Genomic DNA, 60948 nt, shown 5'->3' with positions numbered 1-60948 from the left:
CAGTTCTAATCAGCTTGGCTTGAGGTGTTAGCCTTTCCTAAGTGCTGGATGGAGCAGAAGCTGTGGAGGAGACAGCTCTGAACTATTTGATGGAGAAACTCCATCCACTGAAACTGAAAACTGACCGTAGATGCCTGAGGGTTCCTTCCGACCTGACTCCAAGCCCACAGCCCCTCATGGCCTCTTCCCCATGGTGGTGTCTCTTGGCCATCCCCAGAGCTCCAGAGAGGCGGGGGGTGTGGCCAAGGAGGGTGAAATTAGTCATTGGAGACTTCGCTGTGCTTCCCCTTTCACTTGCAGATGCCACCAGGGTCCCCGACGAGGGAAGACACGAGGAAACAGGTAAGAAGTCTTTTGCTTTCTTCTGCATTCAACAAGCAAGTATGGAACAGCTGCCGTGTTCCAGGCACAATTCTCAGGGCTGGGAGCACAGTGGGGACCCCCTTCCCTTTCTCTTGCCAGTGTTACAGCAGGTTGTAGACCCCTGTCTTTGAGCAGCCCTGCTACTGGGCTTGGCGAGTCTTCTGAGGGTAGGATGGGTCACTGGATGCCAGGGAGGGAAGGACAGACTCAGGGAGGCCGGCTCTGAGGTCCTGCAAAGGCCTCAACAGGCCTGCGTCTGGACAGTGTGGCCTGGTCCTCAGCCTTCGTGCTGAATGCCTACCATCCCAGCCTCCATGCCCCATGGTGCCTCGTGGCCTTCCAGTTCCAGGCCTGGGGCCCCACTTCTTATGCCCCAGAGACTGCCTGGGGCCCCTTGGAGTGAGCATGCAGCCCTGCTCTGAGAAGCGCCCCCTGCCCACTGGTCCTGGCGTCCTGAAGCCAGTCCCCAGTGAGAGTGTGGCGGTGGCTGCTGCAGAGGGGGCACAATGGCCCAGCTACTGGAGGCTAGCCTTTGCCATGATGAGTGGAATCTGGCCCTCGTGGAAACCCAAAGGGGTTTCAGGGTGTGTCCCTCAGAACACTGACCCCACAACGCTGCCGAGTGCTCATGGAAAACGTGAAATAGATCCTATGGCCAAAGAAGGGTGGGCAACCTACTGGACTCCAGCCCCACGCTGGGAGGCGTGTGCACACACACAGCTGACGAAAGGGTTGGAAAAGACCTGCAGTAAAGAATCCTATTTGACTTTTTTAACCCAGCTTTTCTCAAATGGATCTGATCTTGAAGACGTTTTTGTGTGTGACACTATTAGCCCCCGCAGAGCCGGTGTCAGAGTCTGGCCCAGTTCAGACCCCTCACCCCCAATCCATGCCCAGGGCCAGGCCACCACAGCCATGCCGCCCAGGGACAGACCCCCTTCCTGCTTTCAGCAAGCAGCTTAGCTTTCCCCATCCTGGGTACTGGGTACCGGGTACCGGACACCCAACAGCCTTTGGCATGAGCCATCACGAGACTGAGGAGATAAACAGTCGGGGAGGGGGTGGCGCGTGGGAAATGTTGGCCGGGCGGTGGGAGGGGCGCAGGTCCGTGCTGAGACCCGGAGACACACTCTGTCAGCACATCCTGCTGGCTCCCGGGGGACGGCCCAGAGGGCACAGCCATGCAAATTGGGACTTAAATTTAACTCTATGTAAATGTAACTCTCTGTAAAAGTCTAGTGAGGTGGTGGCAAGCTTGCTGCACAGAGAGAGAGAGTGAGAGAGAGAGACAGGGGCAGTGGTTGCAAACTGGTGGCCCTTGACCTGCCTCTCACCCACCTACAAGTTTTTCTTGACCAGCACCGGGGGGTGTTTTTGTGTTTTTTTAAGCAGGACATTTCATGTGAAAATGTGGCTTCTTACTTCTCTTATAACAGGGGAAGATCAGGCAGTGCTGAGCCCACGGTCCCCCTGGGCAACAGTTGGCTGGAACTGAAATAGTCATCGCCTTGACACAAGGCGTGACCTCTGTCCCCACCTGGTTGATTTGTGTTTCCTACTCAGCCCCTGGGGGCATCTGAGTGGGACCCTTGGACCACATTCTCCTAAGTGCTCCCAACCCCTCTAAATGCTCTCTGGATATCAGACTTAATTATTGGTTTTAGAGTTGTTTTTTTCCTGGTCTTTCAAATCAAGTTTTCACCATGTTTCTCCCCTGTGTAAAACCCTTCACTAGTGGCCCAAGGTGAGCTCCAAGGTACCCAGGGCCTGGCATTCAAGGTGTCCAGTAGTCTGGTGCCACTCAAAGCCTGAGAGCTGGGCAGGAAGTTTATAAAACTGTGGATGGATGGATAGTCGGATGCATGGATAGATGAATGGATGGACAGACAGACGGATAGGAGGATGGACGGATGGATGGATGGAAGAAAGAAGGAGTGCTGGGAAGAGAGAGAGGCTAGCCCTGTAGAGTTCTTGGGCTGAAAGGAGAGGCACAGCATACCCAGAAAAGGTCCCGTGAGCATCCGGAAGTCCACATCCCGCCATGCAACCAGACGTGGTCCTCCTGGGATCGGGGAAACGGGGTCAGAGCTCAGTGGATGAGCAAGAAAAGCCGTCTGGAAGAAGTAGGCGACCAGATGGCTCAAAGACAAACTCTTCCTGGCCCAGGTTCCCGCCTAGACACAACACCATGCGTCTCCTCGGCCCCTCACTCCTGCTCCTCGGTAAGGACTGTATCTTAGGCTGGTCCTTCAGTGCTGGGATGACTGTGGGAGCTGGTGGAGAGGAAAGACCTGGGGCAGAGAAGAGTCAAGGTGGGGTGGGGTGAGGGCGGTCCTGTATATATGTGTCTATATTCTTCTCTCTTTGTGTCTTGCTCTCTTGATGTGCCTCCTGCTCGCTCCCTCCATCTTCAGAGGGGCCTCTTTATTCCTCTGAAAGCTCTCCATGCCTCTCAATAACAATCATGATCACTGTACTGGCTTCCAGAATACTTGGCTTTCTCTGACTCAACTCGGTGGATATTTAACCACCCGAAGACCCTCTACACCTGGGAGAGGGCCTGCGTCTGGATTCCCTGCAGCTACAGAATCCCAGAGCGTGGAAGTGTAGTGGAAAACATGACCGTGTACCACAATTACGGGTATGACAAAGTCAGGAAGCAGTACACGGGGACCATCCTCTATCAGAAGACAAACACCAAGGAGATTTCTCGCGAGGAAAGGGTACAGTTCCTGGGAGACAACAAGTCCAATTGCACCCTCCGCATCCACCCTGTGGGTGTCCAAGACAGTGGTCGGCTGGGGCTGAGGATGACATCGGGGGATGACAAATGGATGGAGGATATATTCCTGAACGTCTCTAGTAAGGCCCTGGGGGATGGGGTCCTCTAGCTCAAGGGTGGGCAAGGAGGGAGGTGGGAAACATCCGGCTCCTGGGACAGGGTGGCAAGGGGGGTTGCCTGCAGAGGCCAGGCAGGGGTGCCAGCGAGTGACTCGGGTGGCACAGGACAACAGGGCTGTGGCAAACTGGAACCTGAGCCCTGTCCCTCTTCAAGCATCCCGCCCGCCACTCAGCTCCTGCCCATCCTGGAATCCGGATTCCAGGTTGCCTGATCTTTCAAGAGAAGATGGCAATCTGGATTTTCAAGTGAAATCCCCTAGTGTGTTAATGTTGGTGATTAACTCTAATGAGCCCTTCACGGCTAAATGACACACATGTAGGGGGTGCGTCAAACACCGGTCTGGGGTCCCCGCCTTGGGGAGCGTGCTTACTCCATCCCACAGCCTGTTTCTTCAGTGGGTGGTTCTAAGCAGCCCAATGTTTAGGGTGAGAGATGTAGCTTTAGATCCTGCGGTCTGAGAGTGGCCCAGCCCCTGGGAGAGCTGGGCCTGGCGCTCACAGGCCTGCTCTACTAAAGGAATCCCCTAAGGGTGTCTCCAGTATCTAGGCCACTAAACACATGCAGGTCTGTCATCAAAGCTAAGAAATGCACGTTGAACTAACCTGATAAAATTCACCTGGGGGTGGTGGGGAGAGTGCTCTTGAACCCACTGAGAAAGCAAACATTAGGAAGTGAGACAGAAGTAAGTATAAAATATAAAATACAATTCCTAAGGAGGATCAGTATTCATAAGACCTTTCAGAGTGTGTTTCGGCTGAGCAAACATGGCTCAAAGCAGAGAAAGGCAGGCCCAGGGAGAGGTGGGACAGACAGGCAAGGATTCCTGAGGGGTCATTTGGGGAGGGCATCGAAAGCCAGGTGTAGGAGGCTGGTACCCACTGCTCCTCAGGCTCCCCCCCCTGCAGCACGGTCCCTTCTTTCTTGCAGAGACGGCCCCTCCACCTCACGTCTGGCTCCCTCCAGAAATCCGGGAGTTCCAGGAGGTCACCCTGACCTGCTCGCTGAATTTCGCCTGCTTTGGGTACAAATTGCAGTGGTCCCCAAAGGGGTCTGGTGTCCCCTCGACCTCCCTGACCCCCCAGGTCGTCTCCACCGAGAGCAGGTTCACGTTCCAGCCGCAGTGGACTGACCATGGCAAGAATCTGAGCTGCCAGCTCTTGGATCCTGACAAGCAGGTGCTCTCTGAGGAAACCGTGAGGCTGGATGTGAAGCGTGAGTGTCCCCCGGGCTCCTCTGGGAAGGACGAGGGGCTCGTCATCTTCTCCCCAAGCCCTCAGTGAGCACAGAGTCCCAGGAGCCTACACGGAAGGAGGCGTGACCAGCCTGTGGACACCCGCAGCTGGGAATGGTCCAGGCAGAGCCTGTTCCCTCCTGCACACCCCTGTTGTCAGCTCTGGCGTGTCAGGAAACAGACTCATTTTAGCATCTGCTTTGGTCCAACAGAATAAAATAATTTAATCTATCCTTAAGCCATGACATGATTTTGGGATCATCTGGTTAGGTTTTGTGGTTCCCCTGGGTGGAGAGGGTGAGAAATGTTGTCACATCCTTATTTGTGCCTCATTCATTCATTCAACAAATCTTTACTGCAAACCTACCAGGTACCAGGCCTTGTTACGGCTGCCGGGGATACTGTGGTGAGCAACGTTCACGCCCACAGGGAGCTGGCGTCGCAGTGGGACAGACAAAGAATAGATAGATTAACAAAGAAATATAGAACATACTTGTAGGTGGTGCTAAGTGTGTAAAGGAAAAATAAAGCAGGGCGAGAACAGAGGGAGGGAAGGTTGCAGGCTTCTCTGAGAAAGGTGAACTTGAGCTGAGACTTGAGTGAAGGGAGGGACTGAGGAAGGCAAATATTTGCAAGAAGACTATCGCAGGGAGAGGAAAGAGCGAGGACCAAGGCCCTGAGGCAGGAGCACGGGGTGTGGCACAGGCTGCCTCGGAGCTGTGTCTGAGGGCCAGCCGTAGGAAAGGACAGCCAGGAGGGACCGGATGCTCCATCCCATGCTCTGCAGTGAGGGTTTTGGATTTTATTCTAAGAGTGGAATCAACTGAATGGTTTCCAGCCCAGGAGGGACAAGGTCTTATTGGCAGTATTAGGAATGCTGCTGGCTGCTGGTGGAGAGCAGACCTCTGGGGACTGGGGCCGTGGGGAGCAGAGAGACAAGTTATGAGGCTGTGACAGTCATCCGGGCGCTTGGGCCAGCCCAGCCTGGTTGACAAGGGTAGCAGGGAATGGCTGCACACCCTCACACGCCTTGTGTAGGCTGCTGTAACTTCTCACCATCTTACGTCCTCTGAGAATTCCCTGTCTGCTCCTCCAGACCGACCAAAGTTGGACATCGAGGTCAGACCTGAAGAAGCCGTTGTAAGAGAGGGGCATCCTGTGACGATGACGTGCCGGGTCATCAGCAGCAACCCAGAGTACTGGACCATATCCTGGCTCAAGGATGGGATCCCGCTGAGTAGGGAGGAGATGCCGAGGGAGCAAGAGATGCTCACGTTAACTCTGTCCGGAGTGACCAAAGACATGAGTGGAAAGTACCAGTGTGAAGCCCACAATGACATGGGCTCAGAAAAGTCCCAAGAAGTGGACCTCCATGTGCATTGTGAGCCTCCCGGGAGCCTGGAGGGGGCAGGCAGAGACTTAGCAGGAGTGGAACCCAAGCCCGCGAGAGGTAAGCAGCAGAGGCTCTCCTCACCTCCCCCCTTGCCTCTGTTCCTTCTTCCAGATGCTCCAGAACCTTCCACGGTTCAGATCTCCCCCTCGCCAGCTACGGAGGGAAATCCAGTAGTGCTGACTTGTACATCACAGGCCAGTCCTCCTCCAACAAATTACACCTGGTATCACAACGGGATAGAGGTGCCAAGAAGGACAAATAAGACCTTCCAGATCCCAGAGGTCCTCCTCAGGCACGCTGGGAATTATTCCTGCCTGGCAGAAAACGCTCTTGGTCCTGGACAAGTTGGCCAGGAGGCTCAGCTGGTCGTCCATTGTGAGTAGTCACAGAGCCTCTGGATTCCAGAGGGAGCAGGTGGAAGCGGGAGAAGGAGGAAGGCAGGTGGAGGGCAGGGGATGCTTGGCTCCTAGAATGGACGGCAAGCAGATGCCAGGGTCTCCTGACCTGCAAGCTCTCGGCAGGTGTTTGCTGTTGCTCACAGCTGTGTTCTCAGCACCAGAGCAGGGCCCTGCTCATGGTCAGTGCTCTGTAGACGTCTGTTGAATGAATGAACTGCAAGATGTCATGGCCCCATGAGGGACTTGGAGACTTGGCGTCACTAAGCAGTAGCTGAGTCCCAGAAGGGGTCCTGAAGTTTTCAAGGAGAACTGGGGCAAAATGTCTCATTCTCTCTCCATTGTCAGACCTTGGTCAACATAGTGAATCTTGTCACTGAGCCGAATCCAGGACAAAGAGAATCTGTAGGTTTGATCTGGGACCCTGGGATGTCACGGTCTGGACTGAATGCACTGATAGGGATGCCCAAATCGTAAACATCTTGACAGCTGGAAGGATGCTGACAGCAGCAGCAGACACGGTTATTAAGTGTTTACTACACACCACATCGCTCTAAGGGCATCACCTCATTTCCTCTTTGCAACAATTCGACAAGGGGAGGTACTTTTAGGACCCCATTTGACAGACAAGTAAACTGAGGCCTGCAACCATGCTCACATAGCTCGAAGTGCAAGGTCCAGCAGTCTGGCTCCAGAGCTGTCCTTTTTTTTGTTTTAATTAATACCTGCACCGCAGTGACCCAGCTCTGCTCCCCACACCCATCTGCAGACCCACAAACAGTGCGCCTCCGCCTTGCGTGGGACCAGGCGTCCTCTGCCCGGGGCTGCACTCTTAACGGCTGCCCCATCTGCCTCAAAGCACAGCCAGGCCAGATGGCCAGGGCAGGGTTTCCGTCCTCACGCAGATGCCAGAGGGAAGCACGAGGCTTCCTGTGGTGAATTCAGGAACTGTGTGAACGCAGGGCACAGGAGGGGGAAAGAGGAAGCAGGAAAGAAAGGGTATATGGACAGCTGACTTTTCTTCACCCATCTGTCTGGTTTTCTCCCAGATCCCCCCAAGGGGGTAACCATGGTGATTCTAAACCCCACGCCGATCCGAGAAGGAGATGACGTGACCCTGTCCTGTCACTACAATTCCAGCAACCCCAGAGTCACCCGCTATGAATGGAGTCCCTGGGGCCCCTGGCGTGAGCTGTTACCTGGGGTGCTGACAATTCCAAAAGTTGCCTGGGACGCCAAGCCCATCACCTGCACAGCCTGTAACTGGTGGTGTTCGCAGGGGCTCCCTGTCAAGCTGGACGTCCAGCGTGAGTGACCCCGGCGGGGGCACCTGGGAGATAGCCGAGCTGGGATCTGGGGCTCTGAGGGGGAGGAGCCTGGACCAGAGTCTTCACAGCGCACTGAGGGATGAGAGTCAGTCCTCAGGGTCGTGGGGAGAGGAGGTCCTGGGGACAGGAAGAGGGAAAGGGACTTGAGGTCAGCCTGAGGTCCTTGCTCTCCAGATGCCCCCAAAGATGTCAAGGTCCTGCTGATCAACCCCCGTTCTGAGATTTACTCTGGGGACCCGGTCCACCTCCAATGTAACTTCTCCAGTAGCCGCCCCACAGACGTCCACTTCTTCTGGAAGAAAGATGGGATCTTTCTGCAGAAAGGAAGAGAACTGAGTTTTGCCGCCATCTCTCCAGAAGACGCCGGAAGTTACAACTGCCTGGCCAATAACTCCATAGGGCAGAGCACGTCTGAGGCCTTGAGGCTCCAAGTGCTGTGTGAGTGGTAGAACCAGAGGCTGAGAGCAGAGACGCGCAGGTGACCAGCCCCCGGATCCTGACTCTGCTTCTCTTACAGATGCCCCTAGGAGGCTGCGTGTGTCTGTTAGCCCAAAAGACGTGATAGAGGGGCAGAGGGCAGTCCTGTCGTGTGAGAGCGACGCCAACCCTCCCATCTACCACTACTCCTGGTTTGACTGGAATGACCAAAACCTCCACCATTCTGATAAGATGCTGAGACTGGATCCCGTGAAGGTCCAGCACTCAGGCGCCTATCGGTGTGAAGGGACCAACGGAGTGGGGGCAGGCATGTCGCCCCCCAACACCCTCACTGTCTACTGTAAGGCCCCTTCCTGCATCTTCTCTGGCCCTGGGCACTCCTGCAGCTTCCCCCCAAGGCTGTGCGTTCCGGACCACCTCACCCCTCCTTCCCAGCACTCCCCTCTCCCGTCCTGTGGGGCCAGCCCGGCCTGTGCACTCATAGGGGCACCCCCTCCTCCCCACACAGCTCACCTGTCGTCCCTCCTTCCCGCTCAGTCTCTCCTGACTCCCTCGGGGGCGATCCCCTCTCAGGCTGCCCCCCACCTTCAGACAACCTGAGCTCCTCCTGGGTCCCTCTCTCTGTCTCTCTCTCTGTCTCAACTTTGATAGGTTACTTGTTTTAATCTTTTGAGATTTTAGGTTTTTTTTTTTTTAAGACAATGTACCTAGTAGAAAGACAGACGCCTCTTCTTTCTTGCTCCCTGAGAACTCCACCCCACCCCCGGAGGCAGCTGGTTACGTCTCCTTACAAAGACTTTCTGTACGTGCACAGTAGGCATGTGTGGGTCTATGTCTGTGCACACTTTTGTTACACAAATGGTGGGAGAGCTCACACTTTGCTCTGAACCTTCTCTTTTTTCGTGTAATAACACCACTTGGAGATTGTTCTATATCTGTGCCCACACAGGGCGTCTGAAGAGTCTGGAAACACAGGGAAGATATTTAATTTATTTACTGTAGTTTTTCAGATTAATAATGGGAGCCACAGCTTTAAATTTAGAGGGTCATTGCCTGCAAGGCGGGGCGCTAAAGGGGAACAGCCTGTGCGTGTTATTTGGAATGAAACACATTGTATAAAAACACGGGTCCCTGTGTCTCCACTTTGCAGACACCCTGGAGCCCTGCCTCTTTTCCTAAGGGCTGCGCTGTCTTGCTGTGCATGGATGCTGCCTGCTTATCTCCCAGTGCCCTCCTCAAGGCTATGGGCATTCTTGCTCTGCGCACACCTGCAAGGAGAGTTGCAGGATAAATTCCTACATGGAATTGCTGGGTCAAAGGACAAGTGATTTTAAGTTCTGATTGTATGGCCACACTGCCCTCTGAAGAGAATGTACCCATTTACGAGGACTGCGTGCTCTGTGTGTGCCCACGCTGGTCACAGAGCAGGAGCTTCTCGTGAGGAAGAGCTAGCCCTTTCCTCCGCACGGGAGGTCCAGGGGGCGGGGGCTGGCGTCTCCCTCTTCCTCTGAATCTTGTCCTCACGGAAAAAGATAGCGGCTGTGCGGAGAGAAGTGGAGGATGCGAAGTGGAGGATGCGTACTGGGCACGGCCTCAGGGCAGGGCTGGCCCGTGACCTGACTGAGGCGATGTCGTCCACTCATGGAGGCTCCTTCCTTCCTCAGACAGTGCAGAGACCATCAGCAGACGAGCGGCCATGGGAGTGGGCTTCTTCCTGGCCATCCTCCTCCTGGCCATCTGGGGAGTCAAGATTCGGCGAAGGTGAGCTCCTCCCCTGCCCACGTCCTCCGCTCTCCCTCCGTGACTCCAGGGAGGGACTCCAGTTCCTCAGTCCTGTGGTCCCCAGCTTGCCGGTTCCACAGTGACCTACTCCCATTCCCTTGATCCTCACTGGGCAGGTCTTGGTTTCTTAGCTGGAAGAGGATCCGGAGGCAGCAGGAGCATCAGGAAAATTCCAGTGGGCAGAGCTTCTTCGTGAGGAATAACAAGGTAGGATGGGAGAAGAATAAAAAGGCAAGGCAGACGCTGAAGTCAAGCAAAGTGAAGGGGGTGAGGAGGAGTTCTGGGGGGAGGGCTGGGGTGTCACAGGCCAGGAGCAGGGAGCTGAAACCTGTCTCTCTCCCAGATCAGAAGAGCCCCTGTCTCGGAAGGCCGCCACTCCCTGGGATGCTATAACCTGGCGATGGAAGACTCCAGCAGCTATGGTGCCTTGCGCTTTCCTGGCGGCGAGACTGACGTGCCTAGTACAGGGTATTGAGGGTACCAGGAGGGTGACACCATGCCCTGGGGGGTCTGTGGGAGGAAAAGGTCGTGTCCTGCCTGCTGGCTTTGTGTGGGGCCTGTGCCACCGCCATACACCCATTACCTTGCTCCAGCTCTGTCACAACCCCCTGGGTGAGTAATGGTCTCGGGAACTGGACCTGTTCCTTCAAGCCAGGAGCATGGAGGCCCAGAGTCGGTCTCTGTCACCAAGCTTAAGACTGTGATACATACATACGTTCACTCATTTGACACATAACAGGGAAGGGGCTGAGGGGCTGGGGTGCTCTTGGGGTCTCCGGGAGTTAGAAGAAGGAGAGAGTTCCTGTGAAATGCTTCCTTTGTGGTCCTCTGTCTGCCCTCCCTCTCAGAGATGCAGAGACTTCAGAGATGCAGGGACTTTGCCTAAACGGGGACAACACGGTCACTTACTCTGTGGTGCAGAAGCATCACGTGGTAAGAGGGCAGGGCTGTGGGAGGAGGGGGACGAGGGGCCTGGCCTCGGTGGTGAGTCCTGGATGGGAAGGACTTGGGTGGACTCAGTGGTGGCAAAGGCTGGGCGGTGGGGAGGGTCACTCAGGCCCAGGTGTGGTCAGAGCCGGGCAGGCACCTCGCAATCTGGGATGCCAACTACAGCCAGTCTCTGGACAAGAAGACCCCTACTCGTGCTCTTGGGCTCCCCGGTGGAGCCAAGGAGAGAACAGGCAGGGGAAGCAGACTGTGGGAGGGTGGTAAAACAATGTGGTTTTCTCAGGGCGACTATGAGAACGTGACTCCAGCTGTTCCGGAAGACGAGGGGATACATTACTCAGAGCTGGTTCACTTTGGCGCTGGGCAGCGGCCTCCGGCCGAGGAAGGTGTGGACTACGTGACCCTCAAGCACTGATGGGCCACACCGGCTGAGGTGGGGTTCCCAGGCCCTGCAGGAACCCGTCCTGGAGCTTCCCCAGCCTCTGCTGCTCAGCCACGGAGCTCCACAGCCTTCCCCTCCACACACACACACCATTACTGCAACTCCAGTGGGTGCAGAGAACTCTGTGCACGGCCCAGGGACAGTCTTCCTTCTCAGCGCTGGGAACCCTGACTCTGAAAGGCCTTCCTCTGGGCCTTTTCTGCCCTCCTTCCCTCACCTACCCTGCGCTGTACAAACCCCCTGCCCCTCCCCAGCCATCTGCCACCCCCCCCCAAGCCCCACATCAGCTGGCTGTGTTCCTGCTGGGGTCAGCTTGTCACTATGGTTTCTTTCCCTCCCTATCCCTTTGACCCCCTCCTCTTGCTCTGATAGTCCCCCTCACTAATCTTATGCCCAAGTTTTGCCTTTAGGGCAAAGCCCAGGGAAAGAGGAACAGAAATGATGCAGACAGAGGCACTGTCCTGTTCTGGTTTCTCCTCTCCGTGTACACCAGGCTGTCTACGGAGAGGGTCACGCTGCTGGAACCCCCCGCCTCAGGGGTCTCATGGTCTGAGCCATACCCCCGTGTGGACAAACGTGTAACAAACACGGAGCTGCCCAATAAAATGGCTCAGACCCCACTTCAAAGAACCAGTGAACTATTTCTAGTCTGCAGAGCCCGAGTGGGGACAGGGAGATGGGGAAGGTGTTGCAGGGCTTGGGGAGAAGGGAAGAGAGTCAATGTGACGTCACGATCAAACCAGCAGATTGGTGAGTCCATTGTCTTGCTGCTGAGTGCCCTGGCTCTGCAGGCAGACAGACAGACACGAGTCTGAGTCTTGACACTTCTGCTTAAGTAGCTCAGAGATCTTGGGCAAAGTGCCCCAGCTCATCTGAGCCTCAGTTTCTTCATCTGTAAAATGGAGATGCCCCTATGCACTGTGCAGGTGGTTCAAGATAGGAAGTGAAGTATGATCTTGTATTCACTGGAGTCGCATTATTAGGGGCTTAATGCAACAGCCAAAAGTCCCTAACAACCACAGTCCCATCTTATTTGCATCTCTTGAAGAATGTAAAAAGGGGAAGCCAATTCATTACTCACAGTTATTTTCAAAAGTGACCCTGCCAAGGTCTTTCACAACCCACAGCTGCCTAAGAAGTTCTCGAAAGCCAGCTGCCTTGAGAAACCTCACGGCTTTTCATCTTCACTGTCACCCCCACCAGTTCCCTATGACCTTCACTAATCACACTTTCCATTAGGTCCTTCTGGCTTCCCCTCCACTTCTCGGGTTTCACGTCCCTCCACCCATTTTCCTGCTTCTGCCAGTGGGCTACAGGGTTCCTCAGGGCAGAACGCATGGTTATCCATCAGCAAGAAGATGACTGTAAAATTCCTGGCCTGCAGTGGGTGCTCCAAAAGTGCTGCCTTCTTTCCCTGCCCCCTTTCCCGCTCGCTCAGTACCACAATGTTCTCTAAGCGAAGACGACGTTCTGGTCATCTTTGGAATTAGGGTAGCATAAGGCACTGATTTCCCCATTGAAGGAGGAGGAAGAGTATCCTCTAACCACTCTGGGTCCTTCCTGGCTGGGACACAAATTAAATTGACATGAGACCGAATAGCAGGAGAAAATCAAAAAAGTTTGACATCATGTATACATGGGAGAAACCAGGGAAACTGAGTTTCTCAACAAATGGCAGAGGTTTTTCACCTGAAATAGCATATTCAGGTAGACAAAGGAGGATGTTGGGGGTCGGGAGGAAGACAGAAAGCACAGTAATCAAGAATATGCAGATTTAAGTCCTCTCCTTCTGTACTGATAAGAGTTTCTAGAGATAACGTCATCCCTCCTCTTCCTAGTACAGAGAGGGAGACACCTTTACAAATGGAGATTTCTCTTACAAGTGTAAATTTTCCATACCCAGAGTTATATTCACTTAGGCAGTTAGTGGGGGAGGTCAGATGTCTGTCAGAGAAAATAATCAAGGTAAAGAGACATATTTTGAGGTGGCCAATATTTCCCACACCATCAATCCACATTGTTCCAGTCTGATTTCTTGTGAGCACCATTAGCTTCTCTGGAGGAAGGGAAGACTTCCAGAACTATTTAAATGAGAGGGGACAGGTTTGGGGGTCTCTGAGGTCCAGTATCATTCAGCCATTCAACCATTTATTTAGCAAACATTTACTGCACACCTGTCAATGCATCCAGCACAGAGCCAGTTGTTGGGGTACAAAAAGACATGACATAGTCCTAATCTTGGGGATCTCCAGTCTAGAGTGCCCACAGGGTTTGAGGTCAGGGGCCCCTCAAAGTTGCTGAAGGCAGCCCCGAGCCTAATGAGGCCTGGCACAGGCTCCCTGGCAACCAGCAGGTACCTTCCCATCCCGTCCCTGAGCCCGGCTGCTGACATAAACCTGCTTCATGACCAATTGACCGAGAGATGTGTGCACACCACCAGGGCGTGCACAGCAGGTGGCCAGGAAACTCTGAGGCCAGGGACTCCAGAAACCGGGCAGCCCTCCGCCCAGCCCCAGATCACACCATCCTCCCAGGGCCCAGACAATTGACCATTCGTTCAACTTGCAGAGCCCTTGCTCTGTATGCAACAGGCAGTGGACAAAGCAGACAGAAATCTTTGCCCTCGCTGACCAAAATTCTAGCAGAGGAGCCAGCCAATCTGATGCTGCAGAGTCGTGGGTGGTCTGAATAAACACAACACAAGATGAAAACAGAGAGAGTAGCTGGAACAGGGGAGGGGCCCATTTGGTCGGAGGGATCAGGAAGGCCCCTTGAGGAGGTGACACTGGGCAGAGACCTAACCGCCAGGCGGGCAGGGCCGAAGCAGGGAAGATCTTGAAGACCTGATGTCTCCCTTCGCGCTCAGCTTCACTCTTCTCCCAAACGCTTACAGGAGGTGAAATGTCGTTCCTTTCGATTTTTCGCCCAGGTCTGTGAGTTTCTCAGTGTTTCCCAAACACCAACGACAAGTGGCAAGTTCTTCTACATTCCAAGGGAGGTGATGGGCCAGACGTGTAGGACGTGGAAGGGAGGCAACGAAGAGTCAATTTACTGACTGAGATGGAGAAAGGACGTTAGATCGTTTCTCTGTAGGGAGTTGTTTATATGTTAGAACCCCACGCTGACCCACCTGGGGCCGGCAAGAAGCACCTCCAGGAAACCACTCAGAGAAGGTTCTTCTGGGTGACTGGGAATTTGAGAGGGGCATGGTGGCTGACCCACACACCCGAGGAAACTGAAGTGGAGAGAGAGGCTGTGTTATCGTTCTGAGGCAGCAGAGACAGACAGACAGAGAGACACACGCACAGTCAGGGATAGAATCGCAGAGACAGCCTGGGGCCGTTTTAAATTTGACTTAGGAGGTCTGCCCAGAAGGGCGAGGTGACCCCAACAGGGAGGTAGGCGGCGGAATTCCCTGAGGCTGAGGGCCCTTTGACATCCCCACGGCCCTGAGGGGGCAGAGTGGAGACCACAGCCCGGTCACTCCTGTGCTGCCCACAAGACTTGGATTGTCCCATGTCTCTCCTCCTCCTGGCTCCTGCCAATACTGGACGGGTCAGAAACCCTGGCCATCCAGCCAGGGTGGGCAGGAGAGGGAGAACAGAGGAGCCCTCTCCTCAAAAAACGTGCCCACGTCCAGCACAAGTCAGGGGAGGGCAGAAGCTATCGCTTGCAAGGATGGTTTCATTCTCCCACACGTTAATTACCAGATAGATGGTGCAGGGGACTAAGGTGACCAGGGTACTTTTTGTTATCTAGGTGGGAGCCAGTAAAGTCTGGGGCTTGCCCACGGGCTCCTCTGGGAGCAGAAAATCTTAGCCCTCAGAGCAGATTTGAACAGGCTGCGGTGGGGGCGGTGGGTGTAAAGCTGTGTTCTGGTTGCACCCACAAACTCTGCTCCTTCAAGGTGCCGCCACATGCTCCCCACTCTGCCCAGAAAAGCCCTCGTTTCTGCCCTCTCCCCTTGCCGTGTTTGCACCATCACCTTGAACCCTCACCTCCTCAGTCCGGCTGAGATGCCCCATTAGCTGCTCACCCAGGTTGCTAGTGCCTCGGCCTAATGGCCCTGCCACTCCGCCCTCTCTCCCTTCCGGCTCACTGCCCATCCCGGCACCCTCCCACGGCCCAGCGAGGGGGACTCCTGGCCCTCAGAGACAGCTGGCAGCGCCAAGAGGTGAGTCCCTCTTTCTGTGGCTCCTCTCTTCACCGATGATTATCTCCCAGGCCCCCAGGGCCCCCTGCTTAGGGTGCCCCCTGAAGTCGGCCAAGGTCATTCCCGGTGACACTGATAGGACCTGGCTTACCCTTGGGCTCTCCCCTGGGGACCTCCTTCGCCTGTCCTTTGCCACACCCTCCACCCAAAGCCCAACTTCTCCTCTGCTCAGCTAGGAGTTGCCACCACCTCCACCGCCTGCCCTGCAGACTCCACTGTGGGGGGCGGCTCCTTCTCTTTCCAGGGAACTGGGCAGAGGGGGGCAAATCCAGGGTCTAACTTCCATTCCTTAGAAAAACATGTGCTGTGGGGCCCAGCTCTGTCCTGAATTCTCTCCACCCCCTCTCTCCCCAGACTCACAAATCAAGAGGCCGTCCCTCTGTCCCTCTTATGGGACCTGCACGCCTATGTTCTGTCTTCTGTGGCTCCACGATCACTCTCTTCATTTGAAGAGGTGATAACGTGGCGACAGCAGAGGCCGAAGGGCAGGCAGTCGTCCCTTCCTATCCCTGCTGGACCGCTAACTGGCTGCCACCTCCCTCTCTGGGCCTCGTCTCCTCAACTGTCTCACTGGATGGCTTCGAACACCCCAAGCAGTGCTGAAACCAGTTCGTGAGTCCAGGAGCTCCTCGTCCCCGGACCCCGAGATCTGAGGACAGGCAGCAAGTGGGGCACAGGAGGGAGGAGGCCGGCCGGCCCCATGGACCTGCCCCCGCAGCTCTCCTTCGCCCTCTACGTGGCCGCCTTTGTGCTGGGCTTCCCGCTCAACGCCCTGGCCATCGGAGGCGCCGTGTGGCACGCCCGGCTCCGCCTCACCCCCAGCCTGGTCTACGCCCTGCACCTGGGCTGCTCTGATCTCCTGCTGGCTTCCTCTCTGCCCCTGAAGGCGGCAGAAGCCCTGGCAGGGGGAGCCTGGCCACTGCCGGCTGCGCTCTGTCCTGCCTTCGCCCTGGCCCACTTTGCTCCGCTCTATGCGGGCGGAGGCTTCCTGGCCGCCCTGAGCGCAGGCCGCTACCTGGGAGCTGCCTTCCCCCTGGGCTACCAAGCCATCCGGAGGCCGCGCTATTCCTGGGGCGTGTGTGTGGCCATATGGGCCCTGGTCCTCTGTCACCTGGGGCTGGTCCTTGTGTTGGAGGCTCCTGGAGGCTGGATGGACAATACCACCAGCCCGCTGGGCATCAACACGCCAGTCAATGGCTCTCCAGTCTGCCTGGAGGCCTGGGACCCAGCCTCAGCGGGCCCTGCTCGCCTCAGCCTCTCTCTCCTTCTCTTCTTTCTGCCCCTGGCCATCACAGCCTTCTGCTACACAGGCTGCCTCCGGGCACTGGCCCGCTCAGGCCTGAGCCACAGACGGAAGCTGAGGGCAGCCTGGGTGGCTGGCGGAGCTCTGCTCACACTGCTGCTCTGCTTAGGACCCTACAATGCCGCCAACGTGGCTGGCTTCCTGCACCCCAACACGGGGGGCCGCTGGCGGAAGCTGGGGCTCATCACAGGTGCTTGGAGCGTGGTGCTCAACCCATTGGTGACCGGCTACTTGGGAGGGCGTATTGGCCAGAGGACAACATGTGTGGCGAGAACAAAAGGGGGGACGTCCCAGAAGTAGTGGCTGCTGCTGGGGGGAAGGGGCGTGAGGCAGGAGAGCCTGGCTGCTTCTCCAGGCCCCTTGTGGGGGCCGCTCCAAAGAAACTGCAGGCGCCTTGCCTGGGGGCGTCCCTGGAGCCACTTACAGGAAGAACGGAGTCTGGCAGAAGTCTGCATCCCAGTGGGAGAAGGATGGAGGCCGGGAACAAGGTGGCAGGAGGAAGGTAAGCTTGCCTCTGCACACATCAGCATGAGTCTCCCCACCCCGTCTGTCTCTCCTCTCCTCGGTCCTTACGTGCTATGGACAGAGGCCTCTCACTGCGGGGAAGGAGGAGGGAAGTTTGCTTCTGATCCAGAGCAACTGCCACTCTGATGACACACTTTGGGAGACGCTACTCCAAAATCATTTCCTAGGGAAGAACGTTTTCATTTCTGTATGAGAGAAGAGGCAGGAGGCAAGATAATGACACTGTTATACCACTTGGAACTCACAAGGGGGCAGCATTAGAAGGAGGGAAAATATTAGCAACACAGAAACAGCCGCAAACAAATATCGAGTCTCTCATACGTGACAGTCACCACACCAACTGCGTTACACATGTTGTCTCACTTCATCCTCACACAATCCTTTGATTTAGCTGTGTGGCTGCTGTACAGAGGGGCAGGTTGTTCACTGTACAAGGGCGCCAGGCAGAGGGGCAAACACTGACTAAATTCTAGCTCCTGCTTTGCTCACCAAGCCATGCGCCTGGCACGGGGCTGCTTCCATCCAGGGGAAGAAGCATCTTATTCCAATTTAAACAAAGACACCGCCCACTCCTCGAGCAGTGCACATTGGCGCAGGGTGGTGCCCGCCTGGAGGGGGGTGCCTTTTCCTGATTTGCACACAGGCGCTGCATGAGGGAGCTTCAGTCCTGGAGCCAGGTATTAATATCGTCTTCATTTTGCGGCGTTAAGAAATTTGCCCGAGGACCTACGGCAAGGAAAGGGTGGGATGTGATCCTTCAAGGAGGGACCCACAAGGGTCAGGGGACATTTGGAAAGCTTGGGGTGTCGGGGTTAACGACTGTCTTTGTGGTCCCTTTTGCAAAGCTGAATGGTGGCCCACTGAACCCACGAGAGATCGGGCAGAGGAGGGTGGCTGAGGAGGAGACAGACACCTGGACGTCTGCTCTGCTGGGACGAGGGGTGGGAGCAGGCTTGTTCCTCTGAGGATGAGGACGCAGGGAGCACAAACCGTGGTAGCAACGTGCCCGGCGTGTGTGAACTGGTTTATACGCATCCCCTCTTTTTGTGCTTAGACATCTCTAAGGACAAGGAATTTAGATTTATTTCTCCATATAACCCCAGCCCCTACCAGAGAGCCTCTCACATAGCAGGCCCTCAGTAAGCGTTTGCTGAATGAATGAACGCTCCTAACAGCCCTCCAAAAAAAGTTTTATTTTATTACCCCGTTTTATGAGCATGGAAACAGGCCAGGGAAGTTAAGTAACTTACCCAAGGCTCTACAGAAGCCAGAAACAAGTTTGTTCTCTGCATGGCAGTGACACCAGAGAATTTCAGCAAAAGCCCGAACTCCAGCCCAGCTGGCTCTCTGCCCCTCCCCAACGCCGGGGACTACTCTCGGCCACTGCTCCACACACCTGCTAAGCTGGGCCACTTCTTCCAGTTAACACCTAGTGGAGATTTCAGTTCCTCCCTGGGGTCCACGGGCCCTACGTGATCTTCCCCCAGCATCCTCTGGTGACCCTTGTGCCTTGAGCCCTAAGCCTTCCCCTGTGTCTCCAGCAGCCTATGCGCCGCCATGCCTTCTGCCGCAGTGTTTCCCCCAGCAGCCCTCTGCCTCTGTATTCTGACGTCTTCATTAACCTCCCACCACTCAAGCACCTCCCCCACAAATGTAAGCACCATGACAGCAAAAACTCTGTTTTGTTCATTGCAGGACTTGAAACAACTTGTTTGAGATGAAATTTACATATCATAAAATTCACCCATTTTAAGTGTACAATTCAATGATTTTTCGTAAATTTACTGAGGTGTGCAACTATCACTATAACCCAACTGAGAGCATGTTCATCACCCCAGTAAGATCTCTCACGCTCATTTACAGTTAATCCCATTTCCACCCCCAACCCCGGGCAACCAGTAATCTACTTTCTTTCTCTATAAATTTGCCTATTCTGGACATTTTATATAAATGGAAACATACAATCTATGGTCTTTTATGTCTGGCTTGTTGCACTTAGCACAATGTTCTTGAGGTTCATCAATGCTAAAGTACGCATGTGTATTTCATTCCTTGTTACTGCCAAGTACTGTTCCATCATGTGGCTATGGCACATGGTTTATCCATTCACCAGCTCATGGACCACCAGGCGGTGTTTCCTCTTTTGGGCTGTTACGACTAATACCATCATGAACATTTATGAGCAAGTCTTTGTGTAGGCATGTTTTCATTTCTCTCAAATAAATACCTATAGGTGAATTGGCTCACATGGTAAATCTAGGTTTACCTTTTTAAGAAACTGCCAGACTGCTTTCCAAAGCAGCTCCATCATTTTATATTCTCACCGGCAATGCATCAGGATTCTCATTTGTCCACATCCTTGTTATTATCTGATGTTTTTGCTTATAGCCATTCCAGTGGGTGTGAAATGGTATCTCATTGTGCTCTGTAAATATCTGAATGAATAAATAAACAATCTCTGATGCTGGATAGAACTTAGGTGTGAACCCTTGTGGTGATACTTAAGCTGTTTTACCTGGAGCAAGTCACATCGCCGCTGTGGGGCACAGGGATTTCAAGACATAGTGGTGGTACCCTCAGAAACAGAGTGCTATGGATTACGTGCCCACTAAATGTAGCTGCCGTCATCATTGCCACCATTAATATTTATTATCATTGTTACCATCACCCAGAGACAAGCCCACACCAGTGATAGGGATGACAGCAGCTAACATCTGTTAAGTGATCCCTACAACATGCCAGGCTCCATTCTAAGCATCTGACGTGTATTAATGCTTTAATCTACACAACAACTCTATGAGATTGGTACTATGATTATCGCTGGTTTACAGGGGAGAAAGCAGAAGTTCAGAGAGTTTGTCACTTGCCCCAAATTAGAGTTAGTAAGTGACAGGGCTGGCATTGAACTCAGGACCTTGGCTCCAGAGCCCGTGCTCTCTATCACTGCATCACAATTCCTGCCCTTACAAGGCAAACTGGATGAGTGCCATTCTAGAGGAGCAGACAAAATTCAAGTGGAGGATCAAGGAGGGGAAGATGAAGCTGCTTGGTCTTGGTTAGGGCATCCCATCTGAGGCTGCCCGAGGGGCAAGGCACACAGTTGTGGAATTTGCTCCTCGTTTTGCATACTGGCGTGGCTCTGGTCACAGAGCTAAAGGCATCTTTTGTGCCGTTGCTCAGCAGTGAGTGACGTCATGGGCACTGTCAGGTCTTTATCAGTTCTGCCAGATAAATAGCCAACCGTACATGTTCTGGAGGAGCCGGCAAGGTACTGAGCCGCAGCGCATTTGGGTCCTCAAATAAGAGGTGAGCGCGGGGCCCTGAGGAGCCGTGTGGAGGGGTGTCCTGGTGCTTGCTCTACTGGGGAAAGGGACAGGGGACGGCATGACCAGGAAGACAGGCGGGCTGACCCCGCTGGGGAAGGCATCGGGGGTGTGAAGGAGTGAGGGTGGGACAGCATTCCTGCTGGTAGTTGAGATGCTGCCGGTGGGGGCAGGGGGAGTCCCCCGAGACTTCCACCTCCGTGTCTCTATCTCTTTCTCTCTCTCTCCCCCAGTGGCCGTGATCATGGACACAAACCCGGAGCAGACCTTCTTCTCCAGCAACCACTGGCTCTTCTTCTCCGTGTACCTCTTCACCTTCCTCGTGGGGCTCCCCCTCAACGTGGTGGCCCTGGTGATCTTCGTGGGCAAGCTGCGGCGCCGCCCGGTGGCCGTGGACGTGCTCTTGCTCAACCTGACCCTCTCCGACCTGCTCCTGCTCCTCTTCCTGCCCTTCCGCATGGCAGAGGCGGCCAGCGGCATGCTCTGGCCCCTGCCCTTCGTCCTCTGCCCCGTCTCCGGATTCCTCTTCTTCACCACCATCTACCTCACCTCCCTCTTCCTGGCGGCTGTGAGCACCGAGCGCTTCCTGAGCGTGGCCTACCCGCTGTGGTACAAGACTCGGCCGAGGCCGGGCCAGGCTGGCCTGGTCAGCGGAGCCTGCTGGCTCCTGGCCGCCGCTCACTGCAGCGTGGTCTACATCATCGAACTCTCGGGGAACTCTTCCCAGAGCCAGGGTAAAAACGGGACGTGCTACCTGGAATTCCGGGACGACCAGCTGGCCATTCTCCTGCCTGTCCGGCTGGAGATGGCCGTGGTCCTTTTTGGGGTGCCCCTGCTCGTCACCGGCTACTGCTACAGCCGCCTGGTATGGCTGCTCGGCAGGGGGGCCAGCCACCGCCGGCGGAAGAGGGTGGCGGGGCTGGTGGCAGCCACGTTGCTCAATTTCCTCGTCTGCTTTGGGCCCTACAACGTGTCCCATGTCGTGGGCTACATCCAGGGCAGAAGCCCGACGTGGAGAAGTTACGTGCTGCTCCTTAGCACCCTGAATTCCTGTGTCGATCCCCTCGTCTACTACTTCTCATCGTCTGGGTTCCAAGCCGACTTTCAGGGACTGCTGAGGAGGCTGACTGGGGTCTGGGGTCCTGGGAGGCAGGAGAACAGCGAGCAACCGCAGGAGAGGAAGGAGGGAGAGGAGCAGGTGCAGGAGCCGCCCAACAGAGAGAACAGGTAGTGGGCTCCGGAGGGCCGTGGAGTGGGTGGCCGAGTGGCCCGGGCTGACAGACATATCATCCCCGGGGCAGATCCTGGCTCAAGCCAGGCAGGACCTTGGAGTGGCATGCCGGGGACCGTGTGGCCCGGGGCAGAGCAGGCGCCCAGCCTTCCTGAGGATGTGCTCACCAAAGCCCAGTTCTTGATCCCACCATGCTGCCCCCCCTTCCCATCCCCACATGCTATGGATTCAGCCCTGAGAAGTAGCCGGGGTGAGCGAGGGCTCTGGAGAAAATGAGCTCCCATGGCAACAGGCCGGCGGCCGTGCTTCTCGGACGGTAAAGAAGGAGTTGAGGGCAGTGTCCAGGGCCTGAGGGAGTTGCCCAGGGCCTTGGGACAGGGCAGACGAAGAATCTACCCTTCAGAGCTGCTGATCCGGCAGGTCAGGAGTTGGGGACAGGACTTCAGGCCTGAGGGAGCATCCTGCTCTCACATGGGCTTTTCCAGAAAGTTTCCGTTGTTCAACCAATTCAGATTTTCAGGGACAGTTATGGAAAATGATAGAAGAAAAATTACCTAAATAAATTTGATAGCAGACAAAAGAGAATGGTCTTATTCTGTGTTTTCTTGTGGTGTACGTGGGTCAGGTGACATTGATAGATGGCAGAATAAAACATCTTGACTCTGAAGGAAAAGGGCAAAACAGTAAGATGCCTCGATGCTGGGAGAGGATCTGGGTTGGAGCAATAAAAATAATAGCTAACTTATCTCAAGGACCTGGCCTGACACGTTATCTCCTCCAGTCCTCTCAATAACCACGTGGCAGGTACCATTATTGTTCCCATCCTACAGGTGAGGGAGTGAGCCCAGGGAGGTGAAGGCTCTGACCTGAGATCCTGCAGCCAGTAAGTGACTGCAGCAGGACTGGACCCTGGAATTAGCTGACTGGGAAACCCATGCCCCTCACCCACTCCGCTGTTCCACCTCTGGCTGTGCTTCCTCCACTGGGCCGGGGCCCAGTCAGACTTCCCAAGTCGGCTGAGGCCAGCCGGCCGGGACAAGTGTGGATAGACCACCACGGGAAACAGAACTAGAGGCAAAGCAGATCGACTCTCTGTGTGGAGACATCCTCTCCCCAGGAAAGAAACCCTCTCGAAAAAATAAATTAAGATAATTAGTCAGCACGGTTGACTTCAAAGACAGATGTATGTTCTTAAGAGTTATTTTCGTCCAGATGTGATCATTTAGTCCTGACCGGTGGTACACGAGAAACAGGTGGTGGAGGCCGCCTCTCCCAGCAGGGCACCCAGAGCGATGCCAGCACCTGTTAGCACTCAGCTTAAGTTCAAAAACACTGATTGCACGCCTACTGTGTGCAGACGGCTGGGCTCAGAGCTTCAGGAATTTCAATCCTCATGTCCTTAGCATCTGCTTTCTTCCTGGGGCTAAGGTCCCAGGAGAGTGAGGCCTGGCTGTGGGTAGGGATTGGTCTCAGGGGAGGGAGAGACATCATCTCTGTGCAGAGATGAAGCTTGAGCTGTCTCTCTGTCCCACAGCTGATGTGTCTGTCCCGAGGCACTTAGGCCCGGGGGCTACTAAGAAGTGGATGTGAACCTGAGTCCATGTGGTTCAGAAAAGAAACAAGGTGACATGCAGGCCTGGGGCTCCAGAAGTGGTAGCAGGGACCCCAGGCTGAGGGGAGCTGGAAACCCCACATTCTAAAGACAGCCGCAATAAACAGGAGTCTGACCCCTCCTGCAGGGTTTATGAGGAAGAATAAGGGGCAGCTTCAGGGGCTCTGCTGCCCCTAGCCATCTCACAGCACCACCCCCGCCCAGTCTGTATAAGCAAACGGCTGGGCTGGGCGTGGGGAGGATGAAGTCATCAGAGGCTGGGCCATCGCCGGGGTGGTGCGGGGAGGCTGGTAGCGTTTTCCATGGTAGCGTTTTCCACATCTCTCAGAAACCAAGGGAGAGGGGTGCTCAGAGGACGGAGGGCGTGTTCTGGACTGCCGCCCTGCGCCCACCTAAGCAGGGGAAAGGAGACGGGCAGAGGTGGCGTGGGGGTGTCCGCGTGAGCGATGGAGCATCATGTGCTCTCCCACCCGGCAGGGCACGTCCATGTGCATCTCCCATGGCTGACGGGATTGCAGGCAAGGGGCGACGTTCTGGGGGTTCTGGAAGAGGTCAAACTGGGTTGGACCTCCCAAGACAAAGGTCAGAGCTACAAAAGAGAGCCAACAGTTGGGTACCTGCCTCCCAGCGGACACCAAAAGCTACTCAATATTAGCTAAAGCACTGTTTCTCACACTTTTTTGTGTCATTGTCCCCTCGAGGAGTCTTTTTGGATATTTTTCCTACTCAGCACCCTCCCCTCCCTGCCCATGAAATTTTAATACAACAGATACACTTATGTCTGTTTATGTGTGTAGCCCATTGGAAGGCCACAGACGATTCTAAGAGTTTTTTGCTCCCCTCGAACTAAATTTCGCCTCTTTGGGGGGCAATGCTGTCCCTGCTGAGCATGCGTGAGCCATACAGCGGTAGAGCCCATTGTGCACAACTGTAGCCCAACAAAGCTGGGTTTCTTCTCTTGCTGGAGCACAGGAGACCACACTCCAGGGGAGTGTGGGCATCTCACAAAAGAGGTGGGTCATTATAAGATTCGGGGAAGGGTGACGTTAGGTGAACTTTCAATGAAGCTGAGTTTGGTGGCCTCAAAGCAGGGCTGTGTGGAAACACATCAAGATCAGGCCTGGGCTGAGGAGCAGATCAGGGTCCTGTTTCTCTGGAAAATACCAAGTAAAGAAGAAGGTAGAATTTTGTGTCTGAAAACTCCTTATCTGAAGTTCTGGGGGCTGAAAAGCCAGGCTGCTTCTCTGTGTCACAGGTTCCCGCCCGCATCCCCGGAGCTGCAGTGGGATGTTCCATCTCTCTGATGGGATTTCAAACAGCCATGTTTCGGACAGTCTGTGACTTGAGAGAGCAAGGTTTCTCAGCAATATAATTTTGTTACTTAAGAAAACCAGATTTTAAAGGTTTACAAAAGGAATGTATTGATGGCCAGAAAGTAGGAGGAGCTTTTTCTTCCTAGAAGGAAGGGTCCCTCTTCACCAAAAACTAGGGCAGGGCAACCCAGAAGGATGGGAGGGGGAGAGGCTTCACCCATCCCTGCCACCGTTTCCCTGGGCCACTTTTCAGGTCAGCTTATAGGGGAACGGGGAGGAGGCTAGAAGTTTTAAATCACTGAGTATGACCAGAAACATAAGGAAGCTACCCATGAAGTCATTAAGAAACCGCCAGAGAGTTCCATACAGCCTGGCCAAAGGCAGTGCGTGGGAAACCATGGCAGGCTTGTGCGGGGCCAGGCTCAGACTATTCCTGCCCACATCAGTCAGAGGAGGGCAGAGGGGCGGGCAGGAAGCGCGGAGGACACTGGGCACCCGGAGGCAGGCTGACGACGCCTTTGGTGGATACACCATCTGGGGCAAGTGAACAAAGAGAATGAAATAGTGTGATCAAGAGCTCAACTTTTTACCTGCCTTTCTGACATGACTCTTCTGGTTTAAAAAACAGAAAGCCCCGGGGCTGGCCCCGTGGCATAGCGGTTAAGTGTGTGCGCTCCGCTGCTGGCGGCCCCGGTTTGGATCCTGGGCGCGCACCAACTCACCGCTTGTCAGGCCATGCTGTGGCGGCGTCCCATATAAAGTGGAGGAAGATGGGCACGGATGTTAGCCCAGGGCCAGTCTTCCTCAGCAAAAAGAGGAGGATTGGCATGGATGTTAGCTCAGGGCTGATCTGCCTCACAAAAAAAATAAATAAAAATAAAAATTTAAAAACGCCCCAACTGATACAGGTAGTTGTGGCCCCTAAAACTTTGCAAAGTCCGGAGAAGCCTGCTGACTTCCGTTTAAGGCCAGTTCTGGAAAACCATCCACATGGAGGGAGATCAAGGCATCGAGGTAGTGGCCTGTGTTCTGGAAAAAGGAGGCTGGGATCACATTCCAGAAAAAGAATGGGCTAGAAGGAGTGAAATCTGATAAACACGGGTGGAAGTGGGAAGGTGCACCGAGTTTACCGCCCATGGAGCCCTGGAGCTAAGAGAAAGAAAACGTTGCAGAAGAGGAAATGGGGTACAGAAATACTTTTGGAAGGGGGCGATTTTACTGGATTTAGACTAGAAGGGTACAGTGAGACAACCAAATCAATCATCCCTGTTGCAGATACCCCAGCCCCAGGGGTCAAATCATAATTGGCACTAATCCTGACAATCTTATTCCTCTTTATTGATGACTAGTCTCAGGATGGACACATGACCCAATTTCAGCTAACAAAAGGTAAGAAATCTGCTGGAGGTCTCCGGGAAAGATTTTCCTCCCTAGGAAAAGAGGTGTGTGAGGAGCTGCCCTCTCCCTTCCTGGTTTGCAAGCTTTTATGTGAGGATGTGATACTTGGAACTGCAGCAGCCATTTTGGGGCCATAAGGCCACAAACTTGAAGAAGAAAGTTAACAAGTTAAGGGTGGCAGAGAAGAAGGATGAAAGGGCCTGGGCCCTTGATGATCTTGTTGAGCTGGGACCACTACCTCCAAACTCCTTGTTAATAAACATTCCTATGGATGACTCACTATTGGCTGGATATTCTCTAACTTGCAATCAAATGCATCTTAACTCTAATGGATAAGCCTATATCTAAGCATCCTATGTCCTCCTAGAACCTACCAAATGACTTCTTCTTTTATTTTAAATTATTTTATGATCCTGGAATTTTTAAACTCCGACTGCTTGCTTTGTAGGAGCTATGAAATCTTAGCATTTATCTTACCTATTATGGCTGAACTCAGGGGAGTTTCTTACCGTTCCAGTCAGGAGCTCTGGCACCAGGATGTCAGAACTCCCCTGGTCCAGAAAGGGGCTTTGGAAAGCTGACTGGCTCGGGCTGCGTGGACACAGCGTTACAAGACAAAAAACAGACCTCCCAGACGGGATGCTTTTTAAGGTCGGGGATCATCTGACTGACAGCCTTGGCTGCAAGCTCTCCTCCTTTTATTGATAAATATTCCCACGCTTACTATGGGATCTTGATTGCCATGGAGACAAGAGGGTTAATCAGCGGGGTGGGGGTTCATGAGCAATGCTGTCCTGTGGAAGGGCACTTGGCCTGCTCAGTGTTTTCGCAAATGGGAGAGACACCAGGTCTTCTCGGCCCTGGAGTCGCTGTAACACACATATGCCCACATGGAGATGAGGACCCATGTTCCCGGAAGCACATTCACCGCTTACAATTAATGCTCACGATCACGGGCTCGCTGCTCACTGATTCCCTCGTCCCCGCCCCCCTGTCTAACAAGCGTCTTCTAAAGCAGAACCCTCATCTTTCTAACACCTAGCAGCCTCCTGTAAAATAACTCCTTGTTTGCTTCTCTTTGGAAAACAATCAAATTATTTGCTGTGAATCAAAGGTCAGCTGGAAAAGCCGTAAGCAGGCGAGTTCACTGCGGAGCGAACTGAACAAACAAGCCGGCTGCTCGGGCGCGGGTTTGGCGGCCGCAGCGCTCCTGGGCCACAGCCGCCCGCCGGCCAGCGGGGGAGCGCCCGGCCGCCTCTGCTCTGCCGGAGGAGAAACACACGAGGGCGTGGAGGCGTCCCGTCTGACCCTGTGACCCAGCGCTGTCCTCCTGGGTGTTAGGAGGAGGCGGAGAGCATCCCTGCACGCAGAGACTGTGCGCAAATACTCACAGCAGCCTTCATCGTGGGAGCCGCGAACTGGAACGGGCCCAGGTGTCCATCAAAAGAGAAGGGATTTGAAAACTGTGGTGGAGCCGTGCAACGGCACGCTACTGGCAATAAAAAATCATCAACTGCTGACTTAGGTAATAGGACAGCCTCTGACTGTGATATTGTGATTTACAATAAGAAATAGATATTTGGTCTTTGACTCTTGTTGACGCGAATAATCCATAATCAATCTATAAATCAAAATTGGGGTGAGTTTATTATGAGCCAAATTTGAGGACCATAGCCCGGGGCCTTCCCTCTCTAAGGAAGGAAGGGCACCAAAGAAGTGGGGTGTACAGAGTTATATACTGTCAAAGAGCACGTATCACATATGGTTGCAATGTCCATTTTACAATAGCCACAAGATCGCCCTGCCAGGTTGCCCCACCAGAATAGCGATTGATGGACACAGCGGGGAGCAGGTCTGCTGTCTCGACAGGCGGGGCTGGTGGCAGGTCTGTTGTCTGAGCCGGGTGGTCACAGGATGAGTGCAGCAATCAAATCCTAGCCTAGGGAGAAATGCTTATCCTTAAGGAAATGCCAATGTGGGGGAAGTTGCATCCTTATCTTGAGAGCATTTACTCTTCTCTTTGGGACGTGGTAAAGCAGACATACAATGCATGTTCAAAGGTGACAGCCCCTGTTGGAAAAACAAGGTCAGGCGGAATTAGTTTTACACCAAATGGCTTCCTCGTATGCTCCAATATACCCTATTGCTTGCCATTTATTTATCACTCTGTTCCTGGCACAAAGTTCCTAAAACCCTTGGAATTTCCTGAGATGGGAGCAACAAAGGTGTCTTTTGTTACACTAACGAGGTTACTTGTGAAGCCCACCTGAGGATGGAGGCTAGTGGCCAGTGCAGCCAACCCTGTGATTGGAGGGTTGGAACTTGCAGCCCCAGTCCCTGACCTCCGAGAAGGGATCAATCACCAATGGCCATGATTTAATCATTCGTGACTATGTAATGAAACTTCCGTAAAAACCCAAAAGCACTGGGCTCAGAGGGCTTCCCGGTTGGTGAACACGTGGAGGTCTGGGGAGAGTGGTGGGCTCGGGGAGGGACAGCTGAGTCATATGGTAATTGTCCGTTTCACTTTTTAAGCTACCTTCCGTCTGTTTGCCAGAGTGGCTGTACCAATTCAGTGTTCAAGTATGGTGTATGGTGAAAACAAAACAGGCCTGGGGGGCTGTGGATTGGCTCCAGGCCTCCAGTCTGTGGCCTCTGCAGCAGTGGAGGCGGAGGAGGACTCAGACGTCGGGGATGGGCGGGGCGGGAAGCAGGAGGCCGAGTGGTTTTGCCTCTCACGCAGCTCAGAGATGACTTGGCCCAGGTCTGATGGCAAACAGGTGCAGAGACTTGCCGTCTGACCGGTTCCTCTTTCTCATTCGAAGTCCCTGCCCACCTCAGCAGCCCTTCTCTGAGAGCAGTCTCCCTCCTCAGAAGAGAGGCTCTGGAGGACACAGCCAGGCAGAGGAGAGGAGCTCCTACTGGCCCACAAGCCCTGGATCCCTCCCTCTCAACCCTGGCCCCCTGTTCTGCCCCCGCGCTCTGGCAGGCATTGTTCTGGAAGGCTCCCCAGAGCCTTCTGCCCTTGCTCTACACCCTCTCCCAGGCATTCTGGTCCATTCCCATGGCTTCAATCACTGATGACGCCCACATTTCTTTCTCCGGCCCCAGTCTCATGTACATCCAACTGTATACACAAACATCTCAACTCAGATGTCATTTTTTTTAAAAGATGTAATTCTTTTTTATTTTCAAAATGACCATACAAAAAAAGGAACTTTTTCAGGGACGGGTGTACGGTTCTGTGAATTTTAACACACATAGATTCCTGTAACCAACACCACAACCAAGATAAAGAGCTGTTCTAGTCACGTCTTCCCCTTTATCATTGTACTTTTATTTTTTCAAGGATGTCATATAAATGGAATCCTATAGTCTTGAGCCTTTTGAGACCGGCTTCTTTCACTCAGCTTGACGTCTTTGAGATTCCTCCCGGTTAGTGTGGAGTATCATGTCTGTCCCCTTTGATTGCCGAGGACTTTGCTCCACTATATGACTGCACCACAATTTGCTTATCCATAAACCGCTGAAGGACAGTCAGGTTGTTTCAGTTCTGGGCAATTAAGGACAGAGCTGCTCTCAACATTCGTGTACAGATTATTGTGCGGACATAAGTTTTCATTTCTCTAGGTCAAATGTCCAGGAGAGGGATGGCTGAGTCTTATGGGAATTGTATGTTTCGCTTTTTAGGATACTTTCCGTCTGTTTGCTGGAGTGGCTGTGCCATTCTGCACTCCCTCCAGCAGTAGAGGAGGGATTCAGTTGCTCCACATCCTCGCCAGCACGTGGTGGTGTTAGTATTTTTGTTTTAGCCATCCTGACAGGTGGATTGTGGTCAGGAAGCCATTCTTGATGACTTCTCCTTACTACCCACACACGATTTGCCATCGAGTCCTATTGCTTCTATCTCCAGAATGTATCTTGTATGAATCTGCTTTTCTCCAACTCCACGGCAGCCGTTATCTCTCACCTAGACTACCAGAAAGGCTTCTAACCTGGTCTTTCTTCTTGTTCTCATCCCCATCCATTCACACCACAGCCAGAGGGACCTTTGAATGACGTAAATTGGATGACGTCATTGCCCTGAATAAAACCTTCCAGTGGCCTACCATGCTGATCCCCTCCTCACGGCTACCAGGCCCTGTGCCATCTGGCCCTGCCTCTCCCTCCAGGCTCCTCTGGGGCCGTCCCAGCTTCACGGACATCACTCTGCTGGCCTGGCCTTAAGCAGGCCAGACTCTCAACCTCTGCACACATTGCTGCTTCCTCCACACTTGACATGGCTGGCTCACTCCCTTCTTTCGGGCTTTCTCTCCAACGCCACTCTTTCGAGAGCGCTCCCTGATGACCCATCTCAAGGATCCCTCCCCCCTTGATGTTATCTCCACTGGGCTATGACAGTTGGATTTACATATCTGTATGTTCATTTGTTTAATATATGATTCCTCCCTCTAGACTGAGAAGTACTTGATAGCTGTCACCATGTCTGTTTTATTCATTACTAGATACCCAGGTACCTAAAACAGTACCTAGCACAGAGTAGGCATGTGGTATTTGAAAATAAATGAATGAATAACAAAACTATTTCTGATTTTCCACTATTATAAATAATACTGCAAGGATTGTAAAGGAGTGTTAAAAAAAAGGATTTTTACGTAAATGCTTGTGCATTTGTACATTTCCTGAAAGTGGTTCTGCTGTATTAAATGATATATGCATTTGAAATTTTTATAAATATTGACAAATTACCTTCCCCAGCTGAATCAACCTTCTCTCCCCTAACAGTCTGTAAGAGACCCCATAACCCTGCCAACAAGGGAAAATATCATTTTTTAATTTTTTTTAAAGTTGACATTTAAAATTTAGTAACTCAATGTATTAGTCAGGGTCCTCCAGAGAAATAGAACCAATAGGACGTGTATATACACAGAAAGATATTTATTTAAGGAATTGGCTCCAAAATCTGATGGAGGAGGCCGGCAGCCTGGAGACTCAGGGAAGAGTTGTAGTTCAAGTCCAAAGTCAGTCTCCTGGGAACCAGGAAGAGCCCATGTTGCACATAAAGTCTGAAGGCAGTCTGCTGGAGAATTCCCTCTTGCTCAGAGGAGATCAGCCTTTTGTTCTATTCACGTCTTCAACTGATTGGACGAGGCCCACCCACATTATAGAGCGAAATCTGCTTTACTCAAAGCCTACTGATTTACGTGGAAGTCTCATCCAAAAACATCCTCACAGAAACATCTAGAATAATGTTTGTCCAAATACATGGGCACTGTGGCCTGACCAAGTTGACACATAAAATTAATCATCACACTCTGTACTACTTAATTTTAATTTCTCAGATAAAAAGTGAGGTAGAAATTATTTGCATATTGTACATAGTCATTTATGTTTCTTCCTATACTTGCCTTTTTCTTATTTGGTTTGCAGGAGTTCTTTGAGTATTAGCATCTAAACCCTTTATCAGTTACATATGTGGAAAGATAGTGGTCTTTTACTTCGTGAATGATAATTTTTTCTATAGTTTTATATTTTTATGTGCTCAAATTTGTCATTTCTTTGATGACTTCCACATTTATGTCTTGCTAGAAAAAAGCCTTCTGATTTAAAAGGCTTAAAAATGATCTTATGTGAGACCTATACAACTTCTATAGTTTTTAAAAGTATATTTGATCTTTCATACACCTGGATTTTATGTCTGTTATCTCAGTGTAACTCTTCCAAATGGATAGTCAACTATTCCCAATGTCATCTACTGAATAGTCCATCCTTTCCCACGCTGACCTGAGATGGACTTGGATTGCTTGATTGGAAAGAATCTTCAAAATGTACTCTAAAGCAACAAGAGATCATCATTTTTACTCATCCAATATCAAAAATGTTAAAGATTCAAAATATCCAGTATTGGAGAAGGTGCACAGAAATGGGTACTCATACATAGTTGGTGGGGATGTAAGTTACTGAACATTTTCCAGAAGACAATATGGAAATATCTATCAAAAATTTTAAAGTATATCTGTTTGACCCAGCAATTATATCAATTACATACCTACAAATCCATCTAACCAAAATACTTACATGTATTGATAGATATAGAGATAGGTAGATAGATAGATAGATGATAGGTAGGTAGAGAGATAGATATTGAAGCTCTGTTTGTCATAGCAAATAAATTGGAAACTATGAAAATGGACCTTAAAGGGTTGCATAAATTATAGGATGGTCCTGAAACAAAATACCACGTAGCTATCAGAAAGAATACAGTAGATCTGCATATACTGACATGGAAAGATCAACACAAGGCATATTATACGGTGAAAAGTGAAGTTTCAGAACAATATATATAGTATGATTCCATTTATGCACTTTTAAAACTATATGTATGTACATATATGGGTATAAACACAATAAGGTTTGCCTCAAGGAAGAGAGACGTGTCGGGGGAGGGGAAGTGGCATTTCACATTTTACTTCTGTATTGTTGGATTCTTTTACAATAAGGATGTATTTGTGCATTATTATGCAATTTTTTTTAATTAAAGAAATAATAATGGAAGAACATTCACCGTGTTGATTCTGACGAAGCTAGAACAGATAATCGGGCAGAGAGTCATGTGACCTGAAAACTCACAGGGCCACTGTGAGGTGTGCTGGGATAATGGGGACACATCATTTAACCCACTCAGGCCTCCGAATGCATGAGTGTTTTCTCTAAGAAAAATGAGGGTGGTGTCACTGGAGAATGGGGAGTGTGAGCAGGGCAGGCCACCAGGGCAGATGGGCAGGAGAGGGGTGAGGGAGGGTCTCATTACCCCCCACGTGGGGGCCAGCACATGCCCTTGGACGTTGCCATTTCTTCCGCCAATATAATATAAAAAAATATACCTCAAAGGCTGACTATCAGGATAGTCACACCCAGACAGAGCCCTGTCTGACCCATCTCTTGTGAGCCAGTTACACAGACTCACCAGCAATAAGTTCAAAACACAGCCAGATTTCTGGCATTGCTCTATCAGTCTCTCCCCAGACTGGTCTCCAGACACCCCCAAAAAGCCGGCATGGATTTTCCTCCAAATGAGAGGGCTCCTGTGAGCCCTTGAGGTGCCTGGCAACAGCCTTTGAGGTACAGTGTCATACCCTTTGGGGAGGAACCGCCTATCACAGCAGTCAAATTTAAAAATGGTAACTTAGAAAAAAAATCATGCAGAGCCAAGACTGTCCCTGTAGCACCGTGAGTCCAGCTCACAGGCATCCTTCAACCACAGAGAAGAGGCGAAGCTATAACTGGTGCCCTAGGCATCACTCAGAACTCTCGTCTCCTTGAAGGTGGTGTCACATATGGGAGTGGCGTTCCTCTTGCCTTGTGTGGCCGAAAAAGATGGAGGGCGCTGGGGGCCAGCCCAGTGGCGCAGCGGTTAAGTGTGGCTGCTCCGCTTTCGTGGCCCAGGGTTTGCAGGTTCGGATCCCGGGCGCACACCGACGCACTGCTTGTCAAGCCATGCTGTGGCGGCGTCCCATATAAAATAGAGAAAGATGGGCAAGGATGTTAGCCCAGGGCCAGTCTTCCTCGGCAAAAAGAGGAGGATTGGGGGGCCGGCCCGGTGGCGCAAGCGGTTAAGTGCGCGCGCTCCGCTGCGGCGGCCCGGGGTTCGCTGGTTCGGATCCCGGGCGCGCACCGAAGTACTGCTTGGTAAGCCATGCTGTGGCGGCGTCCCATATAAAGTGGAGGAAGATAGGCACCGATGTTAGCCCAGGGCCGTCTTCCTCAGCAAAAAAAGAGGAGGATTGGCGGATGTTAGCTCAGGGCTGATCTCCTCACAAAAAAAAAAAAAAAAAAAAAAAAAAAAAAAAAAAGAGGAGGATTGGCATCAGATGTTAGCTCAGGGCTGATCTTCCTCACACACACACACACACAAAAAGATGGAGAGCGTTGCGCTAGCCCGTGAGGTTGTCTGGCAAATAAGCACAAGCAGAGCTGGTGGAGTGCTTAACAGCCGGGCAGAGATTTTCCCTGTGGGTGATCTCTTTACCTTGTAAATAATCTTGAGGGGTTGGTGTCATTCTGCTTTCTTCATAGAGGACAGCACTGAGGGTCACGCTGTGAAATGGATACATTTCACAGGTTATAAAAAGGGGCCTTTGCTGTTTTAGTTTCAGCCAAGAACAATCCACAGATCCCAAGGACCGCCACATCCCAACCTGACGGAGCTTTTAGCCCCTCCGTGCAAACTCTGCAAACTGGTTTTGTCAGCATGAGCTCAAGACCCACCTCTAGGCCAAACACTAGGAGCTGGGCTGTGGAAGAGGCAGACAGTAGGGAATGTTCTGGAGAGCCATGGGTGCGCTGTGCTCTGACCCCAGTGGGAGGAAGAGGGAGAGCTTCCTGCTCACCAGAAAGATGCACAATACAGACACTTCAAGACAGCCCCTGGCAGAGCCCTTCATGGCCCTGAAGTTCAGAGGAGGCGAGGGCCGGCGCCGATGCTTGTGGGGAGAAATCAAAACGTGAGAGGTTTGCTGGGCCTGGCAGAGCAAAACGGGAGAGGAGGCTATGTTGGGAGTGAGCTGCTGTTCCACCAACAACAAGACAAAGGTGTGTGGCTCCCTTGGACCAAAGACGGGCCCTTTGCCAAAGAGCCAGCCTGTAATCATTTTATAAATGACCTCACCCAAGGGTCAGCCTAGGGTCAGCCTAGGGTCAGCCCAGGGTCAGCCTGCAGGAGCAGTGCAGTTCCACAGAGAGTATGCCCAGGGGCTGAAAGGGGGTTGAATGTGGCCTAGGAGAGGAGGCGCTCCACATCCAAAGGAAATGCAGAGAAAACGGGGGAGCTCCATGAACCTGCGAAAGGTCCCCGTGGGAGAGTAGTCAGCACTGGACGTCCGCCCTGCGCAGAGGGCATCAGATCCAGGTCATAACTCTACCAGGCCAGCTAGACATTCGCCGCCCCTCACGCCTCCTCTCTGCTCACGGGTGGGGCCCTCGGTGGGTCCAAAGCAGAGCTCGTGAGTGGGAGAGGAGATGAAGGAAAGAAAGAAGACAGAGCAAAGAAAGAGAAGTCCGCTGGTGGCCGCCCCTCCTCCGCGGGCTGAAAGCCGGAGGCCCTGCAGAGCTGGCAGGGAGAAGCGTTACTTGGAATAGAATTGAGAATTTTAATATTGCACTGGCCTGAAGCTATGTGATTATGAAACTGGGCTGGATTTTTTATTATCTGAGAAGCCATAGCACCCAAGGAGTGACGCTGTAGGAAGAAGGAGTAAACCCTAATAAAGTTAGGGTTTACTTGAATCTTGTCGAGTCCAGCTGGTTCAGTAACATGGTAATGTTCAATTTGAGGTGGCCTCAGCGTGCAGTCATTTGTTTCTTCGGCGTTCAGCATCTGCACAACCTTGAGGGCGCCTCCTGGCTCTGGAATGACCCGCTTGCCTGTGTGGGAGGGGCTGCTGCCCGAGAGCGGATCCTGCTCTCAGAGCATCACAGCCCTGGACCATCTGCTCGCACCAGGGCCCGGCACAGCGCTGGCCTGGAGGGCATCCAGCCCGGGCCTCACAATTACCCTTCGGACATGATCTCCAAATGAGGTTAAACGCACAGTCGCAGGAATATCTTGGCAGGACCTGACTTTAAACCCGTGGCCCATCTCTGACACTATCCTGTAATGGATTCTGTGAAAAAACAAATAAAATCCTAAACCTATTCTGTGAACAGTGCAATCACATTTCTTATTTTGTGTCAAGAATGCTGCTCTGCTATTATAATCCCATTTTCATCACTTTTTTTTCGTGTACTGGGAACCTCAAAAAATGGAAATGATCCTAGCTGCCCTGACCTCTGAGAGGCCCTGCTGGAATGACGTGGGTCATCCTTTGGTTGCCTAGCATCTGAACACCTCCCCTTGTTCAGCCACCTGCCCACATAGGGATCTTGGTGGGAAGCAGAGCCCGGCTCTCACTAGAGAAGCTAATAATGCTGAGACCTTGTTTTCCGAGCATCCCGCCAATGTAGCCTGGCAGGCACGCCTGCCCAAATTCTGAATCCGACTAGGTCTGTGGCATGATTTCTAATGTGGTCTTGGCTGTACAGCTTCCTTTATTCTCCGAGCCTGGTTCCCCAGTCTTCCTGGAAAATCTCTGAGCTATCCAACATCTTATCACATAATCCCTAAATTAGGGAGAGTTGGCCTCTGCTGCAATTAAGAGCCATCACTGAGACACTGTCCAGCACAATGATTACAAGCTAAGAGAGCCTGCATTCCGTTGCAAGATGCTCAGCCCACTGGTAATCAGAAGAATGAGGCTGCATTAAAACAGCACAGAGAGCTTGATATCCACTCAGCGGGCAAAAACCCAGCAGCAGGATAATGCCAAGTATGGGTGGGGATGTGGCTCAGAGAGCCAATGGCTGGGAGGCTGGTAGCTCTGCCCTTTTTCTTTTTTATATCTGCTTTGGTCCTATCCACTCTCCCATCTGGGGCAGCCCAACAGAAGAGGCTGCGGCTGGGCGGTGTGGCTGCACTGCTGGCCGCTTATACAGACTATCTCATCTTGATGAGAGTTGACGAGCAGCATAGCTCATAATAAATGCTCAAGAAACGTTAGCTGTGAATATTTTTCTTGCTTTTAATTTATTTTTTGAGTAAGATTACATGCACAGACACACAAAAATTTTTTAACAGTACAAAAGGGTATACGGAGAAAGGTAGGTTTCCCTTCCACCCCAACACCCAGTTCCCCTTCCCCTTCCCAAACCACTGCTAACAGTTCTGTGGGCATCGATCCGCCCAATCTGCTCCTCAGCCAGCATCCAGAGGGGTCCTTTGGAAATGCGAAACAGATCACATCACGCCTCTGCCCATCGTGCTCCGGGTGTCATCCTGACCTCGGCCACGAGGCCCCACATGGTCTGGGCCCTGCCCACCGCCCTGACCTCATTCCCACGACTCTCCCCTCACTGAGTCCCCTTGCGGCCACTCTGGCCTCCTGACTTCTCACACTGTGGCTCAGCTCAGGGCTCGCCGGCCCTCTGCCTGGAAGGCCCCCGGCAGGCTCACATCTGGTGTTCCTCTTTCTTGCAGGTCTCTGCTCAAACAATGCTTTCTCTGCGTGGCCTTCTCAGCCTGCCCTTGCTCTCTGCCCCTCACCCTGCTTTCCCAGTCTCTGTCTTCTTCTTAGCGCCAGCCTAGCCCCCGCGTGGTGTTCGGTATCTGTTTACCAGTCTATTGCTGCAATCCAACGTCAGCTCTGCGGAGTGCCGCCAGTTCACCGCCAACTCCTCAGGGCCAGCGAGTGCTGTAACCTGGGGGCTGCCCCGGAAGGAAGGACTCCCTGAGTGAATGTGTGGGAGTGTGTCCCTTTCTCTTTACAACCACTCTTCTTATACTTTGCTTCCTTCATTTCACAATACATCCTAGAGTCTGATCCACGTTGGCATAGGTAGATCTGCCTCATTCTTTGGAACAGATACGTAGTATTTGTACCAATTAGATGCCCCATGGCTTGTATTTGACCAGACCCTTTACTGATAGACAGAGGTTGTCACCAGTCTTTCATCATCAGAGAACAAACAGAAAACACTGTGATGAACACACTCTTTTGTGCACGTGGGGATGTACATCCATACAATAAATTCATAGATGTCAACTTGTTGGATCAGATGGTATGGATTTTTAATTTTGAAAGATATCATCAAATTGCACCCCCCAGAGAAGGGTCCCGAGTAACAAGAGGAGATAGAGGAGTAGGAGACAAAGTCAGAGAGTGAGGGAGCAGGAAGCCAATACAGTAGAACTTGAGGCCACCGTAAGGACCAGGGCTTTGACAAGGGAGATAGGGAGACTATGGGACTTTGAGTAGAGCAGGGATGTGACCTACTTTTGTTTTAAAAGGACCATTCTGACTGCTATGTGGAGAATAGAGTGAAGGGGACAACAACAGAAGCAGGGGACCAGATAGATGACTAAGGAACACAGGCGAGAGGTGGTGGTGAGAGCCTGGACGGGGAGTAGCAGTAGATGTGGTGAGAAGTGGTTGGATCTGGGATATATTTTGAAGAGAGAGTGGAAAGGATTTGCTGATGGAGTAGATGTCAGAGAAAGAAAAGAGGCAAAGATCTCTCTCAGATTTTTGGTCTGAGTAACTGGAAGGATGGGGTGGCAAAGTCTGGGTCACCTGAGGTCCCACTCCTGAGATGTTGGAAGTGAGGGCCTGGAGAGGCAGCAGCTGGTGGAGGGGAGGCATCTGGAAAACCTCAATTTCCTGACAGATGAGGTTTCTTGATCTTAGACTGTCTGTGTGGTTTCAAAGGGGTCCAGTTGAGCTACCGTGGGCTGAGCTGTGCCGGGGCCCAGCCAAAACACAAATGAGAGCAGCAACTACCTCGAACCCAGTTCCCTGGTTGGGCCCATGTCTCTCCTTCCCTTTGCCTCCCCTGTTGGCACGTGCCACGGTACATATGGCTGGACACCTCTGTTCCCTATCGTCTTAAAGCGTTTCCCAGTCATTCCATTTGTAGCGTCCCCATATCCGAACTTCACCCCATCTGTAGTTGGTGGATGCTGGAGAGGACAGCGGGGCTCCGCATTGTCAAGATATTGGGAGGGCTCTGAACCAGAAGGGGGCTGTCAGGTTCCGACTGGCTGCAGCAGCTCATCAGGACATTTCAAAGCCCAGGAGAGGAAGATAAGATCAACGGATGAGATAACGGTCATCCCAGGGCACTCTCAGGCTCACTCCTGTGTCCTTGGAGCCCCAAGGCAGAGCAGCCTGACCTGTCCTCTATGCCCAGCCTTTCTGTTGCTCCGACGCAGCGACTTTGTTCCCACCATGGGCTTCAGTACTTGCCGTCACCTCTACCTGGAGCGCTCTTCACACGTCTGACTCCTCATCAGCTCAGGTACCCCTTCTGAGCCCAGGCCTTCCCTGACAGCCCGCTCTGAAAAAAGTCCCATGCCAGTCTCTCTCTCTAGAGTTTCCTTTTCGCTTCCTTCCTTCACTTGAAATTACGTGGTTTGTTTGTTTACTTGTTTACTGTCTGTCTCGCCCACTCATGTCCCAGCACCTAGAGCCGTGCCCCGCACAGAGTGGGGACTCAGGGCACCTGATGGATGGGAAGCGGAGCGAGGGTAAAAGGTGTGGCATCGTGGAGAGGAAGCTCACGTGCGTGAATTAGTGTGAATGAAGCTGAGGCATCCCTTAGCTGAGTTAGACTTGAGATGTTGTATGGTCCGCTCCCATGAGGGAGTTGTGTGTGTGGTCAGTGGAGCCTTATGATTCTGCGGAACAACTTAGTCTGAATTCCCCTTTCTACCTCATTGGCTGTAGGACCTCAGCACCAAGGATATCCCAATACTAGTAACTTGGGTGACAGAATGGAGATAAAGAGAGAAGGGAAAAAGCACAGGTTCTGACCTACTCTTTGCTTGTATCGTCAGCTGGCAAGCTCTGCCAGGCACATCCAGCATTCATCCTTTCCCTCCACAAGTATTCAAGGACCCGTTACATGCAGGAGACTCTGCTAGGTTTTTTTCTATCGACAAACTTCAAAATAGTCTCTTCCAGAAGAGCCAATCTTCCTAGACTCGATACTAACACTCCATGAGAAGCGGTGGGGATGCCCCAGGAGGCACTGGTCTTTTCCAAGCTGAGAGGGGGCTTATAGGGAGGCTCCTGAGGTCGTGGAAACTGCCCATGGACCTGGCACCTGCTAGAAGAGAGGATTCTGTAGCTCTATTCCTGGCCTGGGAATCAGCTCTGCATGGCTGGGGATGGGGAGGAAGAAACAGGGCCCTCCTGTAGAATTTTGGGATAATGAGAGCAGCCCTATCCAGCAATCTTTGCCTTTCCAGTAAGTTTCTGTTGCTCAATCAAATGCAGACAGTAAAGTGGCACAAATTAACTGGGTAGAGACAAAGGACTTTTATGTTGCCTTCATTCCATGTGTGTCAAGCATCGAAACCACTTCCCGTCGCCCATTTTGGGACAGGCCCTGTATGGGTTAGGGAAGCCAGCCTGCAGAGATGGAGAGACCACTTGGGCACCACGTGTGGAGTGATAAGCTGAGTGAGAGGAGATCCTTTCTGGAGGAAACACTCGGCTGAGGGTCACTCTTCCTGAATCAGGGGAAAGAACAAGAGTCTCCATTGGCAGGGTCAGGACCAGTGTAAGACACACACATTCCCCGAGGAGAGACAAAGCGTCCTCTGTGAGTGTCCATGTCTTCATGTGTCTGCCACAGGCCACCACCAGGGAGCAATGTGGACCCCACACAGGTCGGTGCAAGAACAGTGAGGAGAGACAGTGGCCCGGTCAGGGCGCAGCCTGCTGGGGAGGAAATGAGCGGGGAGGGAAACCAGAGCCCACCTCGTCCTGCCAGCAACATGGACTCAGGATAGTCTGAGTCCAAGGAAAAACACTTGTAAGAAGGGACCTGATGGGCCAGAGGAAGGCAGGCAACACTCAGGATACTAATAGTTTCAGGCAGAGCCTCCTGGAAAGAGAACAGGAAACTGACCGGGTCAGGGGCCTTGAGAGAAAAGATGGGGGAGGAACAGGTGCAGAAAGAGCAGAGGGAGCAGGAAGTGGACACATGTACAAAACTGCTTGCAATAATTGCGCATGGGAAGGAAACACAATAGATTGCTTGGAATGCGGAAGGAGGCAGAAGCCCAAAGGAACAGCTGTGATCTGGACCCTGGGAGAAACCAGCTTGGTGGGGACAGAATTTGGAGGGAGAGCCAGAGGGTCAAGCTGCCTTGGAAAGAGCTCTACTATTGACCTTCCTCTTTCAGACCACATGACTCTTCCAGGTATAAAACCCTGTTGTTCCTGGAAGAGAAAAAGTGGTCCAGTTAGCCAAGGTTCCTCCTGCTTCTCAGAATTGACATATTTCAAAAACCATCGTCTGCCTCCAGGAAAAGGCAAGGCACCCAACTTTGCCTGTGTCAGGCAAGAGGCCATTGGGATCACAACCCTGGGAAGAGATGGGATAGAAGAAGAAGTGCAGACGAACTTATGAAGCGGGAGCAGAGTACGGGGTTTCCTCTCTAAGAAGGGGAGGGGCCAGGTCACAGAAACAGGAAAGAAGCCAGGACAAGTCAATGGAGAGACGGTGCTGGTGAGGGTCTGGGGGTGGGTGAGAGCAGGAGGGAAAGAAAAGACAAGCTCAGTCCCAACGGCGGAAATCTCCCAGTTCACCTGGACCTGCTTCCGAGATTCTCCAGTTCGGGAATGAGATATGCGCAGGGGCCACCAGTAATACATTACCAGTGATAGACTAAGGACTCAGGTTTGATGTTAAATGTCTACCTTTTATTGATGAATTAGAGGAGATTAAGGTTACTCTTGACTGACATAAATCTCACGAACGTATGCTCTCTCCAGGGGGAGAGAGAGGGTGAATTTGCAGGCAGCATACTGGAATTGCGGTAGTTCTGGTGAAATCACTGGTTCTGTGTGGTACAGAGAGAACAGGCTGATGCTCAGAGGACTTGGACTGATTTCCCAGAGTCACGGGACTGACCTGAGCTTGGTCAGGACTGGGATCCTGGTCACCTGACCCAGGTCAGGCCCCTCCTCTTACCCCACCCAAACCGACAGGCTTTCTTTGCAGGGCTCAGCGTGGAATCAAGGAGCTGGGCATCTGGGACCCACCTGGGGCTTCACCTGCTTTTCCCTCGGGCTTAACCTCATCCCCATTTTCAGAGACAAGGCTGAGAATCTCCTATTCAAGCCAGATGACTTGGGAGAGAGAAAAAAAAGAGGCGAAGATAAGGCGAGAAAAAAGCCCCCGCCAGGCTGAGTGGAATTTGGAGAAACTCAGAGGCAGTCTCAGGCCTACTCCTTGTTGGTGATGGAGCGGCTGTCTCTGTCCCTCAGATCTGGCAGCCATCCATTTATCCACAGGTATTTGTTGAGCTTCTACTATGTGGCATCCCCAGTTCTAGGGACACAACGGTGAACAAGAGGGATGAAGTCACTGCCCTCACGAAGTGCCCTTTCTAGTGGGGACCTAGAACTTTTCCTGTGGGAGCTTCTGAGACATCAAAATTCTTAGGAGACTAATTCTTCCTTCCTTCCTACCTCTCTCCCTCCCTCCTTCCTTACCTTCCTTCCTCCTTTCCTTCCTCCGTTCCTTCCTTCCTTCCAGCCTTCCTTCCTTCCTTCTTCCCTTCCTTCTTTCCCTCCTCCCTTTCTTTCTTTCCAAGGGTGGAAATGGAGGCGAGGAAGGTGCTAAAGAAGTAATTTGGTTGGGAAGTGAGGAGGCCTTCTTTCTCGGTGATGCGCAGGAAGCAGAGCTGTACTCAGTTTGAAGAGTTAGCAACAATCACTCAGGGAAGCAGGGAGACACCGCAAAGCTGAGAATGGACTCACTTGGGTTTGGGGCTGGGAAACCCATGGCCAGAGACGATTCTGACTGCATCTTCTGTCTCTTCAGGAAGGATAGCCCCAAGTCCCCAAAGCCTGGGACTTCTCTTCATCTACATAGTATCTTTTCTCATCAGTCTCCCTGCTAACCTCCTGGCCCTGTGGGCCTTCATGAGGTGGGTCCACATCCTCTGACTCAGCCTGACCCTAGTGGACCTCCTCACGCAGGTTCTGCTGCCCTTCAAAATCGTCGAGCCCTTGGGGGCACAGTCTGTGCCCTCATTGGCTGTGGCTTTTACAGTGGCACTACTGCAGCATGTGGCTCCTGGTGGGCATCAGCATCCTACGCTACCACAGCGTGGCTTTGCCCATGTAGTACAAGCTGTCCCTCAGCCGGCGTCTGGAGGGACTTCTATCTGGTCTCCTGGATCTTGTCCTTCAGACACTGCAGCGTTGTAATCATTGTCCAGTTACCAACCGACAACACGATGGGTGATGCTGCAACCGAGCAAAGAGGGGGCTCGTTCTGCTCACTACAATCCAGTGTCAATCAATTGCAAACCAGTCGGTGGTTGAGAAAGGAAAATTTATACAATTAGCTAGCATAATCGGAAAATGGCAGACTAGTGTCCTAAAGAACCGTCTTAAAGTCATACAGAATCTTGAGGCAGTTACATAGGAGCAATGGGCAGGGAAGGAGGGGGTTTAGGGATGTGGATCTTTCAATGTGATGAACTTCAAGGCGCCTCATTATCTCTTTCTTCTGTCATTTGTGACGGGTACCAACACAGAGTTTTTCTTTCTGGAGGTCATCACGTTTCTGGGGAACAGAGAACAAAGTTATCTTTATCACAGCTGGGAGATATATGTAAGCAAGAGTCATGGAACTAGCAGATCACGTATTTTGCAAAAGTGAGAGGTGCTTAATCATCTGGGCTATGTGGAGGCTAGAGCGCATTCTCAGAGACTAGTGAGTCAGGACCACAGTTACAATATTGCTTCCTTCCTCTGAGATGGCTTCCCTCATGCTAACCTAAGATCTAGCTGTTACAATTTCCCCACTGTCCGTTGTAACTTCACAATCATATGAAGTGCTTGGGGAAAAGGCCATAGACATCTTCTGGCTACTTCCTGCTGATGAGGGCCGCAGCAAGGGGGAAGAATCTGGAAACTTAAAACTGACAGTGTGGATCTAAGCAAGCCTTTCTTGGAGCCGAGGGTTAGTTCTGACCTTCCTTAAGGCTATTCAGTCTCCTGGTTATTTTGATGGGGACCAACAGCATCATTGGAGACATCAGCAACAATATTTTCTACGTTTCCAACAAAGGAAGAAAAGGAAAACAGTGGCACATCCCAGCACAATGGTTCCAGAGGGGGTGGATAGTGAAGTTGAGAGAGCAGAGAAAAAGCAGTTCATGCCACCTGTGAACCCTGTACATGTATGTTCATATTCGTTGACCAACTGGACAATTTTCTTTCCCATTGTTTCCTGCAATCTGTACCAGATATTTGAGGAGACTAGAAGAATTCAGGATCCAGTCCACTTTCCAGATAGAAAATAAAAACCTCGAAGATAATTAACAGAAACCAAAATCCAACATTCACAAATGTGTATTATAGTTTCTATTGAAACATCATTTTTCTCTCTAAAATCACCCTTATTTTTACCAAAGATAGCCAAATTAAGACTCATTGATTTGCAAAATAAGTCTAGTTTCAATAAATTTGGTCCAATTATTTACATAAGTACAGCAAGAATAGCAATTGATCATATAGGCTCTTTTAAATCTGCTCTGCTGGAATTCTTTATAAGGAGTCTCGGATTGAATTTTAGAGGCCTTTCGAGGCCAGGAAAGCCAAGCCAAGGACTTGTCATCAGATTCTGCCTGCAATACCTACAGATTTGGGTGAACTCCTCTCTTCTCGAGGTCCCCAAAATATCCTGGGGTTCTCTGCACCAGCCAGAGGACTGACATTCCTTACTCAACTGGAAACGTTGCTGGGAACACTAAGCAAGGTACCAGGCCAATATTTCCAAGTGGCTTTATTCCATAAAGTCCAAACTTTGTTTCTCAAAGTTGTATGGTCGTATCTGAGTTTATGTGTGTTTTTTCAAATATGGCATTCCAGACTGGTAATATAACCAGTCTTTCCAATTGTGTCTTGCTATAAGGAGAACAGATTCTTATTGAGCTTATGCAAACGACCATATTGCCATGAAAACAATACTTATTCACTAAGAGTTTCCAAATTCTGGAGGGATCAGGAAGGAAGAAAAAGGTAAATGCTTCAATTCTGTTTACAGATTGTTATAAGTCATAGTTCCTTAAGAGAAAAGAGAAAAAGTTTTTCTTAAACCTAGACAAGGAAAACATTTAAAAAACCAGATATATTTCAAACAAAAAGTCATAAAAATTATAATATTCTTATCAATTTGTTCAGTCTCATGATATCAACTCTTGATCTTCTGTTAGCAGTTTCATGAGGACATCAGTTTCTTTGCTACCATTTTGTAATTTTCACCCAGCTCAGTTTCATAATCTGAAAGTTTATCAGAAACCTGCATTTTAGAGCAAGTGTCAGAGTCCTTTCCGTGAATCTCTCTGAAGATGAAACATATTTGCAAAACCATCAGAGTAAAACAACAATCTTCTGCAAATGACACATTCAAAAATGGCAATTGATAAAGACACTTGGCTATTTCTGTGACATACAACGCTTTGTAATAATAACTAGAATTATGACTGACAACTAGGACAGATAGAATTTTTGGAATGTTGTATAATTTTTAAAACACTTATATTAATAACATTTACCCACACAATATAACCTAGGAAGGCTTATTATCACGTATTTGACAATATTTCCCATGTAACTTAACGTACCAAATAAGTCTAATTAGTTTAATATTTTCCTCTTTATAGAAAGAGAGAGAAAGTTCTTTGAGAAGTCTCAAGGGTGATTGGAAATTTTTAAAGCTTCTTTTTTAAGTCAAAAGAAAGACTTTAATTTTGGCAGAAGTTCATCAAAAATATCAAAAAGTTTTATTTATTTTATTTATTTTTTTGTGTGTGAGGAAGATGGGCCCCTGAGCTAACATCTGTTGCCAATCTTCCTCTTTTTGCTGAGGAAGATTAGCCCTAAGCTAACATCTGTGCCCATCTTCCTCTATTTTGTATATGGGATGCTGCCACAGCACGGCTTGATGAGTGGTGTGTAGGTCCGCACCCAGGATTCAAACCTGTGAACCCCAGGATGCCGAAGTGGAGCACATGAGCTTAACCACTGTGCTACCAGGTCAGCCCCCTCAAAAAGTTTTAAAACACTTGGTCAAATAGGAAACAATGTCTAGTTATCCATTTAATCAAGGTGACAACAGAAACAGTCAAAGGCAAACAGAAAGTTAAAACAGTGAAAAAAAAACCTTAATAGACAGACTTCAGTCCTTTAGAACATAGGAAATTATTGTAACAAAACATAGATTTTTCTGTCTTTTAGGTAGACTTACTCAAAGGAACACTCTTTTAACCTCTTTAACCTGTATATCAAGAACAGACCAAAGTTTAAGAAAATTACCTTTACAGGAGAGAAAACCAGATCCTAATTTTCCACCGGCTTACTTTAGCCAACTTGACTATGCACAAATCTCCTCACGGTTTTACTTCCACAAACCTTCTGTCACTTACTTTTTACATTTAGAATTTGTCCCATACCTTCTTCTCTTTTTTCATTTCCTAGTACTTTAGGACAAATTTCTTTCTTAACAAAACAAACAAAAATATCTCTATTCTTCATATCTTCTTTACTAACAACATACATTTTACTTTCCTTGTATACAAACTTTCCAGAAATATGTGCTTTCTCATAGAAAATTTCTCAACATGCACAAAACACGTTTATCAATAAACTTAAGCATTTTATCAGATTCTCTGAGACAAGAAACAAAAGGCAGACAAATCTATGCTTAGTGACCAATTTCTAATATTTTATCTTGTGTGGAAATGACCCAGGTACTCAATAAATTTTTATCATTTAACTTAATCTAGCAAAACCCTAAAGTTTCAAGTTACCAAAAAGATTTTGGAAGTTGTTTTTCAAGTATACAGACTATAACACATAATTATATTACCCGAAAATTTTTACCCATTTTTATCCATCTAAATTATTTGTTCTCAACAATTATGTTTACATTACTCACAAAAACTTTATGTGACATTAAAGCAGTTAGCCATTATCTTGAGTTGTTTTAAGTACATACACCATAACACATAGTTATTGTTAAAAGGTTCCCCCAAAATCTTTTATGCTTTTCACATCTATTTTGTTTGCTTGTTCCCAATAATTATATTTAGATTGCCTACAAAAACCTTATGAGACATCAGACAGAAACAGTTATTATTCTGTTATTACTTTTGCTGACAAATTTTGCAACAGAGATAATATGAGCTCATTTGACCAGTAAGCCCAGGCTGTATGTCTGCATCATATCCAATGCTGATAACTTTGAAAACATATTTATTTCAATTAAACCTACAAACTTAAAGATGCTTTTCATTTACCAAAGATCATTTTATATCATTAACTTGAAAGACATTTGGGTTAGTTTCTATTACATTTAGAAATAATTTATAAGAGTGTTTACTCTAAGCCAATTAAACAGAGCTCCTTTAGAAACTGTACCATCTGGAGGCAGACACATACACATAGAGACAGATAAACAGATACAGAGATCTTCAAAATTTTAACCAAGTCTCAGGTACAAATCTCAGAAGAACAGTTAGATCCATTGTTCCTTGGCAGGTGGACCTGCTCAGATAGCCAAAGATATTTTAAAAAGATTTTTTTCTTTTCACTGCAAGGATCCTTTTTACAGCTGTTTTTGAAATAACTTGGTCTTTTAGAAGTTTCTGTATATTAATTGAAGATTGCAACCCATCCTGAGAGGTTTTGAATCCTCTCTTTTAAAGGTGTCCCCTGAAGGTGGACTCATCTGAAACAGATGTTCCCCAGAATAACCATTACAATTCTAAATTATCTCAAAAGTTTACTTATTTTCATTTGTTTAATTTTAGATCAGGAATTTCCGAGGAGTAGAAGCGGTGAAACCCAGCGAGAGAGCAGCTTTGGTTTCGTTTCGCCAGCAGGACCACTGGCATCCCCCAGCCTGGCCTGTTTAATTATTTAATTATTTTCTTTTAAAGAGGCAGTAAAGTATTCCTGATTTCATTTAGAAGCCTCAAAAGACTAAAATAGTCTCCCCACTAGTTGTTTAATTTTATAGCCAGCTTTTCCTAATTGCATATGCAGATACAGCCATTTGGGTAAACTGAAATTGTCCCATTTTGGCCACTTTCTCTCTGGAGTCCGTGGAATATCACGGCACTGTGGTGTTATGCAAGAAAACCATGGGCTCATAGCTGAAGTCAGTCCATTTAGCCAAGAGGCAACCCAGGGGCCTTTTCTTGGGGACAGATGGAGTTCTTCCCATTCCAATACACAAAGATGGACAGACACATGGATCCAGACACAGAAAAAACAGACACAGGTGAACCAGTTCCCAGTTTTAGGGTAGAAAGTCCTACAACTATTCCCACTCTGAATGCATGCCCAGACAGCCCCTCTGTGAACAGAAGGGATCCCAGATGGAGGGGAAGGAAGTTCATGGGCATCCCCAAGGTGACTTACCCCATTCCAGATTGAACCCATCAACTCACCAGACGCAAAAACAAACAAACAAATAAAAATCTAGAGCATGTTTTGTTTCTTCAGCCACCAGGAAGCATTGAAGGCAGTTGACAATCAGGAGAACTCAGGGGACAGTCCCCAGGAGAAAGAACATCCCAGCAGCCACTGGAAGAGTCCCAAGATTTTTCCTGAGGCTAACTAGCCACAGGCAGAGGCAGATCCTATCTGGGTAGCCAGAAATTGTAACCAAGTAAAAAGGGAACTCGTTCTGCTCGCTGCAATCCAGTGTCAATCAACTGCAAATGAGTAGGTGGTTGAGAAAGGAAAATTTATACAATTAGCTAGCATAATCGGAAGATAGCAGATTAGTGTCCTAAAGAACCATCTTTAAGTCATACAGAATCTTGAGGCAGTTATATAGGAGCAATGGGCAGGGAAGGAGGGGGTTTAGGGATGTGGATCATCCAGTGTGATGAACTTCAAGACACCTCATTATCTCTTTCTTCTGTCATTTGTGACGGGTACCAACACAGAGTTTTTCTTTCTGGAGGTCATCACGTTCCTGGAGAACTCAGAGGACAAAGTTATCTTTATCGCAGCTGGGAGATATGTGTAAGAAAGAGTCATAGAACTAGCTGATCATGTATTCTGCAAAAGTGAGAGGTGCTTAATCATCTGGGCTATGTGGAGGCTAGAGCGCATTCTCAGAGACTAGTGAGTCAGGACCACAGTTACAATATTGCTTCCTTCCTCTGAGATGGCTTTCCTCATGCTAACCTAAGATCTAGCTGTTACAATGCCACAAGCCTCCCTATCTGCTTCGAGAACCTCACCCAAGAGCAACTGGACATGGTGCTTCCTGTGTGGCTGGACCTGTGCCTCATCCTCTTCTTCATCCCCATGGCAGTCGCCATCTTCTGCTACTGGTGCATTGTGCATATCATGCTCTCCCGGCCCCAAGTGGGGACCCAGAAGCACTGGAGAGCCATAGGGCTGTCCACTGTGAGCGTCTTCAATTTCCTGGTCTGTTTGGGGCCCTCCAATGTGTCTCACGTGGTGGAGTTCTTCCCGAAGAGACGTTCAAGCTGGCAGGTGTGCGTGGTGTTGCCCAGTGTTCTCAATGCTCACATCAACCCCTTGATTATCGATTTCTCCTCCTCAGCTGTGCACAAAGTCTTTGATAAAAGGCTACAGAGGCTGAAGACCTGGGGTGCTCACTGTCAGGGTGCTGGAGGAGAAGAGATGGAGAGCCAGCTGCAGAGAGAGGAAACAGGAGCTTAGGTATGGCCGATGTCAGCTTCACAGCAGACTCGGCTTGCCGGCCTGGTGTTACATTTTTTGTGGAAGGGGGCTCAAAAAGGAGAACAATGAAACTGAACGGGGGCAAGTCCTCCTGTGCCTAGCTTATGAGGCAAAGAAGAACAATGGGCATCCCAAATCCAACTCATTCATTGGGTGAGTGTTTTTGTTTTGTTCCCTGGGGTTTCTGACATTTCCTGATTTGTGGTTGGCACTGCTCCACCGTAAGCCACAAGCCCTTTGATCCTGGAATATCAGAGTCTTGGAATTCTTTATCTTCCCCACTCAGTATCTTTAAGACAGTGGCATTCACTTATCTACTGCAGAGCTCTTCCTCTATCCTCGGCCCTGGTTCCGAAGCGGGGCTCCACATGCTGGGTCTGCACACCCAGCACAGGCAAGAGTCTGGGGAGCAAGACGGGATCCTGTGAGCCGAGAGGACCAGCACCCCAATCCAAATAGCTGCTGGCTCAGGTCTATAAAACCAGCAAGAAAAGAAACAGCCCTTGAAAGAAGAGTCAGAGCGGATGTGAAGAAACTTGGCTGAGGGTACTTTTTAGTAGTTCCATCCTATTGTCAATCCCCAGTGTTACGTATTTGTGTCTTCTTTTTTCCTTGATCAATCAGTCTTGCTGGAGGTCTGTTAATTTGTCTTTTCAAAAGACCCAACTCTTCTCTGGCACTTATCTTGTTTTCAAGTTCTTTAATGTCTACTTTTATCTTTATGGTTTCCTTCCTTCCACTTTATCGAGTCTTGTCAGTTGTTCCTTTTTTAAGTTGGATGGATGCTCATTAATTTTTAGTCTTTTAGCTCCCAATCAGCACTTCACAATCTTGGAATACATACTTTTTTGACAACAACAAGCTGTTAATTGTCTTTAGTTTGTGTTACACCAAGCAAGTATTATTTGGCAAAGATAAAATTCTATTAAAGCTGCATTTTCAAACCATCCACTTCATCCTACTTGCATACTATCCCTCTGTGATTCTAACTGGCTCAGCTGGCAGAGGCCATGCCCCACCCCCACCTGGGAGGAGAACTGCTGGCTCATGGGAAGTCTACTAAGAGCTGAGCTCTGACATTTACAATATCATTCCTCTGAGGAAGCCCCTCTACAGGGCAGGGTGCAGAGTGATAACAGGGGCAGGGAAGAGCGCACTGATGGATGGATTTGAAGATTACAGTTTTATCACACCATGCTCTGGAATCCCTTTTCAAAAGCGAGCCAGCAATCAGAGGTGGGCACTAGTGGGTTTGGTCTTCTGGGCCGCATCCCTTCTTCCTTGGTGACAGCACCCCGCCCTCTTGCTCTGTGATGTGGTTTGGTGGAGCTGACTTCACTCCCCACTTGATGCTCCAGGGGCAGGTGTGTGACCCTGGACCAGGGCCATCAGCATGGTCCCCTCTGACCACAGTGATGGTTCACACAGGGGCATGTGACCCAATCCAGGCCAAGGAAAGCTAGTCCAGTCCTTCTCTTTGAACTACTTGGAGAAAGGACTTCTCCCCCACTGAGTCGACCCTGTGAGAATGCTGGCCCATGGCTTTGGGGGCCACTTTGAGGAGAAAGACTGAGTCACCTTGAAGGCAGGCAGAACAGCAAGAAACCAAGTCCAGGCATTTGGGGTCTCAAAGCAGATGTACTCAGGGGCTTTCCAAAAATTCTCCCTCTTTAGCATAAGCCAGTTTGAATCGGGTTTTCAGTCCCTTGCAACCCAAAGACATGTCAATACACAAGCCATCACTTCTGCAGCCAGTCTTCTGCATTAGTCTGAAATTTGGATCAAAGATTTAAGTATGGAAACCTAAAAACAGAACAAATATGCATATACCATTCATGCAGCATGAATACTTATTAACAGTCAGATTTCTTCGGCATTTTTACGTTGATATTCCTGTTATGTTTCTCTCTCACTGAATCTCCTCTCTTCTTCACCAGAGGCAATGCTATTTAGAAATTGAAGCGTGTCCATGTCCATGGAATGTACTTTGTCGTTGAGTCCATAAACGCTGTTTGGTATTCTTTTGTGTTTTTTCAGTGCCCATGACTATCATAGGTCGTTTTCTAACTAGCTGTTTTCCACCTCAGATCGTGTCTTTGTTATCCACCCCTTTGATATTCGTCACTGAAGCTTCCAGATCTCATTTCTTTGTCTGCTAAATAATATTCTTTCATATCAAGAATGCTTCCCCTTTTTCCATTCTAGTCTTTATAGACATTTAGATCGTCTCCAGTTTTTCATCTTTGAATGTCCCTGTGCTGTCTCTTTGTACACATGTGGGAAAGGTCCTCGAAGGAGGGAAATGCTGGGTGGCATGGCATGTGCATTTTCAGTTTCAAGAAAAGCTGCCAAACTACTCTCCAAAGTGACAGCATAAATCCAGCTCTTTCTGAAGAAAAGTGCACAATTCAGAAGGCCCCCCGCCGCCTTCACACCAGCCCTTCTCCCAACCCTGGCCCTGCAGCCAACAGAGGTGATGAATGGGAGGGAACAGGCCAGGCCTGTACTACCTGCCAACAGGAAAAGGAGTTCAAACGAGGCCTGAGCCCCTCAAAGTAACCCAGTGGATTGACATGTGCACCGGACATATGCCTGGACTGTGGTAGGACACATTGGGGCAGAGGACCTCTCCAGGACTCTGGGGCAAAGGAGTGGTCCATCTCCCCATTCCTCACCTTTCTTAACCAAATCCAGATTGTTGTGAACATCCAAGAAAAGCATAGAGATAAAATGATAGGATTCAGTGCAGCAGAGAGGGGTTTCTCCCTCCATTCCATTGTTTATATAGAAAGTGGATGCATGCTGGGGTGAAACGGTGACCGGAAGGCTAGCAACACTTGGTCCTGGAGGAGAGCGCAGACCAACGATGGTGTGAAGGGAAGATAAGATGCTGGGATCCTGAGGGGGGATCTGCGTGGGGGGGGTCAAGCGTCGTGGTGCGTGGGGATGAGAATGGAGCCTCTGTTGGCTCTGGGCCATATAACATGGGCCAAAAAAAGACACAGTGTCTGTGGGAGAGAAAGCATCATCTGTCTTGTACTCATGTGTCTGTGTCAAATGGCTTCCAGGGAAGCTGGAACTACCTTGGATATGGTTGCAGCAGAGAAGAGGTGAGAAGGCAGAGGTGGTGCGGAGGCAGGGGACGAGACACTGGGAGACAGACTCAGAGGCCCCGCCTGCAGACAGCAATGGGCAGTGTGAGGACCCCAGGCCTCTGGAGATTTTAACACGTGGCCCCACTTTCTTCTTGGATGTTCATGTGTCTGGAGTTCTAGAGAGGTTTTGTGAGGCAGGGCTGAGAATAACCAATTCCACTGGATCCTGACTAGGGAAAATAGACCAAACAGAGAGCATGCTAGGGCGGGGAGGGGAGTCCACAAGAAAACTGCCAGCACACAAGTTCATTTGGAGTAACCAGCCCAGGGAAAGAGGTAAAACAAGACACCTGAATTATGAGAGCAGAGCAAGGTCTGAAAGAATAATCAGGGCTTGAGATCTAGAGATCAATTAGATCTGTGGAAAGAGTTTGGGGGAAACAGAGAGTGCTGAGTGGCCTGAGAAAGAGCTCAACTCTTGACCTTCCTCTTCCTGATACACAGCAAGTTCAAATGCAAATATTCTGGGCTCCAGAGACCCTGAGGTGGCAGAGGTACCTGTGTCCCTGCACTTTATTCCACACGTTGGTAAATGGATGTTTAGGGCTGATCTCCGAGAGCCATCTGCTTGGGACTGGGAGAAGGCTAGTTACCCAGAATACCAAGCAAGTCCTGGGAGAAGGCACCCTAAAATCTGACCCAGAAAAGGAAGGGCATGAGATGCCCAAGTGACCACAGGGGGAGCAAGGTGGGGAAAGGGAACAAGGTGAAGAGTTCATTCTCAGTGCAGGGGTGAGGCCGGAATGGTAAAAGATCACAGACATTGAATGGGGACTCGAGAGATAAGCCGGTGGAGGGATTATACAAGCCGAGGTGGGAGGTGCTAAGCAGAACTGGTCTCCCTCGTCAGAGTGGAGAAACGCCCTGGTATTCAATTGGCCTGTGATTTAACAGTCCTCAACCTCTGTGCTCGGCCTATTTCCTCTGTGGTGACCTACTGTGAGTGGGCACCTGGGGTTTTGCCTGCCCAGCATCTAGTCCTCCTTCTTCTGGTAACAACATTCCAATTTTCCTTTAGTCAACCACTCCTTCTCCACTCTCAGTCCATGAGGCATGGGGTGGGGGGTGGGGGAAAGGCTAGCCCCAACCCAGCTGCAAGGCAGAGCATGTGACTCAGACTTGAGCTCATGCCCACGTCAGCCCATCCAGAGTCAATTGTTTCTAGACTCTTCTAGAATTATTTGGAAAGAAGCATACTCTTTTCAGAGTGGTTAAGCCCGTGATGTGCTCCTGGAGCTCCTGGGAGCCATCTTTGCCCCCACTTAGAGAAGGCCTGCCTGAGAATGAAGCTGGCACAGGAGAGCAGAGCTGAGACACAGAGACAGATGCCTGACAGCTTCATTTAAGCACCTGGATCTGGCCATTCTTGAAGCCACTTTGCCCCAGACTCTTTAATTACATAGCCAATAAATTTCCATTTTTGCTCAATCAGCTGGGGCAACTTTCTATCACCTAGAATCAAGATATTAAAACAAACAGTTGGTAAATAATTTGTCACTAGTAATAAAGAATAGATGTTTCTGAATTATATCTTTTATGATATTTTTAAAATAAATTAAAGCAGATTCAAGATTACCTGTATAACCATTTCACTAACTCACTTGCATTCCGACATGTAAGGGTTAGAGTCGCAGCCCATGGGCTAGGAAAGGCGTGTGACTTGGGCATGCTGGGCCTGCCTTCGCTGTTCTCATAAGTCAGATGTCTGGTTAACAACAATCGCTTAAATCAGAAGTGTGTTCTGCAGTTTTAAAAGTGTTTCCATACATATTGTCACTTGAGTCATAAAGCAATCCTGAGAGGTTAGTTTCTTCTGCCCTCTTCAAAAGCAAGGACTCCAAGGTCCAGAGAGGCTAAACGCCTTCCTCAAAGAGACACAGCCACACAGCGGTCATGCCCGGACCAGAATCTCTGCGGGTCCTCTGGGTCCAGTGCTCCTCTTATTCAACCAGCTTCCTCACAGTCAGGAGCCGGTGTGGGACTCGGGGACGGCAGTACAGAGTTCTGGCCCTCAGCAGCCGGGGACGGTGCAAGGAGTGCCAAGAGGCTAAACGCTAGGATCCTGGAAGGGGAACTGAGGCTGCTGGGGCTTCTGCCTGGGTCCCAGGGAAACAGGAAACATGAGATGAGAGCGCTCGCTGTGGGCTCGGCACTGTTCTACAGGCTTCACACACTCTCACCCACCGTGCTAGCTCCGCCACAAGGCTCTCATCTCAGGGCTTCAGGAAGACAAAGACCCACTCCCTTCTCCAGGGATGCAGACACCCGCCTGCATCTTTGTCTTACATTCCTTCACTCGACTGTGTTATTGAGCACCTACTCCAGGCCAGGCTTGCTCAAGGTGCGGGGAATGTTATGGTGAACCAGACAGAGAAGCAGCTAGTTCTGGTGGTTTACGGTCTGGAGGCGCACTGGAGTTGGAGGATACCCCTTCAGGGCCAGAGTGCGGTCTCCCCAGGAATGAGACACACATCAGACGATGACTACATGACCAGACCGATACGAGACCGGAGATAGTTAACAGTGTTGTTTTGATAATGTGAGCGTGGCTTCCTCCTCCCCGTTTCTGGGCCAAGGGGAGGTGAGAGGTGGCAAATAAAAAAAATACTTGTTTGTTTAGCCTGAAAGTATGTCTACGTGTGCATTTCTAACCATTAGACACAACAAAAAGCTTTCACTGGAGCAAGACAAAAGCAAGCCTGTGACAGGAGCAGCACCTCCCTGTCACCGGGAACTGTTGACAAACAAAAGATAAATAATCAAGACAATTTCGGATTTTGGTAAAGCGCGAGGAAGAAAACAAAACAGAGCACTGTAATGAACAGGAGAGGAGGACTCCTCTAGATGGAGCTGCCAAGGAAGGGCTTTCTGAGGAAAGAGAAGTAATCACCCACTGACTTGCTGCTGCTGACACGGGCGTCTTGGTAAAGGCTGACCCTGGAGCAGAGCCAGAGGAGGCGGGGGCCGCTCCCATGCTGCCATTTCGTTAAGGAGCCTGGAGACCTCCTTTTGCAGGCTACCACGTCCTTGCCCGATAAAAAATCAGAATAAAGCCAGGTTGCCAGGTGGCCGCGTGTGCTCCGGGAAAGGACTGTTGGTGCATGGAACAGAAGAAACCAGGAGAGGGCCACACTATTGGGAACAAGGCAAGGGGTTCAGTCCCATGGGACAGACAGAACCAGGGAGGGGAAAGGCCACAGAGAGAGACTAACGGAGACACTGCACAGTGCGGAGCTGGCCATCTCTGCTGCCCTCAGAGCTTCTGACTCAGAGGCTGTGGACTTCTCTTGAGCAGGAGAAGACCAGAGGCAGGGAGGAGGGAGAAGTGGCAGCCGGAATGCTCTGGGAGACTGTCCAGCATGTGACCATAATCTGTCCCACGTGTGGCCACTGGAGAAAAGTTGAGAATCGCTCCTGTAAACAGTGTAGTTGTCTGGTTACAATTCATAAGAGAGAAGAATTTGCAGTTTTGCAAAATGTTTTCACATATGTTATTTCCCCAAACAATCCTGTTCTATTCTCAGAGGACGACGATCCACAGCGAAGCCCAGAGGGGTTAACTGGCTCCCCACGACCCTGCAGCTGATGGAGACAGAGCCCACGTGGGAATCCAGGCTGTCTTCCCAACCGCCTGGCCGACGTCCCTGAGCCTTGCCTTTGGAGGGTTCAGGAGGAAACCAGGCCAAAAGGCACGCAGAGCAGTCAGCTGGCTCCCCTTCAGCCTCTGGGTCCCTATTGTCACACGCGAGCCCTATAGTTTCACATGAGCATCAGGTGTGCAGAACAGGACTGTGAAATTGAGCAACCTAAAACAGCCACTGGACTCACTCTTCCTCTGTGCTCTCAAACCTTAGCATGCACCAAAATCTCCTGAAGGGCTGGTTACACCACAAACTCCTGGACCCCACCCTCAGAGTTTCTGATGCAGCAGGTCTGGGGTAGGGGGTCAAGAATGCGCATTTCCTGCAAGTTCCCAGGTGATGCTGATGCTGCTGGCCCCAGGGCCACATTTTGAGAACCAATGATCTGTGACATAATAGGTATCTTCCCCTCCTGGAAGGGAGAGTGGTGATGGGACTCTAGAACCCTTACAAGAATGACTCTTCTTCAGGTGGAGAAGTAGAAAGGATGAGAGGGCTAGAAGAATTCAACAGAGACCTAAGGAGCTGGTTTCCATGAGGTATGTGACAGAAAATCCAGGAAAGAAAAGAAGTAGCAAGGTAAGACTTAAAAAGGCAGTAGGGGGACTGGCCCCAGGGGCTAGTGGTTAGGCTTGGTGCGCTTAGCTTCAGTGGCCTGGGTTTGGTTCCCAGGCGCACACCTATACCATTCATCAGCAGCCATGCTGTGGTGATGGCTCACATACAAAATAGAGGAAGATTGGCACAGATGTTAGCTCAGGGCAAATCTTCCTCAGCAACAAAAATAAATAAAATAAAATAAAATAAAATAAAGTAAAATAAAATAAAATAAAATAAAAAGGCAGTAGGAACCAGTGAGCTCTGAAGTAAAGGATGCAATGCTGTGGTCCAGGCTAGTGTTTCACTTCAGTCACCACACAGCAGCCTCGCAACTTGACTATGTCCATATACGACCTGCATTATCATTTACTCATGGGTTTTTTAAAAATTGACTTATGTTTCTCACGTGCAATTTAGCCTTATCCTAAACAAGAATAAAATAATAATAGTAACAGCCAATACTTATAAGTTCTTGCTATGTGCCAGGCACACACACACATATATACATTTATACACATATGTACACATGTATTCACACATGTGTGCCTGTGTGTACATGTATATATTAATTTTGATCCTCAAAGCAACCCTACAAATGAGGACACTGGGGCCTGGAGAAGGTGGTCGACCCTGCCCAAGGCTGCCCAGATAACAAGTAGCAGAGCCAGGATTCCACCCAACATGGCCGGCTCCAGAGTCCATGCTCTTAACCCCTGAAATCAGGGGGTGAGTGGGTTAACTATAGGTTTGGTAACTCGCCAAAGGGCACGTAGCTAGCAATGGGATGGGAACCGAGGTTTGAAGACAACTAGGATGACCCTAAAACCTGAGTGTTTGACTCCTGCGTACATGCCCATACGGGTCATGGATGGTGATGTTAATGAAGGGGGTGTTGAGCTGGGATGGAACCATGGGGAGGAGGTGGGAGCTTAGCCTAAACAAGTCCTGGAGACAGCGCCCTCCTCTGAGCTGGGCTTGAGATGCCATCCTGTCTTCTCAGTGCCTCTCAACCTTGAGTAAAAACAAACTAAAGGCTGACTTTCAGTAGTCCATGTCATAAAGACCACTGTTTTTGGTTTTGTTTTTCAAATATAAAATTATATCAAATATGCTTTTTCAAAGTGCTTACTCCATCCCATCCCACACTCTCTCTCCCCAAACACACCCGGCCCTCTGCTCTTCGGAGATACTAAAGGTGGTGGGTCAGCCAGGCCTGGGAAACAAACACCGGCTGATATAAAAACTGCTTAGGATTCTGCAGGCCAGAGTAGAGTCTGTCTTCAGTCTGATTCCCCAGTGGCCCCAGAAAAGCACTGGACAGGGGTGAGGGTATGTCATGGAAGTGAGATGCTTCTCATACCGTATCAGACTGGAGGCCAGCTGGTGGAAAGCAGGAAGAGCTCAGCTTCGCCCCAGTTTGGTCCTCCCGTGTCAGAAACTCTCTTTCCTATTCCTGCTTATCCAGGCTTAACACATGCAGAGGAGCAGAACAGGACCACTCTTAGGCGACCCCAGGCAGAAAGGAGGTAACACCAGGGGTCTAAGATCATGGGAGCCACTTGTGGCTTGACTTCTGCTCTAGAATCAATCAAGATCCCTCAGTAATATTCACAGCTTGCAGTCCCTCCTGTGTAGGCAAGGGGGCAGGACGAGAATCAGGGGAAAAAGCAGCACTCCTCTGTTCCCAGCGAGGGCTCATTGCTCGATGTGCATAGAAGCCAATCCTACAGCACCGGCTTTTGAGAGAAGAAAGAGCTTTATCGCACGGCCAACCAGCAAGGAGACAGGAGGCAAAGCTCAAATCTGTCCTCCCGAGCTGAAGCGAGATAGACTTGTAAGGAGATGGGAGTGGGACTGGTTATAGGAAATGTTAACTTGGTGGAATCTGATTGGAGGGTGGGAGTGTACCAGTCTTATAAGTCCTATGTGCTACAAATCAAGGGACCTCTCACTTCTTATTAGGTTCCCTGTTCCGTTTTCTCTTCACATTGAGTTCCGTAGTTAGGGAACTTTTGGTTCCTAGGTGGCTCAAGGTCATCTGAGGGCAAGGTTTCCATCTTCTGAGCATGCTCCAGCTACACGACTTGCAGTTTTTGCTCATTGCCCCTGCAGAACAACTTCGACACATCATTATTGATACAATAGGGCACAATAGGGCCAGTATGAATTGGTCTATGATGGTTACAAATCCTCTCTTTTCTTTGTCCATTCCTCATTCTTGAGGGATTAGAGGTGACAACCATTCTAGCTACACATTTGGGCTTTGAGCAATGAAGCTGTTTTGCATTTAATTGCAAATATCCAGGAGTCCCAGAGTCTGTGTCTTTATGTTGAATGGTCATCGTATGCTTTGAGGGTGTAGGTTTAAGGATATGAGACACACAACAAATATAGAATTTGACAAGACAGAATACAAATCCTAACAAGCACAAAATAGTGATACCCAATTTAAGTAACCCTTCAAGTATAGACCCTTATTCCCACTGGGATCCATGAGAAGATATTTCTTATGAGATCAAACCCAGGTTCTTGGGGTGACACTTGTTGGAGGTAAGTTGCCTGTTGCCTAATTGTGTCTATATTAGTTTTAACCTCTGAAGAGGTATTATACAGACACAACAGGAAGAGTTTGCTCCAGCACCAATACCTCCTTGCTCAGCTAGTATGTAATCTAGAGCAACTTGGTTATCTAACACTACTTTAGCCAAGAAATCTAATGGTTTTTGCTGGGTGGCTAAGGCTCGGGCCATTTCTCTGGCTATCATTCCTCAGGTGACAGAGAGATTTCTAATCATATGTTCATGAGCTGCCACACCCCACCAGGGCAATAGAGTTTGTCCAAAGACATATCCAGCAGAATTTGGCTGACCCCCAGGCAAATATTTGTCAGGTGTTCCCCAGATCGAATCTCCATCTAATATAGATCTTTTAGTTCTAGTAAAAAGTTGTAAAGAACTAGTCCAATGCTTTGTTTGAGTTATGTGTAGAGAAAGGAGTGACTATCCTAGTAGACAAGTACCTCCTATGCGCCAGCTATCAAGGCATTTATAGGCCCAGGGCTGCTGTTGGGACCCACAGACAAAGATGTACCCTGAGGGGGCACAGAGGATACTGGACATATTGTTAGACTCTAGACTTTCATTTTGGGGGATTTTATCCTGGACACGGTCGAGCCAGGCGTCAGTGTGCGGCAGCATCCTGGGGGAATAATTTAACCTGCTTATAGACAGAGGTGTGGGTGCCCCTTGAAAATATGTTTTTTCTTGTCTTATCTTTATACATAGGGGAGTGTCTTGATTTTTATCAGCTCAGTTGAAACACTTAGATATTAAATATGGGAGGGACACAGGCTAGGAAAAATAGGTAAGGTTTTTACAATATCCTGACCAAGAGGCACCTTGACAATAGTAGACACCAGGGTTGTTCTTTTGATCTGAGGACAGGAGAAGAGGACCTAATTTAGCTTCAGTTAAGGAAAAACAGGGGACAGGAGATCCTCTGTTGATCAACCTGACCCTATAGTTTACTTCTAAGGGTTTTTCGTTGTGGGTTATGGTGAAATTGGGTACACTTGAGAAATTGATCACTGGCATTATTATAGGATCACTATGATCATGTTCTGAGTAGGGCTTTGGGTGGCAGATCCAACAGTCAGTGAGGTTTCCTAATTTTGAAAGAGCCTGTGAAATTCTTATTAAGGAATTATCTTTCCAAGCCTGAGAGGCCAGGGTGAACAAAAGAACACAGTAAAGAAAAGTAGGGGACACTTTATAGTCCAGATTTGAATTGACAAAGAAAATGGTTCAGTCTTTCTGGGAGGAGGCAATTGGCTTACAAGAAGTAGAAAGTCCTGACTATTATGGCGGGAAGAACAAGGAGGACACTATGCCAGAAGGAGTCAGGCAAAGATGTGTGAATGAGGAGGTTCCATCAGTCAGACAGTCAGTCCCTATGGAATTCTGAAGGAGAAGCCGTAAATTTTGAATAATCTTTTGTGGGTTTAGAACAAGGAGGGGTGATTAATTAGGCAGTGCAAACTAGCGTATGTGAGAACAAGATAAAATTAA

General features: G+C 50.2%; 3 protein-coding genes and 1 pseudogene across 3 annotated transcripts; all 4 read left to right on the top strand.

Moving 5' to 3' along the window:
* Positions 1–296: 296 nt before the first annotated feature.
* On the top strand, positions 297–11836 carry CD22 (CD22 molecule). The gene is made up of 14 exons (XM_058530828.1): positions 297–342; positions 2530–2585; positions 2851–3225; positions 4193–4477; positions 5593–5877; positions 6001–6264; positions 7334–7591; positions 7787–8050; positions 8130–8390; positions 9715–9811; positions 9964–10039; positions 10176–10300; positions 10681–10765; positions 11064–11836. Exons 2-14 carry the CDS (start codon positions 2552–2554, stop codon positions 11193–11195), a joined length of 2541 nt encoding a protein of 846 aa, XP_058386811.1. The 5' UTR covers positions 297–342; positions 2530–2551; the 3' UTR covers positions 11196–11836.
* A 4299-nt stretch (positions 11837–16135) lies between these two features.
* FFAR1 (free fatty acid receptor 1) lies at positions 16136–17038 on the top strand. Its single transcript, XM_058530900.1, has one exon. It carries the CDS (start codon positions 16136–16138, stop codon positions 17036–17038), a length of 903 nt encoding a protein of 300 aa, XP_058386883.1.
* A 51-nt stretch (positions 17039–17089) lies between these two features.
* On the top strand, positions 17090–22387 carry FFAR3 (free fatty acid receptor 3). The gene is made up of 2 exons (XM_058530924.1): positions 17090–17240; positions 20820–22387. The coding sequence occupies exon 2, from the start codon at positions 20831–20833 to the stop codon at positions 21815–21817; it is 987 nt and encodes a 328-aa protein (XP_058386907.1). The 5' UTR covers positions 17090–17240; positions 20820–20830; the 3' UTR covers positions 21818–22387.
* Positions 22388–41145: 18758 nt separating this feature from the next.
* On the top strand, positions 41146–49586 carry LOC131397954 (free fatty acid receptor 2-like; annotated as a pseudogene).
* Positions 49587–60948: the final 11362 nt, after the last annotated feature.

Source organism: Diceros bicornis, chromosome 34 (genome assembly GCF_020826845.1).
Source record: "Diceros bicornis minor isolate mBicDic1 chromosome 34, mDicBic1.mat.cur, whole genome shotgun sequence".
Taxonomy (NCBI): Eukaryota; Metazoa; Chordata; class Mammalia; order Perissodactyla; family Rhinocerotidae; genus Diceros; species Diceros bicornis.
This window is presented reverse-complemented; position numbering and strand designations above follow the sequence as displayed.

Excerpts from the sequence above, each read along its gene's own strand:
- FFAR3 (XM_058530924.1), top strand. The coding sequence starts at position 20,831 with ATGGACACAAACCCGGAGCAGACCTTCTTCTCCAGCAACCACTGGCTC.
- CD22 (XM_058530828.1), top strand. The coding sequence starts at position 2,552 with ATGCGTCTCCTCGGCCCCTCACTCCTGCTCCTCG. Across the intron at positions 10,301-10,680 it reads ACTGACGTGCCTAGTACAGG|AGATGCAGAGACTTCAGAGA; the intron begins GTATTGAGGGTA and ends CCTCCCTCTCAG. Across the intron at positions 10,766-11,063 it reads TGGTGCAGAAGCATCACGTG|GGCGACTATGAGAACGTGAC; the intron begins GTAAGAGGGCAG and ends TGGTTTTCTCAG.
- FFAR1 (XM_058530900.1), top strand. The coding sequence starts at position 16,136 with ATGGACCTGCCCCCGCAGCTCTCCTTCGCCCTCTACGTGGCCGCCTTT.